Source organism: Brassica napus, assembly GCF_020379485.1.
Source record: "Brassica napus cultivar Da-Ae chromosome C8 unlocalized genomic scaffold, Da-Ae chrC08_Random_6, whole genome shotgun sequence".
Taxonomy (NCBI): domain Eukaryota; kingdom Viridiplantae; phylum Streptophyta; class Magnoliopsida; order Brassicales; family Brassicaceae; genus Brassica; species Brassica napus.
The window spans coordinates 1-58,081 of NW_026014359.1; the positions used below are offsets into that span (position 1 = coordinate 1).

The window sequence follows — 58,081 nt, forward strand, 5'->3', positions numbered from 1 at the left end:
TTTCCTACAATTTTTTTTTCTACTTCTCACAATTCATAGATTAATTTGATGTCTCAATAGTTTCCTAAGGAAGTTTCTTTTCCAAGAATACAGTCCATCAATAAATAACACACATCAAATTTTGGACACTGTAGTCTTACAAACAAGTTTCAAACATATTACCAAATTTTCAGAATCTGATACTGTTTACACTACCATAAATTTTATATAGTTTGAAAAATGTACTAACAACCTGATAATCAGACAGGTACAGGCACTAAATCCCCTATATATTTTAGTAGACCATTCTAGAAGCTTTTTTTTTTTTTTGTTCAAAAGTAGACCATTCTAGCTATATACCTAAATTATACAAATTTTCACATTCTTAAGGACATGTTATTTGCCGCGATGTAACGATCTCATACACATTTTTGACAAATGATTCTATCTTATCCGATTACACACTATAATATTTTAGAATTATACAATTGTTTTTATAACTTTTTTGGAAAATCATCCAAAATAAAACCTAAATTTTATATGAGCGAATACTATTTGAAAAACTAATATTGTATTTTGGACCGGTCTAGAACTTCCTGATATTTTTATTAATTAAAAGAAAATAATTTGGTCACAGCACATAAAATTTCTTCTCTGTTTTATGATTGCTTCTTAACTTTCAACTACCTACCTGACTAGCTCTCATTAAAAACCTAAATTGAGAGCTACAGCATGTTTCTTGAGACTAAAGTTCAAGGACATTTTGAACGAAAGGTTAGACCATCCTTATCCTTGATCCTTAATGGGGGTTTTTAAGAATAATAAGAGATTTAATTAAATCAAAACAAAAGAAAAGAGAGTTGTCACCGATCCTTAAATGGGGTATTTTGTGACCGGTTTTAAGAGTGTTGTTTGACACACGTGTCGGCAAGGTAGGGTAAGTATTCTTTTTCTATTTTCTTTTATGTCTTTCTTTTCTTTTTTGTCTTCTCGTCTTCTCGTGTCTCCGTCACAGACGAGACGAAGGAGCGAAACTGATCTTGATCGAAACTGATCTCGATCGAAACCCACCACCGATCCTCCGGCTTCGTTCTCGTCTTGTCGTCTTCTCCGTGACAGAGGAAGGCTCGAAACTGATCTCGATCGAAACCCACCACGCTCCTCCACCCCGATCCCCCGTCTTCGTTCTCCTCTTGTCGTCTTCTCCGTGACAGGGGAAGGATCGAAACCCGCCACCGATCGAAACCCACCACCGATCCTCTGTCTTCGTTCTCGTCTTCTCTTCTTCTCCATGACAGAGGAAGGATCGAACCCACCACCAAGGACGACGACTTTCTCGCTCCTCCGTGTGTCTCCTCCGTCATCTCTCGTCTTCTCCGTCAGTAGAAGCATCGAAACCCACCACTGATCATCCGTCTTCTCTCTTTCAATCCTCCGTCTTCTCTCGTCTCTCCGTCAGAAGAAGGAGCGAAACCCTCCAAGGATGACGACTGTCTTGCTCCTCACGGCGTCTCCTCCGTCGCTTCTCGTCTTCTCCGGCAGAAGAATGATGCAAACCCATTCGGACGACGAGTGTCTCGGCATCGCCTCGTCGCGGTCTTTCAGCTCTGGCTCACGATCTCTACAATTTGGAGATCACTTCCCAGTAATTAACTTTCTCACCTTCTGCTTTCAATTTCATTAATCTTAATTAGTGTTTTATAACTGGATATGAATAATATAAGTGTGTGTGTTGAAGTTAGAAAGCGATCTAAGTTCATTGTGTTGCTAATTATGACAGGGTTGAGGGCGTTGTGAACATGCTTACACATCCAGTACTTCGACAAGGAAACACAACTTGAGACTGTCGTTGAGGTAACTGTGCAAAACTTGAAATTATTTTCTAGATATTTTCGTAATTGCTTTGGCTGGATAGTAGTTAGGTTAAACAATGCTGGTGATGAATGCTTGTTAGATTTAGGATATGGTTAGTGAATGCTTGTTGTGATGAATGCTTGATGTGATGAATGCTTCTGGTAGTAGTTAAGTAATAAATAAGTTAGATACATGTCTACTCAGCACAAATCTATCTCACAAAAATCTTCTTCTCTTTTCATCTATAAAACGATGTAACACATTACACATTGCTTCTTCTTTCTCACTTCTCTGACTTCTTTCTCACTTCTCCATTTCTCTGACATATTGGGATATGGATTCTACGAATCCATATAGTCGGACCTCCAATTTCGTTAACCTTTTGAACAGTCAACAAGATTGTCACTTTCCCGAACTGTTTCCTTATGATTGCGGTTCACAAGTGCATGTGTTTAGTACTCAGGTACTGAAACATCAAGCTTCTATGAAGACTCACCTACACAGCGCAAAGAAAGAAAGAAATGGTCTCCCTCTGATGATGTGGTGCTCATTAGCGCATGGTTAAAACCAGCAAGGATCCGGTAGTAGGCAATGAACATAAAGAATGTGCTTTTTGGAAGCGCATTGCAGATAATTTTGCATCTAGTCCAAAGTGGAAAGAGGTGGAGCACGAGAGGCTATTCCGTGTAAGCAAAGGTGGCAGAAGATGAACGACCTCGTTTGCAAGTTTTCTGGAGCCTATGCCGCTGCAACAAGACATAAAACTAGTGTTCAGAGTGAGAGTGATGTTGTTAAAATGGCACACAAAATCTTCTACAACGATCATAAGATTAAATTTAATCTTCACCATGCTTGGGAGGAACTCAAAAACGACCAGAAATGGTGTGCTCTTGCGAGTAGTAGTAGTAATTAAGATTGATGGACCACAATCATCAAGCGCTAAGAAGAGAAAGTGTGAGGATGGAGGGGAAGAGGCAAGCTCTCAAGCAACTATGAATGGTGATCACCCAACCAAACGTCCTCCTGGTGTTAAGGCAGCGAAAGGAGCAGGCGGGAAGAGAACTATAGTTGATCAACTGGGTGTGTCGGAGTTTGAGGGCATGTGGTCTATCAAAGAGAAAGACTTGGCTGCTAAAGAAAGACTAAAAAAGATGGGTCTGCTCAGAGTCTCATTTTAAAAAAGAGCTCCTATCTCAGTTTGAAGATGCTCTAAAGGAGAAACTAATTACAGAGATGTTGGGTAATTAGTGTCTATGTGTTTCATGTTCTGTTTCATGTTCTGTTTCATGTTTTGTTTCATGTTCGGTAATGTGTCTTCAGTCTTTAGTTGTTTGAACTCTATTGTTTCTTTCGTCTATGTCTTCGGTTATGTGTCTTCGGTCTATGTAAGATATTGTTTGTTGAAAAGAGTTTCTATGTTCTTGTTAAAGCTTCATGTATTTTATTAAAACATATTGTATGTTTCAGACTTTACTTGTTTACGTGTGCAGAGAGACAAGGAAATTGACAAGATGTCACGAGAAGCCAAACAAGAGTAGTCACGAGATCAAGAGTAGTCACGAGATGCAAGTCACAAGATGTATACGTGCAAGAGAATACACGAGATGGAAGTCACAAGAGTTGTATGTATGTGTCACAACGAGTTGTCCGTATGTGTCACAAGATGTATATGTCAAAATGCTGTTGTAAAGTTTCTGTTTGTGTCGCAAGGGTTGTCAAGTGAAACAATGATTTTGTAAAGAATCAAAACACTTTCTAAATTTTGTAAAGTCTCTCCTTGTCTATATAAAGTCTTATTCACCAAGTTAATCACAAATGCTTCTTCTCCCCTTCTCACCTTACAATCGACAAAGACGTGATCACAAGACTCATTCTCTCTTTCTCATCATCACAAAGTCGCCTTGATCACCTCCTTCGTAACACACACAAATAACAAAGTCTTCTCATCATGACGAAGTCTCCTTGGTCATCTCCTTGATCATAAAACACTTTTTACAAATTATTTCATTATCTCACTCTCTCATTGTTCATTCTCTCTTTTCCTTGATCACAAAAATTATTCACAAAAATAATCAAAACACTTTCTAAATTTTGATCACATATATGACATCTTCTTCTCATAACACTTTTGAGGGAGTAGATGATGAAAGTTTTGATCAATATTTTGATCAACATTTTGATCAAACATTCGAGAATTTAACAATTATTTATGGTGATCAAGAAGTTGAAAGAAAAAGAAAAAAAACGAGTTCATATCGAAAGAAATCGTGAAGAATGCGATCTACGTTTATAGAATGATTATTTCAGTAAAACTCCAACATATCCTGAAAATCTCTTCCGACGACGATTTAGAATGAACAAGTCATTTTTCATGCGTATTGTTGATCGACTCTCCAATGAAGTTGAATTCTTTCGACAAAAGAAAGATGCTCTCGGAAGGCTTAGTCTCTCTGCACTTCAAAAGTGTACAGCATCCATTCGTGTCTTGGCATATGGTTCTGCGGCTGATGATGTTGACGAATATCTCCGACTCGGTTCAACTACTACTCGGTTATGTGTGGAACACTTTGTAGAAGGAATAATAAATTTATTCGGCGATGAGTACCTAAGAAGACCAACACCAGCTGATCTTCAACGTCTACTTTATATTGGTGAGCAATGTGAATTTCCGTGATGATAGGAAAGCATTGATTGTATACAATAGGAGTGGAAGAATTGTCCCGCCGCTTGGAAAGGTCAATATTCACGTGGTTCGGCTAAACCCACAAACGTTTTAAAGGCGGTTGCTTCGTATGATTTATGGATATGAAATGCGTTTTTTGGACCTCCAGGTACCTTAATGATATCAATGTTCTTGATCTCTCACCTGTTTTGATGACATAATAAAAGGTCAAGCTCCGTAAGTTACTTTCTCTGTCAATGGAAGAGAGTATCATTTGGCTTACTATCTCACGATGGTATTTATCTGAAATGGACAATTTTTATCCAATCTATTCCAATACCACAAGGTCCGAAGGCGGCTTTATTTGCTCAACATCAAGAAGCTGTCTGAAAAGATGTCGAGCGTGCTTTTGGAGTCTTGCAAGCTCGATTTGCCATTGTTAAAAATCCAACACTTTTTTGGGATAAAGCCAAAATAGGGAAGATTATGAGAGCATGTATCATACTCCATAATATGATAGTAGAAGACGAACGAGATGGATACACTCATTTTGATGTTTCAGAGTTCCAACAAGGAAAAGACACCGGAACTTCACATGTCGATCTCACGTATTCTACAGATATCCTTTCAAATATCGTCAATATGATGGGTGTTCGAACTAGAATTCGTGATAGACAAATGCCAATCAACAACTGAAAGCTGATTTGGTTGAACATATATGACGTAAATTTGGACGTGATGAAGACAACAACTGAGCTCAGATGTTTCTTTCAAATTTTTCTCGTTTATTTATTAATCCTTGTTTTATGTTTTAATTTTAAAATCTATGTTTAAATGTTATCTTTTAATATGTTTATTAAATAAATAAATTTATCTTCAAAAAAATAGTTTAATAAATTTTTTTTAAGAACCTTAGTTAAGAAACTCCCATTGGACCACTGAAAATTGGAGTTTCTTAACTAATGTTCTTATATTACTTTTACTAATTAAAAATTCATTAAGAAATCTATCAGGGGTGATAGGGATAAAGATGCTCTTAGTGACCTTTTGATTTAAACTAAAAGACATTTTAAATTCAAACTAGTGGACGTCTAAATATATTTTGCATTGGTCTGACAAACTCATTTAACGTTGAGCACTCTATCTGTAAACGTTTTTAAAATGTTTGTGATCTTGATTAGAAAAAGGTAGAATCATGATATTTTTGAGAGCTTGTTCATTTAAATTAATGTATAAAGATGTCTCTAATCAATGAGAACTAGAAAATTCATTTTATTTTTTTTCTTTTTTTGACTAAAAAAAAAGAAATGAATTTTAACATTCAATAGTATCTCTAATCCATTGTTATTTCACATTTATAATAATATTTAAAGATGAAATTGCTTTAATCCCACTTCTATTTCTTCCTCTATGATAGAGATTTCTATTTTTTCTTCTATCTATTATAGAATAAGAAATAGCATTCTTCTATTTTTACTATATATTTAAAGATTGATACATTAGAACATATTTCACCACTATTATAGAATTACTTTATTTGAATGGTGAAAATAACAAAATACATCGGACATCGTCAAACTTTATTTCGTGCCCTATTTGATATTGTAGTTTGTAGAAAAACGAGCATATAATTCCAAAGAAATGTCTGACGCAACCTCACGGGTGAAAGTTATATGACATTTTTTTTTCTTGTCTGGGCCCACAGGACCCGCATTTTTATCCAAAAAGGATAAACGTTTATCTCTTATATGCCAAAAAGATGTACTAATTTTCTTTAAGCAGTTCAAGCAACAAAAAATTCAAACGGAAGAAAATCTGATATCTGGCTTCAGGGAGCCTAGTCTTGACAGATCCGTAGAAAGTTTTATAGAAAGACATGTTTATGCTAAACTAACACAAATAACAAGACTTCTGATGAGATCATCTAGAAAACGCTGGAAAGGAGATTAGCAGCTGTAGAAATGGCTGCTCCGGTAAGAGCAGACTGAACCACTTGCTCATGGCTTGTACTCTCCGAGGTCGTCATAGCCATCGCCGCTCCTGTTAATGCTCCAGCCACCGAGCTATTCCTTTGCAATATAATATATATATATGGTTACAGATTAATTAAAAGACGTCACATTACCAAGACAATGATGGCAGCAAAATTATATTTTTTAAAGACAATGGTGATTAGACACCCAATCATGAGCTCCCCACGAGCCTCTTTCATACCATAAGTTTACCCGAGTATAATCAGCTGCAAGCCTGTCTTACCATATCAATCAATCAATATCCGGTGTCTTAAACAAATAATCTCTATTAAAGGCTAAACGGTTAATTTAACATAAATCTATATTATAATATATAAGTTTTTGTTCACTCATAAGTGCGCCACGTCAGCGTTTGTGTGCCTCACTTTTAAAAAGTGTGAAAAATGTCAAGTCTATGGCTCAAACTTAGGTTATGAGATATAAACAACCAACATTTATACCACTAAACTAAATGATACTTTGTACATTGATGGTCGAACCTAATATATATTTATGAAGGTCGGAAGCTCTTGCTTCTTCGGCTTCCTTGAGGGTCGGGCCTACAAATGCGTTATGAGTTCATTTTTAAATGAGATTCATCACGTTATATAAAAAAAAGCAAGTTTGCAACAATTATAGTTTCTCATATTGTAAATTGTTGTCGTTTAACATGAGTTTGAGTCTTTTCATCAATGTCTCAAACAAGTCTGAGTTACAGAGTTGCGTCATGTGTCTATTCGTAATCTATTTTTTCACCGGTAAACTCTTCATGTCCACATCTTAAATCGCTTGATCAAATGTTCCTGATTTGTAGCCTCTATATAAACCCTATATATATGATTCTCATCTTTGATGAACCAAATCTGCATCTCCAACAAACTCATGATTCCTCTAGATTTAACCAACTTCTAAAATGTTTCTCTCTGCCTCTCCAATTCGTCAAACCGGCATCTCGGCGTCCGTCACTCAACCTTCGAATCTCTTCGTCTTGGTCGTAGTAGTCAGAGCATAGCCTCTGGCTTCCTCGCTTCTGGGATTCCCTGAACTTCAAGAAAGACAGGGAGTTTTTGTGGAATCACGGTTCTCTTCCTTGATGAAAAGGTAACTTAATCTTCGATCTATCACACTTATTTAACATAATTATTTTTAAATGATTTCCTGATTCTTTGTTGTATAATATATTTACAGATTTCGTGATTCAGGGTTTATTCCCGCCGGAGTGCTAATCATTACATGTAATCTTTGAAAGCCGGTTCCAGTGTGAAAGGCGATAGTTTTGAGGTGCTAGATGCTCAAGATGTACAAGATAACTGATCATCCATTCCTCATTCGTTTCATCTCACCAACCATATTGATGAATCACCACGGGTTCTCCTGAGATCAATCTCCAGTCAAGATTAGCTGTTCGACAATCTCCAGTTATGCAAACACAAACCTGAACTCCCAGGCATATTATCATATTGGCATACGGGTTTATATTTGTTTATATTCATAAACTGATATTGTAAATTCGCAGATGTTTTGGGCAATCTGTTCTATCCAGGGCTCTGACCTCACCAAAGAAACAAGTCGATCGTTATCCGGTCTCCTCATTATCCGTAAGAAAACAATCAACACCACAATTTCTGTTAAACTGTCTATATTGTGATAACATAATAGAGCACACATTGGGTATGAATATATTTGATTATTGATGTTAGCACAATATAGACAGTAATATAAAGAGAATTGTGTGTTGATTGTTTCTTACGGATCAATGAGGAGCGGATACGAGTCGAGTTGTTTCTTTGGTGAGGTCAGAGCCCTGGATAGAACAGATTTGCCCAAACACTCTGCGAGTTTAAATATCAGTTATGATATAAAAACAAATATAAAAAACCCGTAGCAATATGATAATATGCCTGGGAGTTCTAGGTTTGTGTTGCAATAACTTGGAGATTGTCGAACAGGCTAATCTTGACTGGAGATTGATCTCAGGAGCACCCGTGGTGACTTCATCAATAATGGTTGGTGAGATGAAACGAATGAGGAATGGATGATCAGTTATCTTGTACATGCTTGAGCATCTAGCAACCTCAAAACTATCGACTTTCACAATGGAACCGGCTTTCAAAGATTACATGTAATGATTAGCACTCCGGCGGGAATAAACCCATGAATCACGAAATCTGTAAATAATATTATACAACAAAGAATCAGGAAATCAATTAAAAATAATTATGTTAAATAAGTGTATAGATCGAAGATTAAGTTACCTTTTCATCAAGGAAGAGAACCGTGATTCCCACAAACTCCCTGTCTTTCTTGAAGTTCAGGGAATCCCAGAAGCGAGGAAGCCAGAGGCTATGCTCTGACTACTACGACCAAGACGAAGAGATTCGAAGGTTGAGTGACGGACGCCGAGATGCCGGTTTGACGAATTGGAGAGGCAGAGAGAAACATTTTCTAGAAGTTGGTTAAATCTAAGAGGAATCAATGAGTTTGTTGGAGATGCAGATTTGGTTCATCAAAGATGAGAATCATATATATAGGGGTTTATATAGAGGCTACAAATCAGGAACATTTATGATCAAGCGATTTAAGATGTGGACATGAAGAGTTTACCGGTGAAAAAATAGATTACGAATAGACACATGACGCAACTCTGTAACTCAGACTTGTTTGAGACATTGATGAAAAGAACTCAAACTCATGTTAAACGACAACAATTTACAATATGAGAAAACTTAATTGTTGCAAACTTGAGCTTTTTTTTATATAACGTGATGAATCTCATTTAAAAATGAAACTCATAACGCATTTGTAGGCCCGACCCTCAGAGGAAGCCGAAGAAGCAGAGCTTCGACCTTCATAAATATATATTAGGTTCGACCATCAATGTACAAAGTATCATTTAGTTTAGTGGTATAAATGTTGGTGTTTATATCTCAATAACCTAAGTTTGAGCCATAGACTTGACATTTTTCACACTTTTTAAAAGTGAGGCACACAAAACGCTGACGTGGCGCACTTATGAGTGAACAAAAACTTTATATTATAATATAGATTTATGTTAAATAACCGTTTAGCCTTTAATAGAGATTATTTGTTTAAGACACCGGATATTGATTGATTTGATATGGTAAGACAGGGCTTGCAGCTGGATTATACTCGGGATAACTTATGGTATGAAAGAGGCTCGTGGGGGAGCTCATGATTGGGTGTCTAATCACCATTGTCTTTAAAAATATAATTTGCTGCCATCATTGTCTTGGTAATGTGACGTCTTTTAATTAATCTGTAACCATATATATATATATATATGCAAAGGAATAGCTCGGTGGCTGGAGCATTAACAGGAGCGGCGATGGCTATGACGACCTCGGAGAGTACAAGCCATGAGCAAGTGGTTCAGTCTGCTCTTACGGGAGCAGCCATTTCTACAGCTGCTAATCTCCTTTCCAGCGTTTTTCTAGATGATCTCATCAGAAGTCTTTTATTTGTGTTAGTTTTAGCATAAACATGTCTTTCTATAAAACTTTTCTACGGATCTGTCAAGACTAGGCTCCCTGAAGCCAGATATCAGTTTTCTTCCGTTTGAATTTTTGTTGCTTGAACTGCTTAAAGAAAATTAGTACATCTTTTTGGCATATAAGAGAATAAACGTTATCCTTTTGGATAAAAATGCGGGTCCTGTGGGCCCAGACAAGAAAAAAAATGTCATATAACTTTCACCCGTGAGGTTGCGTCAGACATTTCTTTGGAATTATATGCTCGTTTTTCTACAAACTACAATATCAAATAGGGCACGAAATAAAGTTTGACGATGTCCGATGTATTTTGTTATTTTCACCATTAAAATAAAGTAATTCTATAATAGTGGTGAAATATGTTCTAATGTATCATCTTTAAATATATAGTTAAAAATAGAAGAATGCTATTTCTTATTCTATAAATAGATAGAAGAAAAAATAGAAATCTCTATCATAGAGGAAGAAATAGAAGTGGATTAAAGCAATTTCATCTTTAAATATTATTATAAATGTGAAAATAACAATGGATTAGAGATACTATTGAATGTTTAAATTCATTTTTTTTTTAGTCAAAAAAAAGAAAAAAAAAATAAAATGAATTTCTAGTTCTCATTGATTAGAGACATCTTTATACATTAATTTAATGAACAAGCTCTCAAAAATATCATGATTCTACCTTTTCTAATCAAGATCACAAACATTTTAAAAACGTTACAGATAGAGTGCTCAACGGTTAATGAGTTTGTCAGACCAATGCAAAAATATTTAGACGTCCACTAGTTTGAATTTAAAATGTCTTTATTAGTTTAAATCAAAAGGTCACTAAGAGCATCTTTATCCCTATCACCCTGATAGATTTCTTAATGAATTTTTAATTAGTAAAAGTAATATAAGAACATTAGTTAAGAAACTCCAATTTTCAGTGGTCCAATGGGAGTTTCTTAACTAAGGTTCTTAAAAAAAATTTATTAAACTATTTTTGAAGATAAAATTTATTATTTAATAAAACATATTAAAAGATAACATTTTAAACATAGATTTTAAAATTAAAACATAAAAACAAGGATTAATAAAATAAACGAGAAAAATTTGAAAGAAACATCTGAGCTCAGTTGTTGTCTTCATCACGTCCAAATTTACGTCATATATGTTCAACCAAATCAGCTTTCAGTTGTTGATGCATTTGTCTATCACGAATTCTAGTTCGAACACCCATCATATTGACGATATTTGAAAGGATATCTGTAGAATACGTGAGATCGACATGTGAAGTTCCGGTGTCTTTTCCTTGTTGGAACTCTGAAACATCAAAATGAGTGTATCCATCTCGTTCGTCTTCTACTATCATATTATGGAGTATGATACATGCTCTCATAATCTTCCCTATTTTGGCTTTATCCCAAAAAAGTGTTGGATTTTTTAACAATGGCAAATCGAGCTTGCAAGACTCCAAAAGCACGCTCGACATCTTTTCAGACAGCTTCTTGATGTTGAGCAAATAAAGCCGCCTTCGGACCTTGTGGTATTGGAATAGATTGGATAAAAATTGTCCATTTCAGATAAATACCATCGGTGAGATAGTAAGCCAAATGATACTCTCTTCCATTGACAGAGAAAGTAACTTACGGAGCTTGACCTTTTATTATGTCATCAAAAACAGGTGAGAGATCAAGAACATTGATATCATTTAAGGTACCTGGAGGTCCAAAAAACGCATTTCATATCCATAAATCATACGAAGCAACCGCCTTTTAAACGTTTGTGGGTTTAGCCGAACCACGTGAATATTGACCTTTCCAAGCGGCGGGACATTCTTCCACTCCTATTGTATACAATCAATGCTTCCTATCATCACGGGAAATTCACATTGCTCACCATATAAAGTAGACGTTGAAGATCAGCTGGTGTTGGTCTTCTTAGGTACTCATCGCCGAATAAAATTTATTATTCCTTCTACAAAGTGTTCCACACATAACCGAGTAGTAGTTGAACCGAGTCGGAGATATTCGTCAACATCATCAGCGCAGAACCATATGCCAGACACGAATGGATGCTGTACACTTTTGAAGTGCAGAGAGACTAAGCCTTCCGAGAGCATCTTTCTTTTGTCGAAAGAATTCAACTTCATTGGAGAGTCGATCAACAATACGCATGAAAAATGACTTGTTCATTCTAAATCGTCGTCGGAAGAGATTTTCAGGATATGTTGGAGTTTTACTGAAATAATCATTCTATAAACGTAGATCGCATTCTTCACGATTTCTTTCGATATGAACTCGTTTTTTCTTTCTTTTTCTTTCAACTTCTTGATCACCATAAATAATGGTTAAATTCTCGAATGTTTGATCAAAATGTTGATCAAAATATTGATCAAAACTTTCATCATCTACTCCCTCAAAAGTGTTATGAGAAGAAGATGTCATATATGTGATCAAAATTTAGAAAGTGTTTTGATTATTTTTTGTGAATAATTTTTGTGATCAAGGAAAGGAGAGAATGAAACAATGAGAGAGTGAGATAATGAAATAATTTGTAAAAGTGTTTTATGATCAAGGAGATGACCAAGGAGACTTCGTCATGATGAGAAGACTTTGTTATTTGTGTGTACGAAGGAGGTGATCAAGGCGACTTTGTGATGATGAGAAAGAGAGAGAATGAGTCTTGTGATCACGTCTTTGTCGATTGTAAGGTGAGAAGGGGAGAAGAAGCATTTGTGATTAACTTGGTGAATAAGACTTTATATAGACAAGGAGAGACTTTACAAATTTAGAAAGTGTTTTGATTCTTTACAAAATCATTGTTTCACTTGACAACCCTTGCGACACAAACAGAAACTTTACAACAGCATTTGTGACATATACATCTTGTGACACATACGGACAACTCGTTGTGACACATACATACAACTCTTGTGACTTCCATCTCGTGTATTCTCTTGCACGTATACATCTTGTGACTTGCATCTCGTGACTACTCTTGATCTCGTGACTACTCTTGTTTGGCTTCTCGTGACATCTTGTCAATTTCCTTTGTCTCTCTGCACACGTAAACAAGTAAAGTCTGAAACATACAATATGTTTTAATAAAATACATGAAGCTTTAACAAGAACATAGAAACTCTTTTCAACAAACAATATCTTACATAGACCGAAGACACATAACCGAAGAACATAGACGAAAGAAACAAATAGAGTTCAAACAACTAAAGACTGAAGACACATTACCGAACATGAAACAAAACATGAAACAGAACATGAAACAGAACATGAAACACATAGACACTAATTACCCAACATCTCTGTAATTAGTTTCTCCTTTAGAGCATCTTCAAACTGAGATAGGAGCTCTTTTTTTAAAATGAGACTCTTGAGCAGACCCATCTTTTTAGTCTTTCTTTAGCAGCCAAGTCTTTCTCTTTGATAGACCACATGCCCTCAAACTCCGACACACCCAGTTGATCAACTATAGTTCTCTTACCGCCTGCCCTTTCGCTGCCTTAACACCAGGAGGACGTTTGGTTGGGTGATCACCATTCATAGTTGCTTGAGAGCTTGCCTCTTCCCCTCCATCCTCACACTTTCTCTTCTTAGCGCTTGATGATTGTGGTCCATCAATCTTAATTACTACTCGCAAGAGCACACCATTTCTGGTCGTTTTTGAGTTCCTCCCAAGCATGGTGAAGATTAAATTTAATCTTATGATCGTTGTAGAAGATTTTGTGTGCCATTTTAACAACATCACTCTCACTCTGAACACTAGTTTTATGTCTTGTTGCAGCGGCATAGGCTCCAGAAAACTTGCAAACGAGGTCGTTCATCTTCTGCCACCTTTGCTTACACGGAATAGCCTCTCGTGCTCCACCTCTTTCCACTTTTGGACTAGATGCAAAATTATCTGCAATGCGCTTCCAAAAAGCACATTCTTTATGTTCATTGCCTACTACCGGATCCTTGCTGGTTTTTAACCATGCGCTAATGAGCACCACATCATCAGAGGGAGACCATTTCTTTCTTTCTTTGCGCTGTGTAGGTGAGTCTTCATAGAAGCTTGATGTTTCAGTACCTTGAGTACTAAACACATGCACTTGTGAACCGCAATCATAAGGAAACAGTTCGGGAAAGTGACAATCTTGTTGACTGTTCAAAAGGTTAACGAAATTGGAGGTCCGACTATATGGATTCGTAGAATCCATATCCCAATATGTCAGAGAAATGGAGAAGTGAGAAAGAAGTCAGAGAAGTGAGAAAGAAGAAGCAATGTGTAATGTGTTACATCGTTTTATAGATGAAAAGAGAAGAAGATTTTGTGAGATAGATTTGTGCTGAGTAGACATGTATCTAACTTATTTATTACTTAACTACTACCAGAAGCATTCATCACATCAAGCATTCATCACAACAAGCATTCACTAACCATATCCTAAATCTAACAAGCATTCATCACAAGCATTGTTTAACCTAACTACTATCCAGCCAAAGCAATTACGAAAATATCTAGAAAATAATTTCAAGTTTTGCACAGTTACCTCAACGACAGTCTCAAGTTGTGTTTCCTTGTCGAAGTACTGGATGTGTAAGCATGTTCACAACGCCCTCAACCCTGTCATAATTAGCAACACAATGAACTTAGATCGCTTTCTAACTTCAACACACACACTTATATTATTCATATCCAGTTATAAAACACTAATTAAGATTAATGAAATTGAAAGCAGAAGGTGAGAAAGTTAATTACTTGGGAAGTGATCTCCAAATTGTAGAGATCGTGAGCCAGAGCTGAAAGACCGACGGAGGCGATGCCGAGACACTCGTCGTCCGAATGGGTTTGCATCATTCTTCTGCCGGAGAAGACGAGAAGCGACGGAGGAGACGCCGTGAGGAGCAAGACAGTCGTCATCCTTGGAGGGTTTCGCTCCTTCTTCTGACGGAGAGGACGAGAGAAGACGGAGGATTGAAAGAGAGAAGACGGATGATCAGTGGTGGGTTTCGATGCTTCTACTGACGGAGAAGACGAGAGATGACGGAGGAGACACACGGAGGAGCGAGAAAGTCGTCGTCCTTGGTGGTGGGTTTCGATCCTTCCTCTGTCATGGAGAAGAAGAGAAGACGAGAACGAAGACAGAGGATCGGTGGTGGGTTTCGATCGGTGGCGGGTTTCGATCCTTCCCCTGTCACGGAGAAGACGACAAGAGGAGAACGAAGACGGGGGATCGGTGGTGGAGGAGCGGTGGTGGGTTTCGATCGAGATCAGTTTCGAGCCTTCCTCTGTCACGGAGAAGACGACAAGACGAGAACGAAGCCGGAGGATCGGTGGTGGGTTTCGATCGAGATCAGTTTCGATCAAGATCAGTTTCGCTCCTTCGTCTCGTCTGTGACGGAGAACACGAGAAGACGAGAAGACAAAAAAGAAAAGAAAGACATAAAAGAAAATAGAAAAAGAAATACTTACCCTACCTTGCCGACACGTGTGTCAAACAACACTCTTAAAACCGGTCACAAAATACCCCATTTAAGGATCGGTGACAACTCTCTTTTCTTTTGTTTTGATTTAATTAAATCTCTTATTATTCTTAAAAACCCCCATTAAGGATCAAGGATAAGGATGGTCTAACCTTTCGTTCAAAATGTCCTTGAACTTTAGTCTCAAGAAACATGCTGTAGCTCTCAATTTAGGTTTTTAATTGAGAGCTAGTCAGGTAGGTAGTTGAAAGTTAAGAAGCAAAATCATAAAACAAGAGAAGAAATTTTATGTGCTGTGACCAAATTATTTTCTTTTAATAAAAAAATATCAGGAAGTTCTAGACCGGTCCAAAATACAATATTAGTTTTTTCAAATAGTATTCGCTCATATAAATTTTAGGTTTTATTTTGGATGATTTTCCAAAAAAGTTATAAAAACAATTGTATAATTCTAAAAATATTATAGTGTGTAATCGGATAAGATAGAATCATTTGTCCAAAAATGTGTATGAGATCGTTACATCGCGGCAAATAACATGTCCTTAAGAATGTGAAAATTTGTATAATTTAGGTATATAGCTAGAATGGTCTACTTTTGAACAAAAAAAAAAAAAGCTAGAATGGTCTACTAAAATATATAGGGGATTTAGTGCCTGTACCTGTCTGATTATCAGGTTGTTAGTACATTTTTCAAACTATATAAAATTTATGGTAGTGTAAACAGTATCAGATTCTGAAAATTTGGTAATATGTTTGAAACTTGTTTGTAAGACTACAGTGTCCAAAATTTGATGTGTGGTATTTATTGATGGACTGTATTCTTGGAAACTTCATTAGGAAACTAATTGAGACTCATAATTACTATGAATTGTGAGAAGTAGAAAAAAAAATTGTAGGAGAAGTTCACAGCCATTTCCAACAATTAGTCTGAACTGTACACCTTAGAGCATCATTACCCCTAAGAGAGACATAGGAGTTCTTAATCATTTTTTAATACTTTTAAGTTGGAAAAGTGAGTTTAAGAGACTTAGTTAAGAGACGAGAATATTTGTGTGGTCCAATGCAAGTCTCTTATTTAAAGATTCTTAAAAAAAGATATTAAACATTATTTTATTAAACTTAAAATTTATTGATAAAATTATTAAACATAGGTTTTTAAATAAAAACATAAAAACAAAAATTAGTAAAAAAAAAGAGAATAATTTGAAAGAAATATCCGAGTTCAGTTTTTGTCTTCATCACGTCCAAATTTACGCCATATATGTTCAACCAAATCATCTTTCAGTTGTTGATGTATTTGTCTATCACGAATTCTTGTTCGAACACCCATCATATTGACAATTAAAAAGAGAAGATGAGTAAAGAGAGAATATGGCTTTGGTGGTGTGAAAAAAGATTACTTTGTTGAGGGAAGATGAGTAAAGAGAGAAGATGAGTAAAGAAAGAAAGCAAGAGTGTGTGTGGTTGTTTTTTTTAAGCCGAGAGTGTTTGTTATATAGACACAAGCATACAAGTTTATTCTTTACAAGTCCGCGACACAAAAGACACAAAAGATAACAACAGTGCTTGTCCCTGACATGAGAATAGAAGAGTACAAGACATGTGAAGACAATGAGTGTGTCTTTTACAATGAGTATCAGTTGATCAGGATGAATATCAGTTGGATTGCTCTGTTCTTCTTTCAGATACTATTGCCAATCAATCAGGCCAGATCGTATCATAGTGAAAAAACTTGCAGCTAGACAACATTAGTTTAAGTCCAACTCAAATATATTTCAAGACTTGTACATAATTGCAGGTATTAACCAAAGTTAGATCATGTTTTATTTTGGTATTGGTTTACATTGTTTACAAGAAATATGGTCTCGGTTCAAATGCATTGTCATTTAAGAACACTAAAGCCGTAGACAAGGCCATGAACTGATCATAAAACTAGATTAACATTGTACTGCAGAGCCAAGTTCTTGATTTTACTCTGTATTTTTCAAATATAAAGAAAAGAAACTTAAAGAACGACAAACAAAAGGATCTATAACCCTATATTAAACATCTGCCACCACCACCCATCTTAGCACCCTATATTAATTAGTCTACTCATAATTAACATACGTAACTAGCAAATGCAGCAGCAAGTGAACATGTTGGTTTATGATAAGAATAAAATGGCATAATCACCCTTGCATGGACAAACAACTAAAGACAGAGTCATGGAGCTTATAATTTACCATGTGAAGGAACTTGTTCTGATCAACAACACGAGTGTTCTCGAGCTTGATATTGAGGTACTGATCAACTGAATGAAGAGTCCCTCTACAACAGAACACACTCCAACCAATGAAGCGCAAGACTTCTCCAGCACGACATTCTCACCTTCCGTCACTTCGACCTCACCACCAAGCTCGAAAGTCTCGTCCTTTGAGTTTAAGAGCACGGCCACAGAAGCTCGGGTCTCTTCGTTGTTTAGACCTTGAGAGAGACCAAAGGAGCTTCTTTTGATCAGTGCGAGGGGTTTAATGATGAATCTCTCGATCGCGGAAGAGTCGATATGTTCTTCAACACCAACACCAGCTTGGTTATCAACTTGGAGATGCTCTGTTTCGGACAAACACTTGCTTGCATCCTCGACATGTTCTTCAAGACAAACTTGGCTCTCAACTTGAAGATCGCATGTTTCGGACAAACACTCGCTTGAATGCCCTTGACGTCACCATCAATAAACCCTAATTCGTTAGCATCATCATCCGATTGATAAACATCCAACTGATCGAAACCCAAACCCACCGGATTCGGAGGCTCCGACCCGTAATCGACGAGAAGAATCACCAGATCCTGTGCTTTGCTCAGTTGTACGCTGATCGGCAGAGAAATGATCAGAGATCCCAATCAAGTATCTCCTCTCCTTCCATGGTGATAATCGAAAGAGAAATTCAGATTATGGTGAATCTTTCCATCGCGATTTGACCAGAGAGAAGCGACAAGAGACATATCTTGTGTATCCATACGTCGCTTATGGTAATTGCCATTTTTCATTTTTTTTAATTCCTAATTAAACTAAAAACCCCTTCTAAAATACCCCGATAATGATGGTCTTAGAACAACGATAAATAAGTTCCAAAAACGTGAAAAATGAAGTACATTAGACCATCCTTATCGCTGGCGCTTAAGGAGAGTGCTTAACATAATTGCAATTAAAAGAAAATCAAAAATAGAAGAAAGCAGAAGCGTCGGCCCCTAATTAAGCCCGAGAATCAACGTATTTTCTTGGACAGGTGTCAGCAAATGAGAGGGTTGAGGTTTGGTTACGGGTTGAACGCGATCAAAGTTGGCTTTGGTCTCTCTCTCTCTCTCTTTCTCTCTCTCTCGAATCCTCTCATCTACGAAAGGCGAATTGTATCCATCGCGGTGGCTCTGGTCTCGGCGGCGAGGTGTCCGTCGGTGGCTCGCGTCGGGACCTCTCTCTCAGTGGATCTCCTCGGCGGTGACATCTCTCTCTCTCCGTGGCTCTTGTCTAATCGAAAGGTAAACGGTTTTGTGTTCTTCGGTTATGCAAGTCTTACGATTTATGCATGTTCCTGTTCTGATCGGTAGTTTTTATATCTTATTTGTTGGTTCTGATCGGTGGCGATGGAGCTCTCCACGACGGCGATGGAGCTCTCCACGACGGCGACAGAGCTCTCTCTCGGTGGAGTCGAAGCTCTCTCTCTCTCTCGGTGGCGACGAATCTCTCTCTCGGTGGCGACAGAGCTCAAACGGCGGCTCTTGTCGAATCGAAAGGTAAAGTTTATGTTTTGGTATTTGTTTGATTTGGTATCTTCTGTCTTAAGATTGATGGAGCAAATATGAATTGTTTGTAAGTTGGATGTTCTGTGATTTGGATGTTCTGTGATTTGATAAAATCGTTTTTGATATGTTCTCAATTTGCTTTTGTTTGTATGTTTCAATGCTTCAAATCGTTTATTTCCTCTGTTTCTCAAATATATTAATCATGTGATTTGTTTCTGAGTGTTTCAAATATAAAGCAATGGTTGTTCCTCTGTTTCAAATCGTTTCTTTCCTCTGTTGAGTTGTTTGTTGTCTATTTCATATTACTCTTGTCGCTGTTTCATGTTCTTCATGAATGTCTGCTTTGCTACTTTTAGGACATTTGTGGTTGAGTTCATTTAAAGCTTTATGGTTGAGTCGTTTGTAATAAATGGTTAGTGTTAGATTATTGTTGAATGAGTTAACAAATAGATGTTTAAGTGTGGTTATTGTGGTAGCTATATGTCTAGTCGAATAGACTGGGTGTGATGAATGCGGTTATGAATGGTTTTGGTTTGATACTTGCTGGTAGCTATATGTCTTTCGTTTCTGTCATTTATTTAAAATGCTCTTTCGTTTATGGTTGTGGTTGTATGAGTGATATGAATGCGGTTATGAATGCTCTTTCATTTCTCTCATTTCTCTCCTCTATTAAACTCGCCTTCTTCCATCTCTCTTTTCTATCATCTCTCTTTTCCATCACTTGAGACATATTCAAATATGGATTTTAATCCATATTTGAATTTAAATTTTGTTGATCTTCTTCAAAGTCAACAAGATAGTGACATAGGTTTAGAATCTTCTCCCATTCCTTTATATGGCACGCAAGCCACTGAAGGTTCTAACTTCGAGCAAGAGACTCCACTGGAGCGTAAAGAACGGAGGGCTTGGACGCCAACAGATGATGTTTAAATATGGCATCTCCCAAATCACCGTTTTTTCTTACCAAACCCAAATTCAAATCGCTTTGATTTTTAAATATGGCATCTTCTTCTCAAAACAACTTCGAAGAATCAGTTGATGACCAATATTTTGATCAGTACTTTGATCAATATATGGATCAAACCTTACAGAATTTAACCATTGGTCATCGAGAAGAACCAAAGAAATAAAGAAAGAAGCGAGCTTATATCGAGAGAAACCGTGAAGAAGGGCACATTCAATTATGGAATGATTATTTCAGTGAAACTCCAACGTATCCTGCACAATTCTTTCGACGACGTTTTAGAATGAACAAGCCGTTGTTCATGCACATTGTTGATCGACTATCCAACAAAGTTCAATACTTTCGGGATAAGAAAGATGGTCTCGGAAGGAAAAGTCTCTCTCCCCTTCAAAAGTGTACTGCAGCCATTCGTGTCTTGGCATATGGTTCTGCGGCTGATGCGGTCGACGAATACCTCCGGCTCGGTGAAACAACAACTCGGTTATGTGTACAAAATTTTGTGGAAGGAATAATATATTTATTTGGCGATGAGTACCTAAGAAGACCAATACCAGCTGACCTTCAACGTCTACTTGATATTGGAGAGTATCGTGGATTTCCCGGGATGATAGGAAGCATCGATTGTATGCATTGGGAGTGGAAAAATTGTCCCACCGCTTGGAAAGGGCAATATTCTCGTGGTTCGGGTAAACCAACGATCGTTTTAGAGGCGGTTGCTTCGTATGATCTCTGGATATGGCATGCGTTTTTTGGACCTCCAGGTTCCTTAAATGATATCAATGTTCTTGATCGTTCACCTGTTTTTGATGACATAATAAATGGTCAAGCTCCGCAAGTTACCTTCGCTGTTAATGGAAGAGAGTATCCTATGGCTTAATATCTCACTGATGGTATTTATCCGAAATGGGCAACTTTTATCCAATCTATTCCACTACCACAAGGACCGAAAACGGTTTTATTTGCTCAACATCAAGAAGCTGCCCGAAAAGATGTCGAGCGTGCTTTTGGAGTCTTGCAAGCTCGCTTTGCCATTGTTAAAAATCCGGCGCTTTTTTGGGATAAAGTCAAAATCGGAAAGATTATGAGAGCATGTATCATACTCCACAATATGATAGTAGAAGACGAACGAGATGGATACACCCACTTTGATGTTACAGGTTTCCAACAAGGAGAAGACACCGGAACTTCACATGTCGATCTAACATATTCACCAGATATCCCTACAAATATCGCAAATATGATGGGTGCTCGAACAAGAATTCGTGATAGACAAATGCATCAACAACTCAAAGATGATTTGGTTGAAGATATATGGAATAAATTTGGACGTAACGAAGACAACAACTGATCTCGGATGTTTCTTTCAAATAATTCTCGTTTATTTTATGAATCTTTGTTTTGTTACTTTTTTTTTAAATCTATATTTAAATGTTATCTTGTAATATATTTTATGTATTAAATAAATTTGAAGTTAAAAAAAATTATTAAAAAATTTTAAGATCCCTATTATAAGCAACTTGCAATGGAAGAGAATAATTATCAAGTTGCTTAGCTAAGTTGCTTACCAAAAAAAATGCTTAAATACTAATAATATATACTTAAGCAACCCATTACCAGTTGTTAGGATAACGGTGCTCTTAGTCCCGCAGGCGTTTTAAGATTTACACAAGTCTCAGTCAATTATGAGACATTCCTTCCGAGAAACTTGAACCATCCAATTTAAGATTAAGCCAAGGTTGATGGATTGTGAATTGTACAAAAAAGCAAAACCTATAAAGCATTTAGTACTAATAAAGATTTAAAATGGTTAATCTACCGAGAGCCTGAACACCACTAGCTGCCGTCGTACGAAAAAAAAAACGAATTTGTACGAATCGAACACCTAAACGTGTAATAACTTTATTGAAGACAAGATAAAAAGTAAAAACAGATTGGGTAATAACGAGAATTTTGTTTTCTGTCCGTTTCCAATAAATTCTAAGATATCCCATTTATTGCGACAGGATTATTTCGTGTTGAGAAAATCGTGGATGAATGTCTTCTTTTGGTAATATTTCTATGGCGTAACGCAGTGTATTGAATCGAATAAAGGAACATGCATTAAAATACGCCGCCTACTAACCTAACGCATAACATCTCTTTCGTCAACAACGCATAACAACAAAACACAAGTAGAGTTTAGGTCGTCATTCATTTCTTTTAACCTTTTTCATAAAGTATTAGTAGTGTTAATTAAGATTAGTCAACATTAATGATTGATAAAATGGAGGGAGTGGAGATCACATGGAGGAAGATAATATAAAAATCGATTCCATTATACCTTTCCTTGGTCCAAAAGTATTCCTCTTTATCTCTTTTGACGTCTCACCTTCTTCCACCTCCACTCGCCACATGTAATCTAATTACATTTAACCCTTAATCATACGCTAATCTCCTTTGTTGTTTCGTATATTTCTATTTTGTGTCTCCAGATACTGTAAGCAGAGGAATTAACATGGAGTCGATGAATCAGCCGACGAGCATTGGTTATGATCAATCACGGCGTAAGCGGAAGAAGAAACAGCCGTCACCACCACCGTCTCAATCCTCGGTGCAGCTATGGAGATCAGAGAAGCAACAACAGATCTACTCCACCAACATCATTCAATCTCTAAGAGAACTCCGGATTAGCGCCGCCGCCGCGGATCAATCTCCTTCGTTACCTCCTCGCGGCGGAGGTATAACCGTACGCGACGCTGCTTACAGGTCTCTGGCGGTTACGGCGAGAGGCAGAACGCTATGGAGCCGAGCTATTTTATCTAAGGCGGTTAAAGTGACTCTCAAGTTCAGGAAACAGAACCGGCCGAAATATTCGAATCATCCTCCGACGATAACCGGGAATAACCGGTTAAGGAAGAAGAGATCAACGGTTTTGAGGCTGAAGGCGAAGGGTTTGCCAGCTGTGCAGAGGAAAGTGAAATTGCTGAGCCGGTTAATTCCTGGTTGCCGGAAACAACCGTTACCGGTGGTTCTAGAAGAAACCACCGATTATATTGTTGCCATGGAGATGCAGATTCGTGCTTTGAATGCAATTATCTCCGCCGTTGGCTCTGGCTCTAGCGGCAGAGACAGGTCATGATGGCGAAGAGACACACATGCTCGGTTAGTATGGCCCATCTGTCTTTTCGTATTTTTCCTTTTTTTTCCAAAGAATTAAAATTTTTTACATGTTCATGATTTCCTTATGCTATTTTAATATTATGGTTATTATTCAGCCCCTCTCTCATTTAAATGTATGTCCATCTTTTTACTGGATCCTTGAAAAATGTACCGAAATTTATGCGTGGTTTTCTTGAGTTAAGCTTTGATTTGTTATGTGTGAAGTATATTGATAATGTTGCTGATATTGAAACCGAAGTCTTTATTTTTTTGTTATGTAAATTATGTTACATGCTTGCGTTGTAGTTATAATGATATACTATTTACCTTTCATAATACATGAAGTGAAAGTAATTGAGGATAACGGAAAGGAGATTTCATCATTTCAAACTTATCTATTCTTTGGTTTCATAATGTAGTTGCGAATTCTTTTGATAGAACTGTAAAATCATTTAATAAGAACTGTTCTATTCTGGTTTATTCGGGTCCGAACAGTAGAGATTGCTTTCTTTTGCCATAATTGCTTTTCATTACGTCTCAACTTTTTTTGTCTAAAAATACGATTTGGTTGCAAGCATTCAAGAAATATGTTCCATAATAAATCCAAGTAAACACAACCGTGTTTCAAAAAAAAAAACACAACCGTGAGGTGAACATGATATGACCAGAATGAATCTTGTTTCTTTGGATTACAGTCTCCAAAGAATCTAACATATGCAGGATGTATGCTTCTAATGGTATGCAGATCAAATCCAAAACACATATCATGCTGAACAAATACAGATTTAACTAGTTAATGTAATTTATCGAATTAGTGTATTTAACCAAATGTTAAAAATAATTTGTAAACTAAATATCTAAAACAAAAATACAAATTCTTATCATTTATTTTTTTATTTTATAAATACAAAGAAAGTTTAAACATTGTATAAAAGGTAAACACAATTACAACAAAAATACCGTAAAACAAAAAAAATATATTATCATTCTAATAAATATATTGAAACTTAAAAATTATATAAAATTCATTAAGAAGACAAAGAGTATTCCTTTTCCATTTGATTATTTTATAGTCCAAATTAAAATCCAATTAAGATCCAAAGACATTAATTAGGGCTAGACATAAAATCTTTAACCTGAATTTTGAACCGAACTCGAACCGAAATACTGACTCGTACCAAGTCCAAAATGTAAAAAATATATGAATGGGTTTTATAGGGTGTTATAAAACATATATGAACCGAAAGTGTTATTAACCGAACTCACACAAGTGAAAAATCTGAAAAATATCTGAAAAAACCAGATCTGAATGTTCAAATTTAGATAAAATATAAATATTTGAAAAATAAATATTTACTTAAAATATTAAATTTCATATTTATTTTGATATGATATCTATCAATAAATATTTAAAATGTAAATAAGTATCTTAAATACTTCATTCTATGTAAATAACTATATATTTTTATGTTTTTCTTTTAAATTTATATTTTATTTTGGATATATCCGAACGATATATGATTAATTTATATGGAAATATTAGTTACTTTTTGTAAATATTATACATTATTTACTGTTCATATTAAAAGAATCAAAATAACATGTATAATTTACAAATTGCAACAAATAATTTGTAAAAAAATTATGAATATGCAAACTAAATATATATAATTTTCTATTAGCATATTTATAGAAGATAATATAAATAATAGTATCTATTTTATATATCATTGCTATAAATTAACTCAGCTAAAAATAAATTGTTATATAAATAAGAAGTAAAAATATTAAATCATACATTTGAAATTTTTTTTGATTAGTTTAAAAGTTAGTGAAATGAGTTAAATGAGTTTTTTAATAAGTAACTAATAAAAAAAACATGCTTGTACGTTATTGGTCCTCACATCCCACCTGCATCCGAACCTTGCCCATTTTCTTCTTGTCCACGCAGTTCAAGAATTAACACATTCATGTATCTGCATGCAGTTTTTCAATTATTTTATAATTTTATTTTGTTCTGCATTTTAAATGTTGAATGGATAACAAGTGCAGTACAAACTGCAAATTAAGTAATCTGCATTTATTCTGTATTTTGTTTTGCATTTCATTCATAGCCGTAGTTTATATTTGTGTAAGATGAATCTGAACTAATCAATGTCAGATCTTGGGTTAATATCTGATGTGGCCAAACCCTTGTTTCTTTGCAAAGGGAGAAGGGGACAGACTGGACAGTGGAAGAAGAATAGATGGTTCTATGTTTTTAATATTCAATCCAATAACTCCATTTAGCTTAGTAATATCATTTTTTGTGGTGTTAGATGAAATATGGTTTTGTTACTGCTTTCAAAAGTCAAAACAAACACTAGAATTCCAAACCGATTTTTTTATGAAGCCGACTTGCTATTAGGCAAGGACATCTCAATTTTGTTTATAAGTCACTCTGAAATAGAGTAACTCTATTCTAAATTTAGATTTGCTCCAGTTCACTTTATAATAAAGTTATTCTATAAAAAAGTGGAATATAGAGTAATGTTCAGTTCAAAAAAAAGAAGAGTAATGTTACTTTTTAACTCCAAATATAGAGTAAAAAACAACATTACTCTATATTCCACTATATTATTGAGTAACTCTATTAGGGTATTTCAAATGGTACATAATAATTTTTTCTATATTTCATTCCAAAATAGAAAAATTCTATTATAGAGTTGGATTTGCTCCAATGGTTCACTATATAATAGAGTGCCTCTATAATAGAGTGAAATATAGAACATTGTTGTTTTTTTAACTCTAAATAGAGTAAAAAAACAACATTATTCTATATTAAAAAAACAATATTACTCTATATTCCACTTTATTATAGAGTAACTCTATTATAGAGTGAACCATTAAACCAAATCCAACTCTATAATAGAGTTACTCTATTTTAGAGTGAAATATAGAAAAAATTATTGTGTACCATTGGAGATGGTCTTATAGAGTGAACATTTGGAGAAAATCCAACTCTATAATAGAGTTACTCTATAATAGAGTTACTCTATAATAGAACTCTATGATAGAGTTACTCTATTTTAAAGTGAAGTATAAAGAAAATTATTATGTACCATTAGAGATAGTCTAAGTAAACTATTTGGTTTCTATAGCAACAGATTTGTTTTCCTTTACTTTTTTGTTGTTGGCTATATATTTATTAGTCTCATGGACCACAGTGGATCAGATAACATATACATGGGTTTAAAAGCCCAAACTTTAAAATTACAGGTACATGCAGGTGAATCAGATCACCATTACGTATAGCTAACCCTTCAACTCAGCTCAACACGTCGAACATGCGGGATTCTGCAGAGAGAACGAAGAGGTCGCCGTCATTCACCATGACCTCCACCGGCCGCCGTGAATTTTCCTTGTTTCCACCGAATTTTCAGAACCTCATTTTCAACACGGTTCTATGAATCTGGATCCGACCGTAGCAATTCATCTGAGATTTTCTTCCTCTCTATTCCTATACCTTCAACAAACGGCCAAGACAAACGTGTCCCCGCCTCCGACGAAACTCTTGTATCGGAGATCAATTTTGCACCCACTTAGGACTTACGCTTTGACAGGACACGGTATTACTCTACTGAAGCACATAAGATCAAGTCGAGTACAAGAGAGTAAGGGATTTACATAAAGCACAGAGACTGCTACTAAGATCCGAGTAAAGATCAGAAGATTTTTTTTATTTGTGTTCAAACCATATCAGAGGAAGATAAAATTGACAAACAATTCTGATTTGGTTGAACTAAACACTACAAAATCGTTTATGACGAAAACAAAAGTTTATATCATTTGATCGAAAGTTATCTAACATAAAAAAACAGAGCAAATCTTATCTTCTTTCTAAAAGATTAGAGCCTGGTAAGAAACACATGAAGAGAGAAATTTTCTCTCTCTAGAGAGAAGAGAGAGAGGCACTCTGTTTGCCTTTACTTTTCAATGGGTATTTTTTTCACGAGTAATTTTATTTTTCCATTCCAAAGAGAAGACGCTCTTTAATACAACTATTGGAGGTGGTAACTAAAATCCACACCGGGGCAACTTACTGCAACAATACAAAGGACTAACGCAGAAATTGAAACTAGAAAATCGACTACCAAATACTTAAGAACAATAAACACTCAATTTTGTTACGAAAGAGGAGATATGGAAGAAGACGCATTATATGTTAGAAGATTTTCGTAAAGACTTCCTCGAAGTCTTTCAAAGTCTGACTCAAATATGAAAAACCTTCATATCAAAAAATGTTCAAATGACTTTAAAACATAGAAAATGAGTGAAAGATTAGATAAATCTAACTTTATAGAACACACAAAAATACATATCCAAAATTTATTGATCTAACTTTAAATGAGTGGAAGATGAGAACCATGTATTAAAAGACATGCAAAACAAGATAAATTAGTAAGAAAGACATGAGACAAAGATGAGAAATTAAATAAAGTTTGGTATTTCAAGTTCAAAAAGATTAGAGAGAGGTTGGAGAGTTTTAGAGTGACAAACATTACGTTTTGTTGCAGCCATTTGAGAGGAAAATAGATAATATGTAAATTTTATTTATATAGTGAGACAAAAGTTTCTAACTATGTTAAATATTTTTAATTCGTAAGACTTTCATGGAAGTCTTCTAACATAAAAACACACAACAAGACTTCCTCAAAATCTTCTAATCTCGATAAAATAAGTCTTCTTACCAAACCCTAAAAAAGACTACATAGAAGTTTTCTAGTGCATTATTTGTTAGAAGACTTAACTAAAAATTAAAATTTTTGCGGGAAACTAAAATAATTTTAGCGGGAATTATAAACTTCTATATTTTCAACTTGAAATACTTCCTAAAAGTTTTCTAACCGATAAAATACTATTCGTCATAAGATTTTTTCGAAGTCGTCTAGATCCTAAATATAAATTGTAAACTCAAATAATTAATTAAACTTAAATTCCACTTAAAAATGTTTAATATATACAAAACTAAAAACATATAGATTAAAATTTGATTTTACAAAAAAAAAATGTTTTGTTATTATTTTAAAATATATATATATATGTTTTAAAAATATTTATAAAATATTTTGCTCCAGGCATGGCGCTGATTATTACATATTATATACATATATATAAAGTCACTCTTGCAAAACAAAAAAAAGCCCAAACACATGGGGTTTTAGTGCATCTGAACATGGTAAAAGGGTCATAAATTTGTCGGCCATAAATTTCGCGTGGAAATTGAACATATCAAGTTATGCTCTTTGCTTGGGGAAATGGTTTATTCTCCTATGAACTAGTTGTTCCTGGTTTTTTCACGCATAAACTTTTAAGCCATACCAAAAACCACATGAACAACTCTATCTTATGGAATTACATACACAAACTATCGATTTTAAACTAATTCCCCTAAAACCGTAAACGGTATTATTTAAACGTTAACTTGATTTATGACAAGTGGAGAGTCAGTTGAATTTTTTTATAACATTTTATCTTTATTAATATCAAAAGAGGTTTAACATAATACAAGAATAGAAACATACAACAAATACATTTTTAAGTTGAACATGATAATAGAAATATAATAACACGATGCTTCATAACTCTTTTGCAAGATAGACTGATTCGCTAACTTTATATATTTTTGTTCTCAGTCTTAAATGATCTTGTGTTCGGCTATCATGTATTGTGATCCATCGCCTTTTGTCATTTAATAGATCAGTGGGTGCGATCCATCTGTTACATCGGTGCCCATTCCATACACTCCTGCACCAGGAGATAACATGATTTGTTGTAGTCGCTATACATATCATACATAATTCCTCTAATTGACATTGATAAAAAAAATACTATGCCATTTTATTCTTTTTCTTCTTTTTAGTCAATTGTTCTTCTTCTTCAAAAATACTATGCATATCGAAAAAATATATGACACTAATTATAAAAACAATTATCAATATATAAAAATATTTGAACCAATATATATAAATGTTTGATCGAAAAGTTTATTATAGAAGTCTCGATGTATATTGGTTCAAATATTTATATATATTGATAATTGTTTTTATAATTAGTGTCATATATTCTTAGATGTGCCATAATATAAATAGTTGTATTCAAAAGAGCTGGACCGAATCGGGTTATATGGTTATTTTTGGTACAAATATCCGAAACCGTTTCAGATACATTTGTTATTTAGATATTTTTAGATTCCTATACATCAGAACCAAACTCATCCAGACCCAGAAAAACCAAACTCAAAGCTCATACAAAATTTTATAATATTCAAATGGGACCTAATTTCGAAACAAAAAAACCGATAGCCGAAATGAACAAACCGTACCTAAATGGATAGTCAATGTTCATGCCTAACTGATATTATAAACTAATAAAAAGAACTCTTTCTATAAGTTTGGCTAAATTAAGTGAAAAGAAATAGTTTTTTATTTAGTAAAATAATTATGTGGAGTGAAAAATTAAGTGACAATAAATGTTATACATTTTTATTACTAGGGACATTACCCCGCGCAAGCGCGGGGTTGTAGACAGAGTTCTTGTTTCATCTCAACATTTGCAAGGTTTATTATAGTTGTGAGTTTTGCGTTTTGTGTCGATTATTGTTTTTCAAGTTGTTTTATTGTTATAGGGTTAGAGTTGTGATGATGAACTGTGTATGCATTGTTCTCCACTTATGAAAGACTAAACTATGTTAGTAATGTGATTGATATAGTTCATGGTGTTGCTTTTGTGTCACTGAGATTGTTTATTTGTCTTTTTAATTTGTTTCTTGTACTGTTGAGACATAAATTATATTAAGGTTGTTGAGAGTACCTTTTGTTTCTGTTTTTTTTTTTCTCCAATTTAGTTGTGTAAGTTGTGTGTATTATGTAATTATTTTTATTATCCTTATTATGTTTTTTATATGTTTTTTTTTTATTTTTAAACTTGTTGTTTTTACCGGACCTTTAAAACAAATACATGAAGACTTGCAGATATAACTATAAAATGAGTGACAATTCTGAGTATTTGAGCCTTAATGGGTTTTAAACGAATTTATGTATTTCTCATAAGAAGACGATAGCATTGGCATGTTGACATTGGACATGCAAGCTATTTTTCATAAGACAAGAGGAGTGAGCAGGTTGAGATGTTGTTGTCGCCTTTGTGTCTGTCGGGATTGTCTCTTGTATCTCATGGTGTGGCTGTGTTTGTTTCTCTTTTATTTGATGGGTAATATGTACACAAAAATTATTGTTAGTTGTATTTATCAGAGTTCGTAACTTACTCTGTTTTTTGTTTAGGTAATTTCACTGATCTTGGTTGTCGTCTTCGTCTTCTTCGTAAACATCTGCGAAAGTAAGTTTGTAAATTGTTAAATAGCTCGATGTGTAGTTTGTATTTGTTTTGCTGACTCGATGTATGCGTCGTTGAGTTTTAGTTGAGGTGATTGGTTTGGTATATTTGTTTGAAGTTTATTTGTAAGATTAGACAAAAAAGAGAGGTGATCATTAATGATTCGTCTTTTTGAGATTCTAGTTTTTGGTGTTTTGATTGTTTGGCTTGTTGTGTTTCTGTTAAGCCGTAAAATAAAGGTTTGTGTAAAATTAGTTTGATAAGTAAGGGATATAAATAGACGACCACAGATCTTGGGTAGGAAATATTTTTTTGATTATTGATGTTAGCACAATATAGACAGTAATATAAAGAGAATTGTGTGTTGGTTGTTTCTTACGGATCAATGAGGAGACAGATAACGACTCGAGTTGTTTCTTTGGTGAGGTCAGAGCCCTGGATAGAACAGATTTGCCCAAACACATCTGCGAGTTTAAATATCAGTTATGATATAAAAACATAATATAAACTCGTATGCAATATGATAATATGCCTGGGAGTTCTAGGTTTGTGTTTGCAATAACTTGGAGATTGTCGAACAGACTAATCTTGACTGGAGATTGATCTCAGGAGCACCCGTGGTGACTTCATCAATAATGGTTGGTGAGATGAAACGAATGAGGAATGGATGATCAGTTATCTTGTACATGCTTGAGCATCTAGCAACCTCAAAACTATCGACTTTCACAATGGAACCGGCTTTCAAAGATTACATGTAATGATTAGCACTCCGGCGGGAATAAACCCATGAATCACGAAATCTGTAAATAATATTATACAACAAAGAATCAGGAAATCAATTAAAAATAATTATGTTAAATAAGTGTGATAGATTGAAGATTTACTTGTCTTTTAATCAAGGAAGAGAACTGTGATTCCCATAAACTCACTGTCTTTCTTGAAGTTCAGGGAATCTCAGAAGGGGAGAAGGCCAGAGGCTATGCTCTGATTACTACGACGAAGACAGAGAAACTCGAAGGTTGAGTGACGGACGCCGGGGACGCCGGTTTGAGGAACTAGAGAGGCAGAGAGAGACATTTTCTAGAAGATGGTTAAAGCTAAGTGGAATCAATGAGTTTTATGGAGATGCAGATTGGGTTCATCAAAGATAAGAATCATATATATAGGGGGCTAAAAATCAGGAATGTTTATGATCAATCGATTTAAGATGGCGAGATGAAAAGTTCACCGGTGAAAAAATAGATTACGAACAGACACACGACGCAACTCTGTAACTCAGACTTGTCTGAGACAAAAATGAAAAGAACCATAACTCATGTTAAATGACGACAGTTTACAATATGGTTCTTCATATAACGTGATGAATCTCATTTAAAAATGAAATCCATAATACACTTGCAGTCTCGGCTCTCAGAGGAAGCCGAAGAAGCAACGGCTTCTGACCTTCATAAATATATATTAGGTTCGACCATCAATGTACAAAGTTTCCTTTAGCTTAGTAGTATAAATGTTTGTGTTTATATCTCAATAACCCGGGTTCAAGCCATGGGCTTGACACTTTTTCACACTTTTTAAAAGTGGGGCCCATAAAACGCTGACGTGGCACGCTGAGGAGTGAGCAAAAACTCAACTATCATAATATAGATTTTGATTTAAGTTATTATTTTATTCACAAAATATGTCCTATTACATTTTTATTATTTTGATTTAAGTTATTGTCTTGCTAAATCAAATGTATCTTTTTTTTTTTGGTAAACATGTTAAGCTTGTATTACCATTTTCAAATTTGTGACAGAAGTTACAATGACAAACTAGTAGCAGAAACAACAACAGAAAGAAACTACATATAACAACAACGAAAAAACAATAAGAAAAACACGATTTAGGCTTAGAAAACAAGAGTTAGAGGAAAGACCACTCGGGAAGCACTTAAAAGGATTGGTCGGAGAGCGCAACACGCATGATCAGGAGTTTCAAGTGAAAACACTAGTAAACATATGAGAACGAGCTGATATATAATGGCTTGCCCAGGCACTCGCCTCCAAAAAAATAGCCTCACTACAAAGCCCTACCACCTGCAGATGCAAAGACACCATCGGAACAAGGAGGTCACAGTAGACGACAATGGGACTGCACCGAGGCGGCAAACTGACGAACCAGAGCCTGTCGAAGCTGCAGCCACCAAACACCGCAAACAGCCACCTCTACTCACCCACCTGAAGATCAGAGGCACCACACTACTCCAATAACCCTAAGACCCCCACTGGATCCACCAATACCCAGACTTCAGCCTGAAACCGCTCTTATTTGGAAAGACTAATGGATGATAACCCACCAAATCCACCAGACTCTGCACGGGGAAAAGGACGCTAACACCAAAGGGCAAGAAACCGCAGAACTACACCCTATCTTCAGAGGCGCTAGCAACACTCGCTGCCACCGGGATTGCAGACCAAGGACGACTACAACAACCTAGACCAACAATAACCCGCGCGAGCGACTGACCCCGAGAACCGGAGCCTGACCCCGAGAACCGGAGCCTGACCCTTCACCACATAAAGAAGCTCCAGCCACCCGCATCATCAGAACGCCACCTCTGATTTAGCGAAGAAAGAGAGCCCAGTCTTACCTCGAGATCCAGGCAGCAAAGCCTTCTAGCCACAAGGAGCTGCTGCAGCAATCTTCATGGAGAAACTGCCGGCAGAGAATCATCACCACCACCAGAGCACCCGATTGAGATCCAAAATCGACTCCATGACCAGCCACCTCTCACTGGTGATGAGAGACAGATGGATTTGGAGAGAGATCGCAAAGACGAGCAACCCCAACCGAGAACGAGGGTTCTTGTATCGACCACAGCTAACTAACGCCGAAGGAAGCGTCGGAGACCCAGAACACCACCACCGGAGCACCATCGCCCACCCTTGCTAGCAGATCTGGCCAGATCTAATGCAATGTCTCGAATTCACCCTCGGAAGAGCCACCAAACCTCACTCTCACAGCCGCGCCTCACCACCGCTCCAGAAACCTCACCACCGGACAGTGACGCCGGAGAGGGGAGGGAGACCACAATGGAGAGTATATCGGCGGAGCTAGAGAGAGGAAGAATGAGGCGAGACAGGGGAGAAGAGGGAAACAGAGAGAGGAGGAGAGACAGCCGGCAGCGGCGGCGGTAGAGAAACCACCGGAGGCCACCACCGGCTGAGAACGGCAGTAAATTAGGGTTTTGAAACTTCTGGTAGAGAGAAGGGAGAGGGAAGGGAGAGAGAGAGGCCCAATATCAAATCAAATGTATCTTAACATACCACTTTCTGATTTCATATAATTTTTACCAAAAACCGATATCAACCACTAATACAATTTACAAATAACTAAAATACATAAAAACCATAAATTTAAAAATCTATAAAGTTAGCTAATATATGTTCAATCAGTTTATTATTATTTTAAGAAAAAAAACTTTCAATGAGACACGATAAACGAAATTTATTAAAGAAAGAACAATGACAAGCTTCATCATCATCTTATGGAATAAATAATAGCATTATTAGCGGCTTTCTTCATACGTGACTCGAGCTTCATCGCCGCAATCTCGTCTTGAGCCTTCATCAACGACTTCATCCTTGAAGCCGCGGAGCTGGATTCTCGATTCTCCTCCTCTTCCTTCTCATAATCTTCATCAAGGGCGCAAGAATGCACATGCGTACCGTAATCACATTCTTTGCAGTAATAAGTCCAAAGATTCTCCGATACCTCTTCTTCACAAACATCACATACGTACATCTTGCCATCTTCGCATGGAATCTTGTAAAGTAGAGTGAGTGGGTGTTTGTGGTCTTCACGATCCACGGTCTCAGGGATGAAAGCACATCCGACATGAACGTCGTATTTACACACAGAACAATTGTAAGTGAATCCTGATCCGTACTCACCGCAAGCGTCACACTCGTAAGACTGATGATCATAAGATGGGGAATAAAACAGGGTTATGGGATGGTCAGGATGAGACTTGTGATTGATTTCACGAGGTAGGTCAAAACATGACTTGTGCAAGAAGTAATCACAGTCCTTCGTACACTTGAAAGCTTGTCCGGTTAGGTCGAGCTCGCATCCTGAACAGATAATCTCATCTTCATTTTGGGCCTTAAAGACGCGCAATGGATGGTTGTGACTCGGGTGCCTAACTGATGGGCGGTTAACAGGTTTTTTGGAAGCCATATGTGGTTTGGTTGTTTAAGTGGAAGAAAAGAGTTTATGAACTATAAATAGAAAAATCTGGAGGAGTTGTGGTTTCTAGTTTTGGCTGAATTATATCAAGTTGGTTTTTATTATTTACCCTGTTGTAGCTTAACTTATCATTATTGATTCCACTATTGATAGTATAACATATAGAAGGCGTTTGACATGAAAGATGCTAAGTTTGCAGGCCAAACTATATTAAGATATATGATATAAATATCAAATTTGGGAGATTGTTAGGAAGTAGTGCCAAACCACTAGATGTCGTGGGCAGAGCTGTGCTTACTGTGTATCTGAATAGGCATAGTTGCCATAGGCCCCAAATTGAGGGTGTACACGGAGTGATTATCCGTAAGCCATTCCACTCGGTACGAGCAATCGATTTTTTGATTCGATTTTATCCGTAATTTTTAAGATATCTGGTGTTTTGGATATCCAGAAAATCCGTATTTTTACCAGATCTCTGATTTGATCCATAAAAAGAAGAAAATTTTGATATAAAATAATAATATTTCATTACAAATTGAAGAAAATACATACTTTTAAAAAATTAATAACTAAATAATTAATTTAGTGGATAAACATATTATAAAACTCATATAAAGATATAAAATTATATATGTATATATATATGTATATATAAAACTTTATATACATATATTTATAAAATAATATATATATAACTTTACATACATATATTTATATAACGGATCGGATCAGATATCCAATTTAAAATAATAGTATTTGTGTTTGCTCTGTCGTTAACTGATATTTAATTTTAATATTTTCTTTGATTTGCAAAGTTACGGATATGTGAATTTTCGGATTAAAATGAATAACAGATCGAATCAAAATTTATGGATATTTTGTCCAACTCTACCCAAATATACTTAAAATTTATGAGTCCCCAAATTTACCAAAGTGCAATAGCCCCACGTTCGAACATTTGTTGTGTTTTCTTTTTGTGAAAAATACATATAGAAAAAAATGTTCCAAAAAAAAGAAAACAGAAAACATAAATCTTAATTACATTTTACATCTGCTTTCATGGAATTATCTTCATGGATGTTATCTGAGACTCTTCGTTTCTCCACCCAGATCATCCAGATGGATAATCTAAATGAACTTTTGTTCGTTTGTTCATCTCTATTTACATCTAGATGGTTTTAGTAAAAAATGACTTATATATCCTTGTTTTGGTTCAATAATATTTTTATCTTTGTTTAACTATAATATTTTTTGTTAATTATCTAAAATATAATTATTTTAAAATATGAGTGGCGGGAAATATAATCTTGCGGTTTTGGCAGAAAAATATTTTTTGTGATTTTAGCGGGAAAAAAATGTTTTTGCGATGGTAGCGGAAATTTGATTTTTTGCGGTTTTGGCGAAAAGTACATTTTTACCGTTTTGGAGTGAAAAAATGTTTTTTTTTTTTGCAGTTTTGGGAGGTAAATGCATTTTTGCGGTTTTGGCGAAAATATGTTTTTTGCGGTTTTGACAGGAAAATGTATTTTGTGATTTTGGAGGGAAAATGTATTTTTGTGGTTTTGGCGAAAAACTATAAGTTTTAAGTTTTTTTAAAAAATATATCATAATTATTTGTTTGTATAAATTTGAATATAAACATATATTAGAATGAGGGTAAATTCGTCATTTGTTATTTTGGACATATTCATCTCCATCCAGATGCACCAATTAAACTCGTTTGGATAAGTTTCATTTTAGCCTAAATTTTTAAAACTCATCTAGATGAATCATTTGGATGATGTTCTGGATCATTCGGACGATGTCCATTTTAACACCAAACGAACGTCAATCTATCGTTATTCAGATGGTCGATCCTTATTCGTCCAACACATTGATTTCTTTCTCCCATTGTAAGAAAATAAAATAAAATACTGTAACTTGCAAAATTTCTCTAAACCTTTTATTTGTGCCATGCATTGTGTATGGATTTGATTGTTTTAGTGAAAGAAGAATTTAGGAACTATAAATAGCAAATTATGTAGATGACTTTTAATTTCTAGTTTTGGCTACATATATTACTCGTATTGAGATGGTAACTTATTAGCAAGACTTTTTTTTTAATCAAAAATAGTTCAGAGACTGTTTCGGATGCAGTAACAAGCAACATACCATTTTTGGGGTCTAAAAGTTAAGATTCATACAAATTTTCTGTTTACATAGGGTTGGCAAACGACTTATTACACAGGTTAGAGAGAGAGAGAGAGAGAGAGAGAGAGAGAGAGAGAGAGAGAGAGAGAGATCAGGTTACTGGATTAAGTATGCATGACTCGCTGGAAAGGAGATTAACTACAGAACTATCTAGGGATCTAGTGATGTAGATTTCTCTCAATTGTGCCCAAATCTTAAGACACTTGGAATTACTCATCTACGTTTACACTGTTTCCTTTGAGAAACAAGGGATTTGACTGTAATCATACATTTATTAGATTACATTATTGACTAATTATTAGAAACAAGGGTTTTGACTGTAATCATACATTTATTAGATTATCTAGGTGATGTTCGTTTGTCCATCTGTTTTTGTCATCCCGATCATCCATTTAAATGATCCATTTAGATGATCCATCTCAATGTTATTCGGATTCGGACTGTTCGTTATTCCATCCAAATAGTTCATTTAGATGGATCATCTAAATGAACTTATGTTCGTTTGTTCTTCTCTATTTTCGCCTAGATGAGTTTAATAAGAAAATGACTTATATATCCTTGTTTTGATTTAGTCATATTTTATCTTTATTAAACTATATTAATTTCCGTTAATTAATCAAAATATAATTATTTTAAAATATGGTTTGGTGAGAAATATAATTTTGCAGTTTTAGAAAAAACATATTTTTTGTTCTGGCGGGAAAATAAATTTTGCGGTTCTGGTGGAAAGACGCGTTTTTGTGGTTTTGGTGGAAATACCTTTTTGCGGTTTCAGCGAAAAAAATTGTTTTACGGTTATGGAGGGAAATGCATTTTGGGCGTGAAAATGGGTTTTTGGCGAAAAATGCATTTTTCCGGTTTTGGCGAAAAAAATTAGTTTTGCAGTTTTGGCGGGAAAGTAAGTTTTTGTGGTTTTGACAAGAAAATACATTTTTGTGTTTTTGGCGAAAAATGTTTCTAAACTTAAATAAAAATATTTTATTAAAATAAGAGTAAATTCATCATTTTTATTTGGAAATGTTCATCTCCATCTAGATGCACCAATTAAATTAATCTCAAGTAGCCATCTGGATGAGTCTCATTTTAGGCTAAAATTTTAAAACTCATCTCGATGGATCATTCAGATGATTTGTTATTTTAAGTTTAAACGAAAAACAATCTCATCTCCATCCAAATTGATCATCTGGATGGTGAAACGAACATGTCCCTATTCATTAGAAACAATACGAAAAAGCTAATTGAGCGATTTGCTTAAAATGACCTAAAATTTGATTTCAAATGCAAAACTATATACAAATTCAATAAAATGAAAAAGTAATCCAAAAGGGTAGTGACTCGTGTTTTGTTGATCATAACGATGGACCGTTTGCGACAGGAATGTTGTTTCTTGTGTCGGCATAAGATAGCTCTGTAGAAAGACAATCAATATGAAAGTGTTGTGTAACGTTTTTTTGACTAAAACGTTTTTGTATATACCACGAAAATGGATATACAAAAACGTTTTTTTGACTAAAACGTTTTTGTATATACCGCGAAAATGGATATACAAAAACGTTTTTTTGACTAAATAGTGAAGTTGTTCGTAGCTGTTGAATGAGTTATATATATACAGTAATGTATCGAACACAGTGTCTTTGATTCCAATTCATACTTCTTTCCGTAAATATTTTTATCCGAGTATCCTTTTCCTCTCTTAAATTCATGTATATGGTCAAAAATCATGTATATGGTCAAACTTTTAAGTTAAGGAACGTAAATTATATTGACATTTTAGGTTGACTCATTTGGGTCATGTTCGTATTTTCATTGGATACTTAATTTACAGAATATTTAATGAGAGCTTTACATTCTGACCTACTTTGAGCTTCAACTATTATCTTTTGACATACTTTAGCCATGAGGTGTACTTTATGTCTTTGTTAGGGCTGATTTATGACAAAAATAACCTCACTATGGGAAGGAGAACCGCGAACTCATTGGATTAATTGTTAATATTTTTAATCTAATGATGGGGTTAAAGATAGTACACTTTCAAAAAAGGGGACGTTAACGTAAATTAAATAATAAGTTTCTTCTTTTTTGGTGGATGACGGAACATGGGTTGATGTTTGTTGGTTCTGTGGTCAGGGTTGTTGTCGATGGAAGGGTCTGTATGCATGTTGTTAGCGTCTGAGGTTTTGTGGTTAGAGACCGATGATTTGTGGTCAGAATTAGAGGGTATGGGTGGAGAGTCTGAAATTAGGTGGTCAGTGTCAAAGTTCAAGGTTATATGGTCAGGAGAAGTTGTGATGTGAGCAAGGTTAGAGGCGTTGTGGTTAGGCGAGACAGGGATTTGTTGGTTCTTGTAGTCAGGGTTGTTGTGGATGGAAGGTTCAGTGTGCATGTAGTTAGGATCAGAGGTTTTGTGGTTAGAGGCTAAGGAATTGTGATCAGGGTTAGAGGATCTGTGGGAAGAGGCAAGTTATGTGGTCAGGGTTAAAAGTAGGGGTGTCAATTTCGGGCTGGCCCGGCCCGGCCCAAACCTGCTAAGCCCGTAAATATTTGAGTCTGGTCCGGTCCAGCCCGGAAATATTTTGGTCCTAGAGTTCAAAGCCCGGCCCGACTCTTATAGGGCTATAGGTTTTTTCGGGTTTTTTTGAGCTTTTCGAAAAATAATTTGTTATTGTTACTTCCATGTTTTAATACATGTGAATTTTAATTAAAAAAAAACAGTTTCATTTTTAAAAAAAAATATAAAGTGAGTTTAAACTTTTTTTCTTTATCAAAATTTTTGTACTTTTTCGTATACTTTAAAAACATATTATAAACAAACTAAATTTAATAAGATTTAAATAATCAAATATAATTAAAACTAAACATATAATAGCACAAAATATGTGATAAACATGGTCAAACGTTTTATGCTTTGTATTTTGAAATAAAAAAAACATAGTATACATGAAAGAAGAAGGTACATTTGTAAAATTTAAAATGTTACACTTGTAATGATCAACCAATAAAGCGCATTAACAACTTTTATATTTACTTTATAAGAGTTTGGATAAAATATTAAAATAATATGTTAATATTAATAATGATTTTGATTGCAAGAACGTTAATATTTAAGATAAAGTATAAAATTTCGGATTTTTGGACTGGCACTAGCCTAAACGGGCCTAGGCCCAAAAACCCAAAGCCTAAATGGCTTAGCCGGAAAAACCTAATTTTTTTGGATTTATAAAATTAAACCCAAACAAAGTAATTTTTAGGGTTAGGCGGATTGGACGCTTCGGCCCTAATTGACATGTCTAGTCAAAAGGGATATGAGCAGGGTTAAAGGTGTTGTGGTTAGGCGAGATGGTCATGTGGTTAGAGCCAACGTGGTCAGTGGCATGGTGGTTTTACGTACTCCTCCGGCGAAGCCATCACCTCCACGAGAACCTTTTTCCTCACCACCTCCACCAATTGAAAATCCACATCACTTGAGAACTCTCCACCTCCACAGCATGATCAATCTGCAATTTCACCACCATCATTTCTGCCACCGGAAATATCTCCTCCTTCTCCCCATCACATGACCCACCATTAAACCCACCACCACCATCATCTGAGATTTCTCTCCCTCCACATCCATAACATGATTATTTTCCATTTCACAACATCTCACTTCCACTATAGGGAAATTTTCATCCACTACTGTAATAAAAAAAAAATTGATTTTTTTATCAAAGAAGAAGCAACGAAGAGGCAAAGAAGAGTCGTGAAATTAAAGGGATGCTTTGTGCTTAGGTCTCAGAGTGCAAGTCTAAAGGTCTTTTAGGCATTTTACAAGAGAAAAGTATGTCACATGCACAAAGTAAGTCAAAGTGTAAAATGAAAGTCATAAAAGTAACTCTAAGCGTAATTTTTTCAACTTTAATGCTGAAAATCATGAAAATTATTACGATAATCATCGTATATTATACTTTGTGATAAATATGATTAGTTAGAGATAATGTTTATCGGTTTGATAAGCCGACTTATGTGATGTATATATACTTTGCCTTGAGCACATTAATAAAACAAGTCTTATAGTTAAGTTCGATATCCTCTTCTACATGGTATCAGAGCTTACGTTCATTCAATAAAATTTCTTGTTTCGTGTTGGTTTTTTTGTTCAAAGTTCGTCAGTGACGATGTCAGGAGATGATCCTAAAGATGATTTAACTTCAGGATCAAGTGTAAAAACCAGCAAGAAGGCAGAAGTTTCTCCTTTAACGCCATATAGTCTTCACAGTTCTGATAACCCTGGTGCGATGATAACTCCGGTCATGTTGAACGGATAAAACTATAATCTTTGGGCAAACGAGATGTTGAATGCACTCCAGGCCAAGCGTAAGGTGGGGTTTGTTAATGGAACGGTGAAGAAGTCTTCAAGTGAAAGTTCTGACTATGAAAATTGGGTGGCAGTTAACTCAATGGTTATAGGTTGGATACGTACGTCAATAGATGTTAAATTAAAGTCTTCGGTTACTTTTGTTTCTGAAGCAAGTCAGTTGTGGTCTGGACTCAAACAACGTTTCTCCGTGGGGAACAAGGTTCAGATTCATCAGATAAAGGCGCAACAAGCAGCTTGCAGACAAGAAGGACAATCTGTTCTAGAGTATTATGGACGGTTGTGTACTTTGTGGGAGGAGCTAGCTGTCTACAGACCATTGCCGATGTGTACTTGTGGTGGTGCAGAAGAAATCAGACAGGAACGTGATGATGACAAAGTACATCAGTTTATCATGGGGCTAGATGATTCGCGTTTTGGAGCTCTGTGTACTACTCTCATTGGTCTGGATCCACTGCCTTCAATTGGTGAAGTTTACTCAAAAGTTATAAGAGAGGAGCAAAGGCTGAACGGTGCTCGTGTTCAGGAGCAGCAACAAGATGCGTTAGGCTTTGTCACACGCCATTCTACTACATCTGATGAGGCTCAGAATAGCTCTCGGTCAGACTCTTCGATTTTGCGTAACAAAGACAGAACATGCTCTCATTGTGGACGTTCAGGTCATGAAAAGAAAGAGTGCTGGCAGTTGGTTGGTTTTCCAGACTGGTGGGTTGATCGTTCTGAACGTGGTGGTGCGAGTAGAGGACGAGGAAGGAGCGGACGCGGTTCTAACAGTGCTGGACGCGGTAGAGGTCTTGCTTCTGTAGCTCACGCTACAAGCTCCAATGCATCAGCGTTTCCTGAGTTTACACAGGAGCAATGGAAGGTTCTTCCTCAGATGATTCACGAGAAATCTAGTGCTGACAAGTTGTCTGGTAAGGCCAAGTTTTGTGATGTTATTCTTGACACCGGGGCCTCCCATCACATGACTGGGGATCTCTCGTGTCTGAAGGATGTAGTGTCTATTCCTCCGTGCTATGTTGGATTTGCGGATGGCAATAAAACTTTCGCAATGAGCATGGGAACCTTTCCATTATCCAAGAAAATTTCTTTGAACAGAGTCCTCTATGTTCCCGCTCTAAATTGCACGCTTATTTCTGTTTCGAAAATCTTGAAACAAACTGGTTGTCTTGCTACCTTTTCTGATACTGTTTGTGTGTTGCATGACCGTTTCTCGAGGACTCTGATTGGAACGGTGAGGAGCGTGATGGGGTTTACTTTCTGACGGATGTGGCTACTGCGAAGGTTCACACTGTTGACGTCTCTACTGATCAGACTGTGTGGCATCAGCGGTTAGGGCATCCAAGTTTTTCTGTGCTTTCTACTTTACCTATGTTATCATCGTCTGTTAGCTCTAGTCCTTGTGACGTTTGTTTTCGAGCTAAACAGACTAGAAAAGTGTTTCCAGACAGCTTTAATAAATCAGAAGAGTGTTTTTCATTAATTCATGTTGATGTTTGGGGCCCTTACCGTGTACCCTCTACTTGCGGAGCAGTTTATTTTTTGACAATTGTTGATGACTTCTCTCGTGCTGTTTGGACTCACCTCATGCTTGCAAAGTCTGAAGTTCGTGTGATCCTTCCAAACTTTCTTACATACGCTGAAAAACAGTTTGGGAAAACTGTAAAAACAATCAGAAGTGACAATGGGACAGAGTTCATGTGTCTCTCATCTCTGTTTCGAGAAAAAGGAATCATTCATCAAACATCCTGTGTTGGCACACCGCAGCAAAATGGAAGGGTTGAGCGTAAGCATAGGCACATACTTAACGTGTCTAGGGCGTTACTTTTTCAAGCAAGCTTGCCAATAAAATTTTGGGGAGAGGCGATTTTAGCGGCGGCATATTTGATCAACCGGACGCCTACTGCCTTACATAAAGGACACTCACCATATGAGGTTCTTCATGGGCGTAAACCTGATTACGATATGCTTCGTGTCTTTGGTTCTGCATGTTATGCGCATCGTGTTGCAAGAAACAAAGACAAGTTCAGTGAGCGAAGCAGGCTCTGTGTCTTTCTTGGTTACCCCTTTGGCAAGAAAGGATACAAAGTGTATGATATAGAACGTGATGAGTTCATCGTGTCTCGTGATGTTATCTTTCGAGAGGATGTGTTTCCTTTTTCACAACAAAGTTCATCACCACCTCCTTCAGTGACTCCTGTTGTTACGTATGATGAAGATTGGCAGTTTGAAATGCCTTCAGAAGTGAGGGGGAGCGATCTGAATATCGCTACTGAAGCTGGCGAAACAAGAGTTGTTCCAGTACCTACTGAAGTTGTTTCGATTGGTGACACTGGAGCTGTCGATACTGGAGTTATTGACACTAGTACTGATAATACTCCAGCTCAGGATGTTGTGGTGGCAGAGATAGAACGTGTTGAACCAGAGGGGATCTCAGAACAAGTTGGTAGTGTTCCTGCTTCAGAAGCTAAAATTGTTCAGGCACAGTCAGTTGAACAACTTGGTAGAGGACACCGTAAATCGGTACCGTCGGTTCGTTTAAGGGATTTTGTTACATACAATACGACGGCGTCACAGTCACAAACCCATCACGCTCCCTCCGTCTCTCTTTCACAGTCCTCTACGGTCCAAGGTAATACAATTTATCCCTTGACAAATTATATCTGTGATTCTAAATTCTCACCACAACACCAAGTTTTTCTAGCTGCAATTACAGCTGGAGTTGAGCCAAAGCATTTTAAAGAAGCTGTTGGTCAAAAAGTCTGGGATGACTCGATGACAGTGGAAATTGTAGCTCTTGAAGATCAGCACACTTGGGACATTGTTGATCTTCCCCCAGGAAAAATAGCTATTGGAAGTCAGTGGGTTTACAAAATCAAATATGACGCTGATGGAACAGTACGGCGTCACAAATCTTGTGTTGTGGCTATGGGAAATAAGCAGATTGAAGGAGAAGACTATAAAGAAACTTTTGCTCCTGTCATTAAAATGACTACAGTTCGTTTGCTGCTTCGTCTTGTGGCTGCCAACAACTGGGAAATGTATCAGATGGATGTTAACAACGCTTTTCTTCATGGTGATCTCGAAGAAGAAGTGTACATGAAGATTCCACCTGGTTACCGTCATACTCATCCCAACAAGGTGTGTCGTCTCCGCAAATCCTTGTATGGACTCAAGCAAGCTCCTCGATGTTGGTTCAAGAAGCTTTCTGATTCTCTGTTACGGTTTGGGTTTTTTTCAGTCTTATGACGATTACTCTCTTTTCTCTTATACACGAAAGGGGATTGAGCTACGTGTTCTTGTTTATGTGGATGATTTACTTATTTGTGGTAACCACAGTCATATGCTCCAGAAGTTCAAAGAGTATCTTGGGAAGTGTTTTTCCATGAAAGACTTGGGGAAGTTAAAATATTTTCTTGGCTTTGAAGTAAGCAGAGGTCCGGAAGGTATTTTTGTGTCTCAACGCAAGTATGCGCTAGACATTGTTACTGATACAGGCAATCTTGGTTGTCAGCCTGCAGCTACTCCACTCGAGCAAAACCACAAGCTTGCCATTAGTACGAGCCCCGTCTTAACAGATCCAAAGAAATATCGCAGGCTCATGGGACATTTGATTTATCTGGTTCACACTCGACCAGAGTTGAGCTACTCAGTTCACGTGTTGTCGCAGTTTATGAAAAAGCCTCGCCAGGATCATTGGCAAGCTGCTCTTCGTGTTGTTCGGTTTCTTAAAGGTTCACTTGGACAGGGAATTATGCTTAGTTCATCGGCTGACTTGTCTCTGACAGTGTTTTGTGACTCTGACTGGTCGTCATGTCCTCTCACCAGGCGGTCTCTTAGTGCGTTTGTGGTTATGCTTGGTGATTCTCCGATCTCGTGGAAGACTAAGAAGCAGAAAACGGTGTCTCATTCTTCCGCTGAGGCCGAATACAGGTCTATGGCAGCTGCGTTGCGTGAAGTCAAGTGGCTTCGGAAGTTGTTAAAGGGGTTGGATGTCGAACAAAAGTCTACTCGCTTCTTCTGTGACAGTAAAGCTGCCATACACATAGCTTCTAATGCTGTCTTTCATGAGCGTACCAAACACATTGAAAATGATTGTCATGCTGTTCGGGATGCGGTTCAAGCTGGTCTGATTAAGCTTCACCACATTCGGACTCAAGATCAAGTTGCTGATATACTCACAAAGGCGTTGGGGCGTGCACAATTTCGTAACTTGTTGTCCAAGTTGGGTATTCATGATCCTCATGCTCCAACGTGAGGGGGAGTATTACGATAATCATCGTATATTATACTTTGTGATAAATATGATTAGTTAGAGATAATGTTTATCGGTTTGATAAGCCGACTTATGTGATGTATATATACTTTGCCTTGAGCACATTAATAAAACAAGTCTTATAGTTAAGTTCGATATCTTCTTCTACAAAAATCATGAAAATCATGAAAATCATTCTCGTAAAACTATACCAGATTGAGTCAATTAATGAGACTAATATTAATTAAGATTGGAGGTTTCCATGTCTTCTGAGACAGTAATCTCATCCAACTTTAACGGATTGGAGTTACAATTTATAAAACAAGATATTACTGAAGGTGTAAATTAAGATAGTGATACACGAAATTCATCTGAAGAGTAATGCAATCAAAGTTTGATCACTCTTATTGCCAAGATACAAGAGAAAAATTAGTCTTTTAGTGTTTATATGTGTTTTTCAAAGATCTTTGATGATCTTTGAACAATGAATCTTTTTTTTTTTTCTAACACTTAATTTCTGATTTTATTATGTATTATTAGTCAATGTCCATAAATCCTTATATAGAGAGCTCTAGCTAGTAAGTTCTTATATCAAGAAAAAAAAAACTCAAATCCCTTTTCTCTTTGCTGCTCAATAGTTGCTATCAATGCAATGGCGATGCAAACTTTCATAAGAGGAGTCTCGTTCCCATAAGGGCAAGCATAGTATCATCAGGTAGGTAACTCACATAACCCATGTGAGTTTTTGTAAAAAAAAATACATGTACTTTTTAAAGAGAATTTGATGAATTTAACTTATTATTGATCCTTGTAGAATACATGTATTATCGATTTGATCCCTCTAAAAAAATTTCTCCCTCCGCCATGGTTTCCGTATGTATGTTCAAAGAGTCAAGACCACCGGGTGCTCTGGTCGGGTTTGGTTCATTGGAATGTGCTTCAATCCATCTTAAAGAGAAGCCTAATTATTGGATCTTGGAAAACACACGGGGATCATATACTACTGAGATCCTGACTATCTCTTGTACCTAGTCATACTAGATGTTAGCATGTAAACAGTTATCAACTCTTTTTTTAACACTGAATTGTTCATTGTATAAACCCATAAGGGATGGTCTGAGAGTACATCAAACATAAAAGAGAAGGCAAATAGAGAGGATACCAGTAGGTACCAAAGATAGAATGTTAAAGGCCAAAGAAAAAGAAAACTTCAGCCCGGAAAGAACAGGTGATCAGGGTAGAACCCCTACAGCTTGAGTAGCTTGATCACATAGCTCGAGACTCATGGAGAGTTGCATGGGAGAGCCAACCTGGACCACCGATGGCTATATAGGACTGAGTACGGTTTTCAGCAATGACACTACTCGCTATGGCTTGAGCTACTCTGTTTTTTGGCTCATTAGCGTGTAATATAGTCCAAGAACCCAACTGGGGGAGAAGTAGTGAGATACGATCAAGTAACGATCGGTTCTCCGGAAAACGATGAGGTTCTAGGAGAGCTTCTCGCAGATCAGTAGAAGAGGTCTCCAAAATGACATTCGTTTTTCAAACAGTTATCAACTTATGAAAATTGAAATAAAAGAAATAATGGAATGTTTTATTTTAAGTTATGTTTGAAGCTCGTGAGCCATAGAAAAGACAAACACATTACATCCATATTGGCTATGTATTTGTCAATACAATGTCTTATTTTTATTCCATGGAAAACAAATATCGAACTGCTTAGTTCCACCGTTAAACCTACAAGGTCCGGTTGGTCTTATCTTCCACACGCAATTTTGGCACCAGTCATCGCCAGCAGTATCTCGGTGGTCTCTAAATATGTCGAAATAATAGCTTCCATTGGGAAACGCAAAAGAACAGAAAAACAATGTCCTTCCGAAGAACTGACGCTTGAAACTAAAAGACCATGACCCGCCAGGTTGCAAACTACGGTCACCAAAATCATCGTTCTTCGATTTACAATGAAAAGGCAATGATACTGTACCACCAATATCGTTGATGATTTCTACAGTAATTTTTCCGAAAGGATTAAACACATCGTTTGTTGATAGTAATGATGGACCGTTAGCAACAGGAATGTTGTTTCTTGTGTCGGCATGAGATAGATCTGTAGCTATGAAGACAATCAATATGAATAGTGATGGGTAACGTTTTGGAATATCCATTTTTGTGGTATATGAGACAGTGATATTGTTTATAGTTGTTGAATGAGAGATATATATATATATATTTTTGTTGTTGTTTATAGTAGTGTATCCAGTTGTTCAAAAAAAAAAGTAGTGTATCCATATTTTGTTGTTTATAGTAGTGTAATGCAGTGTCAACGTTTCTTTTTTTTTTTACTATATATACAGTATATTGTATATATTACTTCCTTCCCTAAATATTTTATCCCTAATAATTCATGTATATGGTCAAACTTTCAAGTCAAGAACGTTAACTATAGTGACATTTTAGGTTGACTCATTTGGGTCATTTTCATATTTTTATTTGATACTTAATTTACAGAAACTTATATGCTGAGAATTATGAAAATCAATCCCGTAAAAATATGCCATATTGAATTCAGTGAATCTAATTAGAAATAAAGATTGATTGTTTCCATATGTCTCACCCAACTTTAACTGATTGGGGTCACAACTTCTAAAATAAACAAAGACGAGACTCCGATGAATTTTCAGTTTTAATTATTTATTTTATTAAATGATGTATTTGTAATATTTGTTCATATTATATTTATTAAGTAAATATTTTTTTTTGCATCATAAACTATCTATTTCTTTACGAATGTGTGATATCATATAAAAAATATAAAAAATGAGTATATAGAATTAATTAGATAATTGTAAAAACAGAAAAAAAAAATTTCATGTGCGATATCATATAAATAATAATCCGCCCAATTAACAAAAATCATGATTTTTATATGTGCAATTTTTTTTTATTTTGACCATTTCCTTAAAACTATATTAAATTTTACATATTTTAATTAGAATATTTTTAATATCTTTACCTTTTTATTTGAAATGCAACTCAATATTTTTTTAAAAATTATAACAAAATATTTAAAAAATATTTTTAGAATTTGTTTGAAAAATACGAAAATTACATTTTAAATTAAAATTATTCTAAAATATGATAAGTTTTGATGTAAACGAATACTCAAATTATGTCAAAAATAATTATATTCAATGATAATAACAATTTAAATTGATTATTTTTAAGAAAATAGATTTACAAAAATATTGTTTGAAAGAAAATTCATTTATCTTTCAAATATAAAATGAAAATATTATATTAATTAATAAAAAATATAAATAAAAACCATAAATTTAGCAAATGACAACTGAGTTATATTATGCTAAAATTTTCTTTCTAACAATTTAGCAAATGACAAATGAGTTATGAGAAAATAATACCATATAATTTTTAAAAGCATAGCCATTCTTAAATATTTTTTGAATAAATAATTATTTTTAAATTTAATCAACTGAAAATAATATCCGTACAATTGTATGAGTCAAATTCTACTTTTATTGATGCATGTTATATATTAGTGCTGCATGTTTTAGGTAATATTTTAATGATGCACGTTTTTTAAAATCTCTATTATTAAAATTATGCACGTAAGGATAACTAATGAGTTTTCTTGGTTGATTAAATGATATTATGTCCAAATTTATTTAAGGATATTTCATTAAGGTAACTGAAAAAGACAAACAATAAAATAGGAAGTTTAAATTCATTTAAGCATATTTTATTAATTTAACTGAAAAGATAAGTAATAAATTATGTAGTTTTATTCGTTTTAGGATATTTCATAAATGCAACTGAAAAAGATAAGCAAAAAAATAGGAAGTTTAATTAATGAAATAACAACATTTTTAAATGGGTACTTCTCTTTTAATAATATAGATATTATCGAAGTTGTCAATTAAGATAGTTGTACAAATAATTATTTTAAGATCCACATAATGTCTATTACTTATGTTATAAAAAAGGCTATAGCTTGGAAGATGGCTTTTTGGCAGGGCGTCTTTTCACATGTGCCAAATTAAAACATGTGTTTTTGAAAAATTAACTCAAAACATGAAGTAAACCACAAAACTAATCTATATTTTTTTGAAATTTTATTTTGCCCTAGTCACCCCACAAGTTCACATTATTTACGAAAATGCTATTAGTTTTTTTTTTCTTTTCGAAATGATATTTTTACTCTCTCAACCTTATCATCTTCGTGTATTTACAAGATTGTCATTGCCATCAATACATCAACCACCATGAACAACCAATTTGAAACTCTTAATGCACCTCAAATCGATTTACACTTCGTCTTTCTCAATTTTTATCAACTAAAAACAACATTTCTTTCACTTTCTCTCCATATTCATCCAAAAAAATCCCAAGATTTTGATTCTAAAATTTTTATGGTTCATAGAGCCATTGAAGCTTGTGATTCTTGGTGTGTCTTTTGTTTGAGATTCTAGGTGCTTTGAAAAGACTTATATGTGCTAAACAAGTTATTTCACTGGTTGAAACTATGAAATTGAGATTTTTTCCAGATATGTTCGTCCAGACGACTTACAGGTAAGTCTTCTGGCTGTAGACGACTTACCTGGAAGTCGTCTGGTCAATGCAGAAGTTAATTTTGCAATTGACTTTTAATTTCTTTTTTCTAGACGACTTACAGGTTAGTCGTCCACCTTTGTTTGATAAAAAAAAAATCGAGACGACTTACATGTAAGTCGTCTCGGAAAAACAAGTTAGTTTTGCATTTGACCGGAATGTGTTAGAAATTTGACTTTTCCTGGACGACTTACAAGTTAGTCGTCCAGTAGAAAGTTGAAAAAATTAATATTTTTTTCTTCTAGACGATTACATGTAAGTCGTCTCAGGTTAATTTGCAATTGAAATATTAAACAAAAAATATTTTTTTTCTAGACGACTTACACGGAAGTCGTCCGTCAGACGACTTACATGTAAGTCATCCATGATTTTATTCAGAGATTCTGGTCAAACCTTGCTTATCTTGGACGACTTACAAGTTAGTCGTCTAGGAAAAAACCTCGAGACGACTAACGTGTAAGTCGCCAAGAAAAAACAAATTTTGTTTAATAATTCAATTGCAAAACTAACCTGAGACGACTTACAAGTTAGTCGTCTAGAAAAAACAAAAATATTAATTTTTTTTATTTTCTACTGGACGACTAACTTGTAAGTCGTCCAGGAAAAGTCAAATTTCTGACACATTTCGGTCAAATGCAAAACTAACCCGTTTTCCCTAAACTACTTACATGTAAGTCATCTCGATTTTTGTCTTATCAAACAAAGGTGGACGACTAACCTGTAAGTCGTCTAGGTTAAAAATCAATTGCAAAACTAACCTAAATGGACGACTTCCTAGAAGTCGTCCAGACGACCTCCGTGGAAGTCGTCTGCGTCAATAATTAATAAACTTTCATTTCTCTAAACATATAAAGACTTTTTAATATTTTTTTGTTAATTCATTTATATTAGTCAATATTAGGGCTACTGAATAAAATTTATAACTTAATTGGTGATATTTATGAGGTTACCAACATTCACGTTAATTAAAGTTTCTAACTGATCCGAGAAGACTTTCGGGGAAGTCTTCTACGCTAGTTTTTAAGTCTTCTACGCTAGGTTTTGAATAACTTGTATATTTAAGAGTGATAAGTAACTTCAAGATATGTAAAACTCATATTTTCAAAATATGTTTTCTCCCTTAGTTTTACTAAATTTGACTAAGTTTTTCAACACAAATTTGTAAAAAATGTGATATGCTTTGACTAGTTACTATTGTTTGTTTCTATCTCTTAAGTATTATTGTTATAGACACCAACGATGATTATTGTTATGAGTTGGAAGATGGGTTAAAATGCTTCTTAAAATGTTGTATCAATATGAGGCTACCAACATTCTTGTTTATTAAGATGAGAAGAAGGTCATTGGAGTTTATTATTGCATATGAGAAATCCAAGATAAGAAAAAGGCTATTGAAGTATATTATTTCATTGATTTGTAAATGTGTAAACACATTGTTAACACATATATTACATCTTGGGAAACATTATTACTGATTTTACAAAAAATTCACAACTAAAAGAGTAGACATGCAAATCACAAAACGAACCACAAACAAAACTATCATAGATCATTCCTCTAAAAAGACAAGCTTGGACTCCACTTGATATGGAAGAAGACCTCGTCAGAAGGCTTCCAGGACGTCCAGACGACTTCCAGACTTCGTCTGGAAGACTTCCTGGAAGTCGTCTAGCGCATTATATTTTAGACGACTAAAAAGTAATTCGTCCCATAAGTTTTCCAGATCTGAAAAACCTGCATATCAATTCCGGATCTGAAAAAAAAAATCTGCATATCAAAAAACGTTGAAATGGCTTAAAAACAGAGAAAATGAGTGGAAGATTAGATAAATCTACCTTTATAGAACCACAAAAAATACATATCTAAAATTAACAGATCTACCTTTAAATGAGTGGAAGATGAGAACCATCTGATTAAAAACCTGCAAAAAAAGATAGATTGGTGAGAAATACATGAGACAAAACTGAAAAATTCATATAAAGTTTGGTATTTTCAAGTCAAAGAGATTAGAGTGGGTTTGGAGAGTTTTAGTTTGGGAAAAAGTATTAACTTTATACAACAGAAAGTTACCAAATGAAAAAAAAATCAGACATAAAAACTTACCAAAACGCTCAGATCTGTTATGAAAGGAGAGGGAGAGACATGGGAGAAGACTTCGTCAGACGACTTCCAGGAAGTCCAGACGACTTGAAAGTCGTCTGGAAGACTTCCTGAAAGTCGTCTAGCGCATTATATTTTAGACGACTAACAGGTAAGTCATCCCAGACGTCTTCCAGATCTGAAAAACCTGCATATCCAAATCCAGATATGAAAAACCTGCATATCCAAAACGTTCAATGACTTTTCAGAGAAATGAGTGGAAGATTAGATAAATCTCTTTTATAGCAAAATTATCTAACTTTAATGAGAAGATGAGATGTGATGAAACTTGTAAGATATTAGTGAAGACATGAGAAATTGATATAGCTTAGTGTTATAAGTTGAGATTAGAGATAGATGAGAGTTTTGAATGATGATGATGAAACTTAGAATAGAACAGTGGATAGATGTTAGAAATTGATGACAAAACTTTGTTAAAGTGATATAGTAATGAGACTTAGACAAAGTTAATGAATAAAAATGATGTTTAATTTTTTGTTTAAGTTCAAGAGAAGTTAGAGAGAGATTGAAGAGTTTTAGAATGAAATGAACATTACATTTTTGTGCAGCAGCCAATTTAAGAGGAGAGAAAGTAAAAATATTTTTGCATAGATATCTAGCGATTGACAATAAGCACACTCATATTGGTTTAAATATTTTTGATATCAGACGACCTAGCTGACTACTTGTAATCACCAGATTTAATATTTAGGACGGAAGACTAAAAGATTTTTAGCGGGAAACTAAAACAGAACTTCCTAGATGTTACAGTAAGTCAGTCTGTTTAATTTCAAAAATCATTATAAGTAGGGGAAAAATTTTAAAAAATTAGGCGGAATATTTGGACGACTAACATTAAGTCGTACTAGAAGGAATTATTCACCAGACGACTTACACTTAGTCGTCTAGACCCTAAACATAAACCACTACAACTTAATAACTAAATACTTAATAAACAAACTTCATCAAAATTGAACCAAAAAAACAGTTAAAACATTTTACTACAAAAAAATCACACTTATAGGTAAAATTTAACTAAAAAAAATATTCATTCAAAATTCAAGCTAAGAATAACCCCACACAATACACTACAATGCATATGTTGTCAAACCATAAAACCAAAGAATATCATGATTAACTACTTTCACTCATCTATGCTGAGAACTATTCAATTTATTATACTTAATTACATACTATAATACTTTATTTCATTTACATATACGATTTTAATTTTCATTGTCAAAATATTCTTTTAAAATTTAAAATTATTTTAGATCAATACAGCACACGACTTATTTGGGATATATTCATAAAAATGACTTATGTTTTTTTTGTTGGTCACAAGGGGCTGGTTGTAATTTTCACAAGGTTTTTAGGTTAGTTTTGCATTTGATTCATGTTTGGATATACTTTTGCAATCAAAAAGTCAAGTTTTGATTATATTTGGCAAATTCCCCATTAAAACATGTGTAAGTAGAACGACCATGATCTGATTCTAAAATACTAAAACTGTAATTAATTTTAAAATTTAAGGCTATAACTTCAAAATAAAAGTTAAACATATATAGATGGAGGTAATAACTTTTAAAGTCATATCAGTATTTCTTTGAATATATTGTTGATTTTTTTTTTAATATGGTCAAAAAATAGTTTGAAACGGGACTGCGGATCCACGTCCAGCTATGAACTCATGCATATTTTACACTGTTCTTTTGTCATACCATTGTAGTACGCGTGATGCAGTTTTCGCTTCTCTCAGTCACGTATTGATAACAAAAAATCATAATGGGTTGCTAAAATTGACAAAAACGTTTTTACCTTTTCTAGTGCGACGGCATGACCAAGATCATGCAAGCTTCAGTTCATCAATGATTACGGATTTAATTCTAAGAAGCATACCTTGTTCATTCTTCATGATTTTTCTGCGATTTCTTAGCTTTCTTCCAAGCTTCTCCTTGTTCAACCACATGGTTTGCAAACCCTAACTTCGCCACCACGCCAGCTGCCAATGGCAACGAGGTTAAAGAAACTTCTCGAGCTTTGTTTGCTGCGTCGATGCTTGATAGTGAGACAGCCCCAAGAAGGGAATGTCATACATATACCCTCAGTGAAAACACATGATTCACACGTTGCTTCGGAATTCATTATTCATGTAACCACAAAGATTCAGAGAAATATAGTTTTGAATATTTTACCAGTTTTTATATATAGGTTTGAACGTTTCTATGCTGTGACGTGAGCTCACTGCTGTCTCACGTACGGAACGTTTCCGAGACGCGAACGTCCAAAACATTTCTATGATATGGCAGGGCCAGCAAGCGAATTTGGGCACAGTATCGTTACTACATACAGAAGTTTTCTGATGCATGCTCAGCCGATGTACAATATCTGAGTTATTTTACATGTCATCATGATATGCAACCATGATATTCAGTTCAAATTATATTATATGGTTTTAAAAAAATTTCTTTACTATATATGTGTCATGTATTCATATGTCTACATGTTTTTTATATTTTGTTTCGTATATATTTTAAGATTAGTTGATTTTCTCTATAATTTTTTTCTCATGAGTGAATTTTCTGTTATTAAAATATTATCTTGCTTATGGTTAGTGTATTGACACTGTTTATGTGTTTCTTGTATACAAAAGAATGCTATAATATAAGAATAACTGAATGAGAAAAAGCTGTTTGATCAAACTAAAGAAAGAAACACATTATTAAAAAATACGTTATCCTCTCTGCAAGTTCAGAATGGAGAGACCTCAAACCATCTCTGAAGCATCCCTGCCAATCTGTGTGAAAATTCGTATTTAAGTGATACAATTTAGTTTCGAATTGCTTTTTTTTTTCAACACAACTTACTTTCATTCATATATGGTCAAAATTTTTTAGTCTAGGAACGTTAATTAAGAGACATTTAAAAGGTTGGCAAAAAGTAACATTTTAGTGACTCATTATGAGTTATAAAGGTATCTTGAGGCTAATCCTCATTTCAGCATAATTAGAAGAATACAGAAAGAGGATTAGTTCGCTCCCCAGAGGTAGTAGATGGTTGTCTGAAAAACCATCAGAGCCAAGATTGAGTCGACCTGAGTGAGTCTCACATATGTTGAAGCGCATTTAGAGTCAGTCCAATCCGGAATAACAGTCACACCCAGTAATTTGAAGTAACTCCCAGTCATACCGTGAATATTCAAAAAGATTTGATCCCTCGTCTCATCCTTTTTCCCACACATTGTACAGTGTTGTTGACCACCTCAAACATCTCCTTCTTTCCTTTGTAGATAACTAGTTCTTAACAGCAAGCCAAGAGATAAAGGAAAACCAAGGTACTCCTGACTAAACAAGATGACATTAATCTAGCTCACATCCTCCTTTCTCACTCAAATTTAGTCCCATGTTCTTGAGGCCAATAACTCTTTTCGATAATCATCCCGAATGTAACCATTGTACCTCATCGTCCATAGATATATCTTAGGATAAGGCAAACCATGAATATGATCAATAAGTTCATGAAACATGTGATGACGGTGGCTACCAATATGCCATCCCTTATCATTCGCAGCCTCACAACTTTTGTGTGTTCTATCCCTGCTGCATCTATTATTTGTAGTATAATAGAATGCTGAATATGATATGACTAGATGATAACCCGCGCGAATGCGCGGAATGGATTTTTATACTAATGTTTGTTATTAAATGGTTTTAACATTTTGCAACACTCCAATCTTTATCGATTGTAAAATGACGAATACAAAATATTGGTCTCTAAAATGATCATAGGCATGGGTGCTCGGGAGCCCCGTCGGTATCGGTTCGATTGATTCGGATTTTCAGATTTGATATTATGCTCATAAGTATCATTCAGGTTTTACTAATTATCGGGTCGGCTTTGGTTCAATTCCTCCTGGATTAGGTTCGGATCAGATTGTAACAGATAATTGAAATCGTCCCAAAATATATTTTTTAAACTAAAAAATTGACAGAAAGAATTCAAAATATTTATATCATTCATAAATCAAATTTAAAATAAATCAAAACTATCTAATCTAACTAAAATATATTAAAATAAAAAATAAAATAAACTACAAAAATCTTTCGAATACTATAGTATCTAAATTATCTTAGCATATATAAAACATTAACATATTATACTAATTTCGGATATCCTTGGATTATAGTTCAGATTTCGGTTCGGTTCAGATTATAACCAAACCTCAAAGTACTAAGCTCATAAGTCCCTTTCGGATACTTTTGTATTAACGATTCGGATCCAAAAATTGGGTCGGTTTAGGTTTGTACTTCGTCTTAGGGTAAAGCACTGATGCCTAATGTATAACTCATTTTAATTAATTTTAAGACTTTATATGCACAAAAGAAAATTCAGTTTGCGGCTGACACAAATTACCAAAACCAGATAGGCAAAATCGATTAAAATGACGAAAAAGGATTAGGTTTTTTGCTCTCAGTGTTTACTATTGACTCTCAATTTTCTACTATTATAAAATTGTGCTTTCGTTCTCATTTCTGTTTCATTGATTATGAGTTTGTTTCTTTTTTTTAATTCTTCTATGAATTCGGTGGGTGGATTATATAAATGTTAATTTAAAAAGATGGATATCTGTAGACATTAGGTCCACTCTAGTTACATATCGAAGAATCAAATTTTTGAAAAAAATCACTGTCAAACTCTATTCAGAGGTTAGTGTTCAAATATAATATATTAAGCTGTTACAAAATATAAGTACAAACTCGAAATATAATGTCTCTCTAGTATATATTGCCAAGTTTGGTATAAAAATCATATAATTCTAGAACAACAAAACAAATTACTTATTTATTAATCTACACTTTGAAGTTTACTTACTTAAGACTATGCCGATAAAAAAAATATATAATACTTACCATTCTAGTATATGTAAACTATGCATAAACTAAGAACTGTTTATTTATTAAATGCTAAACCAGAAAAAATATGGTAAATAGTTTTAAATCTCTCATTTTTACAATTATAATAGCTAGACAAGGTATATGGAGAAACAAATATTAGACGAATGGTCAAATCTCTCATTCTTCGAAGAACTAAAAAGAAGGTGATTGGAATCTTGTCATGATATTTCATTAAAAGTTTTTATGAATAAATATCAAGACTAAATTATTTAATCTGAATGAAATATCATATATATATATATATAGTGCTTCCTATATTAAAAAATCACTTCAATTTGAAAAAATATATTTCTGAGGTTTTGACTTGTGAGGATCAACTAACATATTAGAAGCCACATATTTAAAAAATTTGTATACATAAAAGTATATACACTAAGTAAGCACATAAATCAAAACTAATACCTTTTGTTTGTTAATTACAGTCATGTTTTTGGTAAATAAATCAAAACAATCATTTTATTTACTTTATATGGTATATAATTAAACATTAGTGATATGGACAATATATATATATATATATATATTATAGTATATTTTAATATAAATATTTATTATTGACACTTTCTACTCATATGATTTTAGTTAACATTTGTAT

General features: G+C 35.0%; 3 protein-coding genes and 1 pseudogene across 3 annotated transcripts; 1 reads left to right on the forward strand and 3 right to left on the reverse strand.

Annotated features, from left to right (window-relative positions):
* Positions 1 to 13,635: 13,635 nt before the first annotated feature.
* LOC125595010 (glutathione S-transferase T3-like) lies at positions 13,636 to 14,211 on the reverse strand. Its single transcript, XM_048770995.1, has one exon. The coding sequence runs from the start codon at positions 14,209 to 14,211 to the stop codon at positions 13,636 to 13,638; it is 576 nt and encodes a 191-aa protein (XP_048626952.1).
* An 8,156-nt stretch (positions 14,212 to 22,367) lies between these two features.
* Positions 22,368 to 23,579, forward strand: LOC125595011 (annotated as a pseudogene).
* Positions 23,580 to 30,839: 7,260 nt separating this feature from the next.
* LOC125595012 lies at positions 30,840 to 35,573 on the reverse strand. Its single transcript, XM_048770996.1, has one exon. It carries the CDS (start codon positions 34,953 to 34,955, stop codon positions 34,257 to 34,259), a length of 699 nt encoding a protein of 232 aa, XP_048626953.1. The 5' UTR covers positions 34,956 to 35,573; the 3' UTR covers positions 30,840 to 34,256.
* An 11,348-nt stretch (positions 35,574 to 46,921) lies between these two features.
* LOC125595013 (S-protein homolog 2-like) lies at positions 46,922 to 48,307 on the reverse strand. The gene has a single exon (XM_048770997.1). It carries the CDS (start codon positions 47,929 to 47,931, stop codon positions 47,437 to 47,439), a length of 495 nt encoding a protein of 164 aa, XP_048626954.1. The 5' UTR covers positions 47,932 to 48,307; the 3' UTR covers positions 46,922 to 47,436.
* Positions 48,308 to 58,081: the final 9,774 nt, after the last annotated feature.

What these genes read in the sequence shown, in the direction of transcription:
- LOC125595010 (XM_048770995.1), bottom strand. Translation starts at nt 14,211, where the DNA reads ATGGATTCTACGAATCCATATAGTCGGACCTCCAATTTCGTTAACCTT.
- LOC125595013 (XM_048770997.1), bottom strand. Translation starts at nt 47,931, where the DNA reads ATGGATATTCCAAAACGTTACCCATCACTATTCATATTGATTGTCTTC.
- LOC125595012 (XM_048770996.1), bottom strand. Translation starts at nt 34,955, where the DNA reads ATGGCTTCCAAAAAACCTGTTAACCGCCCATCAGTTAGGCACCCGAGT.